This window comes from Dasypus novemcinctus, chromosome 12 (assembly GCF_030445035.2).
Source record: "Dasypus novemcinctus isolate mDasNov1 chromosome 12, mDasNov1.1.hap2, whole genome shotgun sequence".
NCBI classification, from domain to species: Eukaryota; Metazoa; Chordata; class Mammalia; order Cingulata; family Dasypodidae; genus Dasypus; species Dasypus novemcinctus.
The window spans coordinates 14984020-15056108 of NC_080684.1; the positions used below are offsets into that span (position 1 = coordinate 14984020).

The 72089-nt window shown below is 42.1% G+C and overlaps 1 long non-coding RNA gene across 1 annotated transcript; it reads left to right on the forward strand.

The window, feature by feature from the left end:
* The first annotated feature begins 1937 nt into the window (after positions 1 to 1937).
* LOC101442712 (uncharacterized) lies at positions 1938 to 59838 on the forward strand. The gene is made up of 4 exons (XR_009188181.2): positions 1938 to 2387; positions 57197 to 57278; positions 57763 to 57883; positions 58625 to 59838. It is a non-coding gene; the product is annotated as an uncharacterized lncRNA (long non-coding RNA).
* The last annotated feature ends 12251 nt before the right edge of the window (positions 59839 to 72089 follow it).

Genomic DNA, 72089 nt, shown 5'->3' on the forward strand with positions numbered 1-72089 from the left:
TGCAGGTAGCATGAGAAGATGTAAAAAATAAACCTCACAAAGTGTTTGGCTCCGAGCACGTGGGGTGTGGATGCCAGCTCTCCCCTCGTTGCCCACCTACCTGATGTCTGTTAGGTGGCAGGCTCTGTGCCTTACAAAATGAAGAGGGAAGTGTGCAGACTTGCCTGCAGGGAGCATGTGGTCTAGAAGGGAAGGTGAGATGCATAAATAGACAGCTGCTGATGGGGTTTGGACAAGCCAAAAAAGAGCACCCCCTTTTCTGATTGAGTTGGGAACCCAGAGATTGAGAGAAGAGTCAGGTGGATTCTGGAGAATGAGGCATGGACCTATTAGCACGCGGACTTGCTAGTTCTTCAGCCCGGCATCGGGGTGTGCGTTTGCAGCTGCAGCCACTGGCAGCCTGAAGAGTCACAGGCCTTCTGTGGGAGAGCAGAATGGGTGCAGGCACGCTTATCAGCAGGGGATGGGCAAGCAGGCTGAGTGACATTGCTCAGAGATGCAGATTGTGGTAGGCTGAAGTAGGTACTCCAATTCAGATATGTTTTTCATCTTCATCCATATCTCTGTGTGTCTGCACCCGTTGCAATAGGACCTTCTGAAGATTCTTTAAAGCGTAAATCAATTTTTGTTTTGTTTTATGGATGTATGTAAAGTACCAGCTCTCTTGCCGGGTATTTTAGTCTGCTAGGCTGCTGAAATGCAATATACCAGAAATGGGCTGGCTTTTACCTTGGGGATTTATTAGCTTACAAGCTTTCGGTTCTGAGACCATGAAAATGTCCAAAGCAAGGCCTCACCAGGTGATGCCCTCTCCCCAAAGACCGGCTGCCTGCAATCCTGGAGTCCTCTGCCAAGCGCAGGGCAGTGTCCCAGTTTCGTTGCTTTTGGCTCTGGCTTCCGTGGCTTTCTCTCTGCCTCTGTGGCTTTCTGTCTTTCTCTCTGTAGTCATCCTGCTTACAGACGCCAGGAAGAGGATTAAGACCCACCCTGGGCCACGCCTTCAGGCAAGTGACATCATCAAAAGGCCCCGAACTGAAGTGACCTAGTCAAAAGGCCCCACCCACGATAGGTGCACACCCACAGAAATGGACCAGGTTTTTTTTTAAGACTCAGAAATCTTTATTTTACGTTAATTTTTTCCTTTTGTACCTGGTGATCATTGTACCCATTATTTACAGGAAAAAAATCAGTCGTATTGTCATAAACTTTATATTGGTTATTCAAATTGAAAGTTATGAACATGTCATTTTAGGTCATATTGATTTTTATCATAGGCTATGTATTATAATAAATATCAAAAGTATTATCAATATCTCTAGACAGATGATAGATAAAGTACACTACCTTTTAAATAAATGGAATAGCTGTGCCCACTCTTTGAGCCTTTCCAATAATTTATTGATCTTCTTTTATTTTTTTCAGGTATGTTTTGTTCCTTTTTACTTTATCATGGTGTTGGTAACTTGCAGAGCTATTATATGGATAGGACAGTGGCTGAAAGGGGAAGTCTAAGGTCATGTACATTACTAGAAGGTAAGCTAGAAACTGTAGCATGGGACTGTATGAGACAGTAAAACCTCATGTAAAACACGAATATCAGTGATATAGTATATATAAGACTGTTTTTACAAAATATAAATATAAGTACACTAGAGAGAAGGAAAAAGAATAGCAGCTATGTACAGCAGGGGAAGCACGGAGAGATTGAGAGGTGATGAGTTTTTTTGTTTGTTTTTTGTGTATTATTATTATTGGAATAATGAAAGTGCTTTAAGAATGATTGCAATGATGAGTGCACAACTATGTGATTACACCAAATACCATTAATTGTACGCTTTGGATGGATTTATGCTTTATTAATGTGCATCAATAAAATTGATTTGTTTAAAAAAGAATATAATAGGGATACATTTTTACATTATATTATTCATGCTAGGCAAGAATTGAAATAGTATCTGTTGATACTCAAACTGTTAAGAAACATAATCCAGTCACCAAAGGATGAAGAAGATATTATTTTAAATTAAGGTGTGGCCCAACTGAATGAAGTTGTCTCTTAATCTGAATTACTTGAGTCTTTCACAAGCAGAAGAAATTCAAACATAGTGACAGAAAGCCACAGGGAGGAGCCAGAAACTGAACGTCGATGGAACCTGGAAGAGAGAGGAGAGGACATCACCATGTGATGGGAAAGCCAGGAGCCGATGGATTGCCAGCCCACCAGAATGCTCCCAGCCCCTGGAGGAAGCAAACCGTGTAGCCTCTGAGGGGATGAGCCAATAACTTCCTGAATTCATGTTCAAGGCAAGAAGAGAGTGATGACATTAAAAAAATTTTTTTTATAACAATGGCTGGAAGTCACCTAAATAGTAATCATTAAAGAAATGGTAAGTAAATCATTGCGTTTTTAAAAATTTTATTTTATTTTATTCTGCCCCCACCCCCCTTGTTGTTTGTGCTCACTGTCTGCTCTCTGCGTCCATTTGCTGTGTGTTCTTTCTGTGTCTGCTTGTCTTTTCTTCTCATCTTTCTCTTTGGGAGACACCAAGAACCTATCCTGGGACCTCTGGTGAGAGAGAGACACTCGATTGCTTGAGCCACCTCATCTCCCTGGTCTGCTGCGTCTCTCTCTGTCTCTCCTCTGCATCTCCCTTTGTTGTGTCATCTTTCTGTGCCAGCTTTCCTACACCGTGGGCTGCCAGCTCTCTGCAGTGTGGGCCAGCTTGCCTTCACCAGGAGGTCCCAGGAATCGAACCCAAGGCCTCCCATATTGTAGAAGGGAGCCCAATTGCTTGAGCCACGTCTGCTTCCCATAAATCCTTGCATTTTGACTTAATTAAATGCTATACAGACACTTAACCTGATAAGTATAAAGCCTATGTAGCAATTGGTAAAATGCTTATGACAAAATATCAAATGAAAAAATACTATGTATATCTGTATACATATATACACACACATTATATATATATTCACTAGCCTTGGAAGGGAATGTGACGACGGAAGGTGGTTTGTGTGCTTGGGGTAGAATTCTGAGTGCTTTCTCCTCTGTTGATGCGGTGGGCAGCCATTGCTCTGGTCTGCCCAGCACCCCTTCCCATCTCCTCCTGACGACTGAATTCACACTTTGTGGAACAGTTTCTCTTTGGTTTCATATGGTTCTGGTGGGATGGAGATGGGTCTGTGACCCAAGATGGGCCAATAAAAGTCCTCCCCTGGAATTTTATAGACGGACCTGAGAGGAAAAAGACACCTCTCACCCTCTGGGTCTGAGAGCTGGGCTGGTGTATGCCTGCACTTGTCCCTGACCTTGCCCTCATCTCCCTGCCACATGGGGAAAACTTGCCTATAGTAAGAAAGAATCAAAAGCTAGAGAGCGACCTGGAGTCAGGGACAGATGGATGGGGGGACAGCGGGCTCAACGGGCTCACCTGATGACAGCTTTTAAGTCCCTGAACCAAAGCTTTAAATTTGCCGTTTATCTGAGCCCAAACGATTCCCTTTTCTTACACTAGTTAATCTTGTTCTTTTGTACTAGTCAACCATGTGTTCGTCACTTGTAATTGAAAGAATTCAGACAATAGAACTGATTTAATTTTAAAAAGATTTTGTTCTATGTTCAAATATGCCAAGGATTTTTTTTGTTGTTGTTCATTTGTTTTTAAATAAACCTTCTTTACCGAAGTCACTAGAACATTGTGTACTATGTGTAAATACTGCAGTTGTGAATCATTTCCCTTAGACCATCAATAGACTTTTGATCCTTATTGAGCTGTCACTTCCTCCCGTGTCTTTCTCTCTCAGCCTTTCCTGCAATATCAGCCACATTAGCTATTTCCTCACATCCTGCTTCTGACAGTAGCTGCTCAGAGAATGCTCTGAAAAGAGTGATTTGAACCACAGTGTAAGTTCACATCTGTATGTGACAGGAATGTATCAGGAATTCTGAAATCAATCAACAGACATTTATTGAGCACCTACTATGTTCCAGACCCTGTTCTATTTACTGAGGCTCCAACAATAAAAACAAAAGTCTTTAAGGTGCCTATCTCTATGGGTGTTTCCATGTGTGCTTTCACTGGAGGTATAGGGGAGTCTGGGAATTTACTTAGTGCTTATTACGTATTTACTTAGTAAAGGCAAGATAAAAACCAACACTTATTGAACATTTACTCTGTGCTGCTGCTTATGCATTAATTCTTTTTTTTAAGATTTATTTCTCTCCCCCCCCCCCCCCCCCGTTACTCTGCTCCCTGTGTCCATTCACTGTGTTTCTTCTGCGTCTGCTTGTATTCTTGTCAGTGGCACCCAGAATCAGTGTCTCATTTTGTTGCGTCATCTTGCTGCGTCAGCTCTCCGTGTGTGTGGCGCCATTCCTGGGCAGGCTGCACTTTTTTGTGCTGGGTGGCTCTCCTTACAGGGTGCACTCTTTGCACATGGGGCTCCCCTATGCAGGGGACACCCCTGCGTGGCAGGGCACTCCTTGTGCGCATCAGCACTGCTCATGGGCCAGCTCATCACACCGGTCAGGAGGCCCGGGGTTTGAACCTTGGACCTTCCGTGTGGTAGGCGGACGCCCTATCCATTGGGCCAAATCTGCTTCCCTGAGCATTAATTCTTAATCCTTGTAGCACCCTTATGAGGGAGGTGCCATTAGTCCCCCATTTTACCAAATGGAGAAATTGAGGTGCTGTGAGGCTATTTAACGTGCCTAAAATTACGTGCTAAGAGGTGGCAGAGATGAAATTGAGCTGGGGTAGACTGACCCCTTACCACTAGGCAGTGTTGCTTATACAATGCTGTGAGCAATCGCTACAGAAACTCTGGCTCTGGAATCTAATTGAGTTTTTATTTTCAACTTTTGGAAACTTAAAAAAAAAATAAATTAAATCTTGGGGGTGAGGTGTGCAAGTATCTGGCCAGGATGGGGTAAAGGGAGATTCCTTTTCAACCTGTTTAAGTTTGAGCCATAGAGAAAAATGTACTTAAAAAATCATTCATTCATCCATCCATCGATTCAACAGGTGTTTATTGACTGTCTGCTTCTGAGTATATGGTAAATAAATCCTTAAAATACACCATAGCATGGTAAGCCCTCTACTAAAAGAATTAAAAAGGCATCGTGGGGAGCACTGAAAGGTGGAGGGAGAAGGGAAAAGAGAGGGGAAATGTCATGAAATGGTTGAGAAGCTGAGAACTGAAATATGAGTCAGAGCCCTTAGGTACACAGGGAGGTGGGGCCAGATGGGTGGGGTGGGATGGAAGATGCACTTTCTGGGGGAGGATCTGCTTCCATGCTCACTCCTGGGTGTCCTGAGAATTGCAGGTGGCTCTGATAATGGGGCTAGAAAGATACAGGGAAGCTGTGCAAACTAAGGGGACGCGTTTGAACTTAACTTTGTGACCAGGGGTCTATAAACATTCTCACTTGCATACACCAAACAGTCAATGTAGCTTGGAGCATGCACTCCTCAATATATAGTCATTTAATAGTGTATATTGATATTTGTACTATCATATTAATATATGATATTAATATATCATATCCCTAATAAAGTATACACAGATATATGAGAGTAAAGATAATATTTCAAGAGATAGCTATATTTTTGTTCCCATAAAATATTCTAATATTAGAATGACAGTATGTTTGAAACTATATATTTTTCAACACTTTGGTTTAACACTTTATGAGAGGGTAATTAAAAAAAGATTGGTTCTAAGTTCAACTTGTTTTGATTCGTGATTTTAACAACTACAGCAAAAGATATTTCACAAGAGATAGAAGTGCTTTTTTGGGCAGAACTAACTAAATCATGATGTTAATTTTTTTCCATTCTCAAGCACAATGCTCAGGTTTTTCTTAGATTTAATTAATAACTTTCCATTTTTTCCTGATTCTACGTCAGCCATTTTTTTTCCAGTCATCAAAATGCAGCTTTTTTTCATCTCCTACCTTTCTTTAAATTTTTTAAAAAAATTGTGGTAACATAGATACAACGTAAAATTTCCCATTTTAACCATTTTCAAGCAATTCAGTGGCACTAATTACATTCAGTGTTGTGCTGTCATCACCACCATCCATTACCAAAAGTTTTCCATCACCCCAAACAGAACCTCTGTACCCCTTAAACATCAACTCCTCACCCTTTCCCTCCAGCTCCTGGTAACCTGTAATCTACTTTCTGTCTCTTACGAGTTTGCTTATTTTAGTCAGTTCATGTAAGTGAAATGGTACGATATCTGTCCTTTTGTGTCTGGTCTTATTTCACTCAACATGATGTCCATGTTGTAGCATATATCAGGACTTCATTTTTTTTATGGCTGAATAATATTCCATTGTTTGGATATTCCACATTCTCTTTATCCATTCATCTGTTCATGGACTCAGTCATTCTTGCACTCTTTGGATGGTGTGGCATTTTTATAAATTCTAGCAATTGGTTCAAACCCACAGATTGTCTTTATTAGGAACATTTTGAAATGTTAAAAAATTCTGTTTCCAATTTTTAAAAAATGGGCAGATTGGAGAGTTTTTTATGTGACACAGTCACATTATTTTCAGCCATCAATTCATAAACAATGGGGAGACATTTCCCAGACTGTATTAGTTATCATTTGCTGTGTAACAAATTATTCCCCCAAATAGTGACTCAGATAAAAGATATTTATTATCCCATAATTTCTGTGGGTCAGAAATCCGGGAGTGATGTAGATGTGTTCTTTTGGCTCAGGGTCTCTCACAAGGCTGCAGTTAAGGTGTTGGCTGGGCCTGCAGGCACCTCAGCGTTGAACTGGGGACCATCTGCTTCCAAGTTCACTCACAAGCCTTTTGGCAGCCTAGGTCTTCGCTGGTCATTGGCCAGAGACAGGAGTTCCTGGCCAGCGGGCTTTTCCAGAGAGAGAGGGAGAAAGGGAGCAAGATGGAAGTCACAGTCTTTTCGCAACATAACCCTGGAAGTGACTTTTACCATTTTGTGTTCATTACAAACAAGCCACTAGGTCCAGCCCCCACTCAAGGGGAGGCGATTACCAAAAAGCTGAGCCACCTTCTCATTTACTGTTATGTTGTTCTCTTTACCTTGAAGCGATGTAGGAAACATACGTATTTTCCTGGAAATATCTGCATAATTCTGACAGCCGGTAGTCATCAGAGGATAGGCCAGACAACTTGGGAGCCTTGTCTTTTGTCAATGAGAAATGTGTCACTTTTTAAAAATTTAAACATTTATTGAAGTATATCACTCATGCATAAACATACATAATAAGTGTGTAGTTAAAGTTGTGAGCTTACTAAACAAGCATACATAACATCATACAGGGCTCTCATACCTTACTCTACCACCAATTCCTTGCATTGTTGTGAAACATTTTTAACAAATGATGAAAGAGCATCAGCAAACTATTACTCCTAGGCAGAGTATCTTATATTTGGTGTATGTTTCTCCCAACTCACCCTATTATTATTTTTTAAAGTGTATTTTTATTACAGAAGTTGTGAACCTACAAAACAATCATCCTCATGTCCAGAACTACCATAGGACATGCCTCCATCAATACACCATGCCGTGGTGGAACGTTTGTTACAGTGAGATAATATCATTGGACTATTCCCACTGTTACCAGTAACCATGGTCCATAGTGTACATTTGACACATACTTTCCCCATACTCCACAGTACATCTTTGGCATAGATACATGAATATTACAGTATTGCTCCAAACCACAGTCCATTGGTCATGCCAGTTGTATGTTTCCCATGCTTCTCCACATCCCCACCACTCTGCAATAGTGACATACTCCTGCCCTAGCTCACAGAGGACAATCTTGCATCTGTACCATCAACCACAATTCCCATCCACGTCTGGGTTTACTGTGTTATTCAGTCCCTAGATTATTCTCTAGCTTTCTTTCAAATGACATTTACATTTCTGTACTACCTTTTGCAGCCACATTCCCATTTGTAAACCAGTTATTACTATAATGTGTTACCATCAACTCTATACATTTCCACATTTTTACAGTAAATTTAATGAAAACTTCTATGTATATTAAGCATCAGTAGTTCTTCTCAACCCTTCTCTTAACTCCTTTAAGAATTCACCACCTACCACCAGGTCTTGAAGATGTTATCCTACATTTTCTTCTAGAAGCTTTATGTTTCTTGCTTTTATATTTAGGTCTTTGATCCATTTTGAGTTAGTGTTTGTATAAGGTGTGAGATAGGGGTCCTCTTTATTTCTTTTGGCTATGGATATCCAGTTCTCCCAGCATCATTTGTTGAATGGACTGTTCTGCTGCAGCTGGGTGGGTTTGACAACCTTTCAAAAATCAGTTGACCATAGATGTGAGGGTTCTATTTCTGAATATCAATTCAGATCCATTGGTCTATGTGTCTGTCTTTATACCAGTATTCTGTTTTTACCACTGTAGCTAAATAATATGATTTAAAGTATGGAAATGAGAGTCCTCCAACTTTGCTTTTTCTTTTTAAGATGTTTCTGGCTTTTCTGGACCCCTTACCCTTCCAATAAATTTGACAATTGTGTTTTCTATTTATTTGAAGAATGCTGGTAGAATTTTTATCAGGATTGCATTGAATCAGTATATCAGTTTGGGTAGAACTGACATCTTAATGATATTTAGTCTTCTAACCCATGAGCATGGAATGTTCTTCTAATTAGGTCTTTTTCATTTTCTTTTAAAAATGCATTGTAGTTTTTTGAATACAAGTACTTTACATCCTTGGTTAAGTTTATTCCTAAACATTTGATTCTTTTAGTGGTTATTGTAAATGGAATTTTCCCCTGACTTCCTCCTCAGATTGTGCATTACTAGTGCCTTTTAAAGTCTATTTTATCTGATAGAAGTATAGCTACTCCAGGATTTTTTGTTGTTATTGTTGTAATTGCATGCATGGAATATCTTTTTCCAGCTTTTCACTTTCAATCTATTAGTATACTTGGATCTAAGGTGCGTCTCTTGCAGACAGCATATAGATGGCTCATATTTTCTTATCCATTCTGCCAGTCTTTGTTTTTTGATTGGGGAGTTTAACCCATTAACATTCAATGTTATTATTGTAAAAGCAGTTCTTGTTTCACCCATTTTGACCTCTGGGTTTTTTCCTGTCGTATTTTATTTTCACCAGTCTTTTGAGATTTTTAGTTACTTTTGCTGATATAATCTTAATTTCTGGACTCTCTTCCAAGCCTCTCTCCTGTCCTTTCTTTTCACACTGTAGCACACCCTTCAGTATTTCCTGCAAGGCTGGTCTCTTTGTTATAAACTCTCTCAGTTTCTGTTTATCTGTGAATATTCTAAACTCTCCCTAATTTTTGAAAGACAAACTTGCTGGATATAAGATTTTTGGCTGGATGTTTTTCTCCTGCAATATATATTTTTTAGCCCCTCTATTCCCCCCAGATGGTTCTCTCTTCTGTCTGCTCATTGTTTGCTTGTCTTCTCCAGGAGGTACTAGGAACCAAACCTGGGACCTCCTACATAGGAGGCCAGTGCCCAACAGCCTGAGCCACATCTGCTCCCCCTTGGCTGCGGCATCTGCTTGTTGTGGTGGGTGCAGTGTCTCCCTTGTTGCTGTGGGTGCAGCGTCTAGCTCATTGTGGTGGGTGCAGCATCTGCTTGTCTTCTTTAGGAGGCACTGGGACCAGAACTGGGACCTCCCATGTGGTAGGCACACACACAACTGGTTGAGCCACAACCACTTGCCGTCTTGCAGTATCTTCAATATATAATTCCACTGTCTTCTTGCCTCTGTGATTTCTGATGAGAAATCAGCACTTAATCTTATTGGGTCTCCCTTATATGTTATGCATTGCTTTTCTCTTGTTGCTCTCAGAATTCTTTGTCTTTGGCATTTGACATTCTGATTAGTATATGTATCCAAATTGGTCTATTCAGATTTATTCGGAAGGGACTAGGCTGTGCTTCTTGGATACGGATATCTATGTCCTTCAATAAGGTTGGGAAATTTTCTACCATTTTTTCTTCAGATATTCTTCTGCCCCTTTTCCCTTCTCCTTCTGGGACACCCATGACATGAATGTCTCTTGCTATCATTTAGTTCCTTGAGAACTTGTTCAATTTTTTCCATTCTTTTCTTCATCTGTTCTTTTGTATGTTTGCTTTCAGAGGCCATGTCTTCAAGCTCACCAAAACCTTTCTTCTGCTTCCTCAAATCTGTTGTTATGTGCCTCCAATGTATTTTTAATTTCATTTATTGTACCTTTCATTCCTGTAAGATCTGCTATTTTTCTATGTATGCTTTCAAATTCTTCTTTGTTCACATCCAGTGTCTTAATATCCTTAATCTCTTTAGCCATCTCATTGAATTTATTAAGATTTGTTTGAACATTTATGATTAGTTGTCTCAAATCCTTTATGTCATCTAGAGACTTCTCTTGTTCCTTTAACTGGGCCATATCTTCCTGTTTTTTGGTGTGGATTATAATTTTTTGTTGGTATCTTGACATGTGGCCACTAGATGTATTTATACTGGGTGAAGTGTCTCTCTTTAGTTTAGGGCTTTTCTGTCCTTTCTCCCATGCTGGTTGTGTAGTAGGAGCCAAGCATGTAGTTGGTGCTGTAAGCTGTGGAGGCTCAAGCTGCCCGCTTTGCCCCAGAGACCAGTGAAGCTTCTTCCACCTTTCTCCTTGTCAGGGATAGGGGCAGAGTCATAGCTGTGTGGAATAATCCAAGTTGTGCAGGCCTAGCCTGTAGTTGCCTAGAGAGACTAATGAAGCTTCACGCCCCTTCCTTCCTGCCTGGGGCGGGGATGGAGCTGCAGGTGTGGGCAGCAATCTATGCCATAAGGTTGCCCCAGGAGACTTCTGACTGTTCAGTCTGTGCCAGTCAAATGTACCTGCAGTCACCTGGAGAGGCTGGTGGAAGTCACTCCAGCTTCCTCCCTGCTAGAGGTGGGGCTGAAGCCCAGCCCAGGGCTGCAGGCTGATCTGGGTGAAAGAACCAGTTCCTGTGGGCCCTGTGATTTAGAATCAGCCCCACTGCCCATCACGCGGGGGGTAGAGTCAAAATGGCATTTACTGGCCTCTTTCTGACTTGGACAAGTTCAAACTTTAGCTGTTCTTAGGATTATATTTTAGCTAGCTGAATTTACTCATCAGTAGCTGAAGTTGGTGCCCAACCATCTCTTCCTCTCCTGCTTTTGGGAAATGCAGCTTCCAAATGCAGCCATAGAATAGCTCCTGAGGCAGCTTGCACTGCCAAAGAAGTATGAGCACCAGCCTCTGTGGTGTGGTCTGTATTTTCCCGGAGAGGCTGGTGTAGGACCCCCCAGCTTCCTCCCTGCCAGAGGATGGGCTGCAGCTTAGGTTAGAGCTGCAGTCCAGTCCGAATTGAGAGAGCTGGTGCCTACCTTCACTGTGATTTTCAGTCTGACCGGCTTCCTCTCATGCTGGGGGCAGAGTTAAAGTGGCAGCTACTGGTCTCTTTCTGACTTGGACAGGTTCTAACTTTAGCTGTTCTTAGGATTATACTTTAGTCCACCGAATTTACTAATCAGTAACTGAGGCTGGTGCCCAACCATCCCTCCCTCCCCAGTTTTTGGGAAATGGAGCTTCCAATTCCAGCCACAGAAGAGCTCCCAACGTGGCTTGTGGGGGATGGGCACTGGCCTCTGTGGTGGGGAGTGCTCTACTTAAGGATCTTCTCCGCAGATGGGCAGTCCCTCTTTCCATTCTTTCACAGATGTTGCAGGATGTTCTTCTGGTCTCCAGGAGCCCCAGACAGGTGCTTTAGATAGTGATGGATGATTACTAACTGCCCTGGAGCACGAGCTGATGCCAGGAGCTCCTTACTCTGCTGTCATCTTCTTGGTTGTCTCTGTAAGTCACCTTTGAATTGGGCAACTCTTTTATGTACTTTGACACAAACTAACCATCAAACTGGTATGGGGTGTAAAAATTCTCATCTAATTTGAAAGAATTGCGAAGAATCTCCTTTATGGGGGGCTTCATTCTATAAAATTAACACAGTAATGACATCCTGTCGCATGTAGAATGCATTTCATTCCGATATACTCAAAGCGAAGAAAGGCATCTCCTTTGTGGAATTCCTTTTCTTTCTTTAGGGAACTAGTACGTCAGGTGAAAGACAGATAAGGCGAAGGCCCCAGGATCATTCCATTCAGTAATGTGCATTTTCATTTCTTTCTAATTATTTTATTTTTAGTTTTATTATAGAGTGAAAATATGTCAAAATAGACGGGCTCGTATTGTTTTCCTGTACCACCGCGCATCACCTGCTGCGCCCGTGGGGTGCATGCCTGCTCCTTTGGAGACTCTGCTCTAGGACAAGGGTTCTTAACCCAGCACTTTCTTGCTTACGGATGATTTACTGTCACAGAATGAAAGAAGTGGCCAAAGCTCTAATCGGATTTCAACAAAACCCTTAGAAACTCTGCAGCAGGTAATAGGCAGCCATTGAAAGATTTTAGAAGATTACAATTTAGCATGGCTCTGGGCTAGCGAGCAGAGGGCGGCGTGGGGAGCGCAGGGCGTGGGGAGCGCAGCAGCGGGCCACCTCCTCCAGCAAGGAGGGCTTGAGTGGTGAGGGACGTGGGGCAGGAAGGGGAGGCTGGTGCCACCGCAAGAGGGGTGTGGGCCACCAAACATTCGGCAATTTAGAAAGAAATCATGTCCTCAAAAGAAAAAGAAAATTCAGATCCAAAGGTATTGTCTGTGCTCCCTCCCCCCTCTCCTTTCTTCATTTTTATTTTTCTCTGGAGATTTAAGCTGGGGCGAGGGATTCAGAAAGATGACTTTTCGGTATTTTAGAAATCTACTAATATAATAATGGAAGTGGTATATTTGGAAGGAAGGACTGTAGGATGATATTGGCACCCCAAATAAATTTGTAGTCTGATAAACATTTTCTCGGTTGGAAATACAATTGATTTGAATTTTAAGGTTGTGCCTTCTTTAGGAAAAGGGAGGTATTTTTAAGTTTTTTTTTTCCTTCTTTCTTCTAGATTTAAAAATTTCCCTCTTCTATTATATCAGCATTGCTTTGGGTTTTTCTTGGTTGTGTTATATCTGCTGATCAGTTCCTTATCTCTCTTGAATAATAAAATCACATTTCTCTAATGCCTCAAACCTTAGCTCCCCCTCATACTTCTTTAACGATTTCCTTGGGCATTGCGCTAAGTGTCCATTTCAGCTGAAAATATCATCTGCATGGCATTGTTGTCACAACAGAGTCCTGGGGCGGTGGTGGTTGTTTTCCTGGGGTTCCCATGAGTGGGGTGCAGGAGTCGTGGGCTCCACACTTGAAGTCATATGGGGAAAGCAGGGTGGGAGCCCCATTTCAGCAAGGGCCTTATATTAGTCAGCCCAAGGGGTGCTGATGCAAAATACCAGAAATTATAAAGGGTATTTATTTGGGTAGGAGCTTAGAGACACCAGGCCATAAAGCATGAGTTACTTCCCTCACCGAAGTCTATTTTCATGTGTTCAAGCAAGACGGCTGCCAACATCTGTGAGGGTCCAGGCTTCCTGGGTTCCTCTGGGCTCAGCTCCTCTGTTTCCTCCACAAGGTCAGCTGTAGACTATCAGGTGAACGGCTCTGTCCACTCTCTGGGGTTTCTGCTGTGTCTAAGGAGCCATCTCTATTCCTCTGTGTTCTTCTCCTGGCTTGGCTCCTTTCTTCCTGGGGCTGGCTTCTCTTTCCTCTGTGTGCTTACCTCCCGGGGCTCCAGCTTTAAGTCTTCAGCATCAAACTCCAACATAAGAAAACCCTTAACTCTGTCCTTTGCCATGCCTTTTATCTATGAGTCCCTACCCACCAAGAGATGGGGACACAATGCCCTAAAGACGTGGCCCAATCAAAGCCCCAATCATAACTCAATCATGCCCAGGTACAGCCCAGATGACAAACATAATCCAATACCTATTTTTGGAGTTCATAACCATATCAAACTGCTACAGGCCTCTTCCAGGCCTTACAGAGCCTCATGTTTCCCAAGGCCCAGACTTACCGGTCCAGAAACAACATGCTTGTTTCTGTTTTCTGCGACTCCTGTGGAGCCAGCTCTTGCCGCCTGCCGCAGCCAGTGCGCAGTGCCGAGGCGCGCGGAGCCGGGGGCTCTCTCCACCTGCAGGCTGCGTTGAAGAGCGGGACCTGCGCAGATCCATCTTTCCAGGGGCATGTGTCTGCAGGCAGGGTCTTTCCCCCCAGAGGATCATGGCTAGTAGGAGCTATTTAGATGCCAACGGCAAGGAAGCACGACCGCAAGCTGTGGTTTGTTCCAACCCAGCTCAGTTTAAACCTCGACGGCAGAACTCCTGGCACGTGCATGGAGGGGTTTGGGGAATCTGAAGAAACCGGACTTTCATCAGATCGCTGCTTCTGGGGAAAGGGAGGAGGAGGGCTCTTAAGCTGCCCGGAGAGTCTGACTCATCTCGTGTAGCGATGGTCGGGACTTATGTACTGGACATTTAATATAATTTTTTCCTGAGAGTAACTAAGGCATTTGAGATACTATTGTGGAGGACCACAAGAACAGTTTATTCACTTTTATTTGTAAAAATTGAGGTACAGGCTTAAGTGATTCTTCATGGAATTCTGGCTGACTCTTTAGCCAGGGCCCTGCAATCACAGTTTGGGGTTGGATGGAACTCCCCTTTCAGTGACTTCTTTTTTTTCTTTTTTTAAGATTTATTTTATTTATTTCTCTCCCCTCCCCTCCCCCCCACTGTCTGTTCTCTGTTTCCATTTGCTGCGTCGTCTTCTTTGTCCGCTTCTGTTGTTGTCAGCGGCACGGGAATCTGTGTTTCTTTTTGTTGCGTCATCTTGCTGTGTCAGCTCTCCATGTGTGTGGCGCCACTCCTGGGCAGGCTGCACTTTCTTTCATGCTGGGCGGCTCTCCTTACGGGGCGCACTCCTTGTGCGTGGGGCTCCCCTACGTGGGGGACACCCCTGTCTGGCAGGGCACTCCTTGCGTGCATCAGCACTGCGCATGGCCAGCTCCACATGGGTCAAGGAGGCCTGGGGTTTGAATCATGGACCTCCCATGTGGTAGACGGACGCCCCAACCACTGGGCCAAGTCCGCCGCTGTCCCTCAGTGACTTCTTAATTCTGTGATTTGGGAATTGCTTCACTCCTCTAAGTCCCTGTTTCTTCATCTGTAATGGTATTTCCTTTATCACAGGGTGTGGGATTCCTTACTCACCAGAGGGTTGGAAATGACAAGGAAAGCACCAGAATAGAGCCTATCACATTGAATGCTCTCACTAAATGAGAATTTTTATTTTACTCTATAAATTGCCATCATCTTGGTCTGCAGGGATTTTGTGGAGGAGGGAATCAAGATTTCTCAGAAAGGATATGTCTGCGAGTCTTATGACCCAAATAAGGAGCCTGACCAGCTTGGTCAACAAGTATTTATAAAAGTATCCAGTACCCCACCAGTGGTACTGTTGTATTGGTGTGGCTGTATAAATTTAAAAGCAAAAAAATATAAACTTCCTAGCCATTATAAGCTTGCTAACATGGGAGCAAAAAAAAAAAAAAAAAAAAAACTAGAAAAGATAGTATTTTAAAAAAACTATAGTTCTGTAGTTCTCTAGCTCTTTCTTTCTTTCTTTCTTTTTTCTTCAAGGTACTAGGGACTGGGAACCAACCCAAGACCTCCCATGGGGAGGCCAGCGCTTAACTGCTTGAGCCACATCTGCTCCCTGCTCATGTGGCTTTTTTTTTTTTTCTTGTTGTCTGCTCATTGTTTTTGCTTGATATCTGATCGTTACCTGCTTGTTGTTTTTGGTCTTCTTTAGGAGGCAGGTGCTCAACTGCTTGAGCCACCTCGGCTTCCCTCCCATCCTTTTTTTTTTTTTAAGATTTATTTTATTTATTTATCCCCCTCCTCACTTGCCACATGCTTGCGTCTCCTGTCTGTGTCCATTTGCTGTGCATTCTTCTGTTTCTGCATGTCTCCCTTTGTTGTGTTGTCTTGATGTACCAGCTCTCTGAGGGCACAGGCTGTCTGCTCTCTGTGGGTGTGGGCCAGCCTGCCTTCACAAGGAGGCCCCGGGACGTGAACCCAGGGCCGCCCATATGGTAGGCGGGAGCCCAATCAGTTGAGCCACATCCGCTTCCCCTCCCATCCTTTTTAATAGTAAACAAAAATTCTCCTAACCTCCCCTCCCCCGCAGGTGTCCCTGTCTTTTATTGACCTAGAAGAGGTTAATCATTCACTCCTGGGATTTTGAAGTTAATTTGTTTGGCTTTGAGTTTGGGGCCTTCATATTAACATTGGTGGCAAATGCAAGCAGAAAGTGGATTCATTATCTGATCAATACAGGTGAACACGCAAGGGGGAAAATTCATGTCTACCTGCTAGGCACGTTTAGTCAGCTCCCTGGTTTACTTTGACTCTGTGGGTATCATAGTGTCCTGGAGGAGTTTGCAATTTCCTTCACCTTCGTTCTCCGCATGCAAGCAGTTACTTTTTCTGCTGTCTCCTGCTAGTCTGCTTTGCTCTCTCGTTAGGTATGAAGTCATAGCTGTGCTGTCACCCTCCTGCCCTTTAGAACTCTTCCTTGAAGGCTTTCCAAACCGGTGCTCTCTTGCTTCACCCAATTCCTGGGTCTTACAGATGCTTTCCCTCCAGAACACGGATGCCTCTGTCTTTATACAGCCTTAACTGCCTTTGTTTGTTTACCAATATTCATCTCCCCCAGTACCTGGGAAGCTACAGGGACAGGGAGTCTGGGTGGCTCTCCATGTATGCCCCACGTTGTTAGGGGTTAAATGAATCATGGAGACGGTGGATAAGGTATGTATGGGGGAAAACTCCCAACATGCTTTCTTTGTTCTTTGTTTTTAAATTTAACAATTCTCATCTCAGTCTGATGTCTTACTATTAACTAAAAACTTAGTAGGCAAGGTTCTGAATTTTATCTTCCAGGAATGTACACGAGTTAGGACTGGTAGGTGACTCACCAACTCTAAGGAATTTAAAGGTGGTTTGCTAAGAAAGTCAGCCTCGGAGAGTGCGATCGTGTGTGTGCGCTTGTGTGTGTGTAAGGGTTAGGAAATCCTGCAGACAGAACCGATTGATGAAGTGAGGCATTCCAAGGCCTCTTGTAACTCATCAGTAATTCCAGCATTGGTATGGCTCGGCTGGCAGGAGGTGATCTGCTGGGAGAGTGAAGAGAAGGGAGGAGAGAATACTTTTGGCTTCTCATCCATGCTCCCCTGCCCTCATTAGTACTTCCACTCTCAGCCCAATTCAGTAACAGTGGTACTTGCTACCAGTTATTGACCCTCTGACAATGTCCAGATGTTCTGCTATTTAAAAAAACATAAACACCAGCTCATTTAATCATCACCAGCATCCTCTGAGCAAATTATCATGAATTTACAGAAGAAGATTCAGAAGCTCAAGGTCACATGTAAAGGGCAGAGTCAGGCTTCTGTGTCCAGGTGTGTTTAATCCCAAAGCCTGTGCTAAGGCTTATCCTCACCTAGTTACCTGCTAATTTTGAATATTGATCCTTTTTTATTGGGGAGTGGGGGAGAGAGCTAATATTGCTTGGCAGGTGAGAATCGCATTACACCCAGGGCGTTCAGCGGACATCGGCTGGGTGAATGAGTGGGTCAAGTCCAGCTGCTCTGTGACTAGAGGTGGAAACGAGAAGGCCAGCAGGGAGGAGGCAGGCAGGAGGCTGCTTCTTGTCCCGAGCTGTGTAGTCTTGGGCACGTTACTGAAACTCTTTGGGTCTCGGGGAGTCACCTGTAACAGGGAAGGGGCCTGAGGGATGAACGGTGTGATTTTTCCCGTGCGTGGTTCTTGTGAGGGGTGGTTCCCTTGGGGCATGCGTGTCACAGGAAAAGAGGGGTTGTCCATTCATCCGTCCATGCCTGGGATTCAGGAATTCGGCTTCTTAATTTTAACTCAGAAACCCAGATTTGTGATTTATGGTAAACTCTTCAATTCCTGTGCCATTCCTGCCATTTTCCAAGGAAATATTTCAACACCTCCATGCTTCCTTGCTTAATATTTGTCATGATCCTCGAATTTCCATATAGACAGAAATTTAGTATTAATATGGTAAGGCTTAATGATAATTTTTAAAGTCCATAGATACCTAATGAAAACCCCGATGTAACATGGTATAACTGTAGTCCTTTAAAAATGGAAAGGAGAGAGAGAGAGAGAGAGAACCACAGAAACAAGAAGCTGAAAGCCGTGAAACCTAGAAGAGAAGAGAGAGACCCGCAGATGCTACCGTGGGCCTCGGTGTGTGCAGAGCAGCCACGGCTCGCCAGTGGCCAGTCTGAAAGCATCACTTTGATGGTGACTTGATTTAGCCATTTTCCTCAGCCTCAAAACTGTAGGCTATAAATTCCCATTGTTAAGCCAACCCATTCCATGGTGTCTGCTTTCAGCAGTCTAGGAAACTAAAACAACGGCAGAGAAGGGATTTTGTCTCTTCCTCTCTATGATGTTTCATTTGGAGGAAGTCTGTGTTCACCTGGAAAATTTCTAGTACTAGAAAGGCGCATGATGGATCTTGCTTCCAAGTATCTACTTTAGAGATCTATGTAGTATATTCTTAAAGCTTCCTAAAGGATAAAATTCTTTCTCCTTGCTTATTCGTTCTAATGTACAAAGAAGCTCTTCAGTTGATCTGATCTGCATTCTTTTCTGTTGCGATTTAAGCTTACTCTCTCTCCTGCTGCAATTTAAACCGATACTTTGCCCCTCTCTGGTTAATCCAAGAAAGATCCCTGAGAAAGTTACCTATTGGAGCACGCTTTTCCCACCTAGTAGTCTTCTTAATCCCTCTTGCAGGGGACTGGTTACCTTGGTTTCTTCTTCAACTGGTTTGGAAGCCTGCTCAGCTGCCCCTGTCCCTCAGCTCTTAAGAGTCACTTTTGTCATCAACCAAATATTGAAACAGGTGGAATCTGCTACCAGTAATGTGACCCACAGTAGAAAGTGACTCAGTCCTGGCAGCTCAAGTATGGTTTGAGAGAGGTGACCCTGGGAATTCAAATACCTCCCTGTGGCTTCGGTCGTGAAGGTCCTCGGAATGGCTCCATTCCTGAAGAATGTGCAGTTCCAGTGTCGTAAATTTGGCCAGTTCAGGGCAAAGGGACACACCTGACACACTCCTGCTGTCTCTTCACATGAAGGCACCTCCCCAGGGGCTGCTGCTGGAGAGCCTGGTCTTCCAGGACCTGCAAGAGCAGTTCCCGTGACACAAGGAGAGGTCAGATTGGGGGTTTGCTCAAAGGCTCAGATACAAAACTTTGGGCCAGAACAGGAGTTTCAAGTGAAATCAGAGGAGGAGAGAAATCGATTGTGAAATACTGTTTCTCACCCAACCGAGAAATATCTCCCAGAACTGGGAGGTGAAGCAACTTGCCCAAAGTCTCATAACTATTAAATCGTGATGCTTGGCTTAGAACTCATGGTTTCTCTTAGGGCAGTAGGACTCTCCACCCGCCTCCAACTAGGTTATTCTTCCTTTACATACATTTAAGAAGTCACATGGACAGCTGGGCAGGAAGGGCTGGCTGCCTGGGCAAACTCCAAGAAGGTATTTCTAGGTTGGGTTAAACTGACCCAGCAGGGGATCTGAGACTTGGGAGAAAGGGAAGCAAAGCTGAGGGAACCACACATGTTTTTTTGACATTCAGGGAGGGACATGTAACTCACTGTCAATAAATCTGCAAAATGCAGCCATGTAAGAAAAGGGGAGAAACATTAGCGTTTCGCAATCAATTTTGTTTAATGAAGTTAAGATGCTAGTCACATGCCTACGAGCAAGGATGCTGTGAAAATGAATAAACTTCTGCATCCAAGCTCCAAGAACTCCTTTGAAGTAAATCCTGTGTAAAGTCAGTAAATTGAGGTTTTTGTTATAATGATGTAGGTGGATGTGAATGCTCACCATATCTTAAGTACATAAACAGAGGACAGTGGAAGGGTGATATGTTTTTGTGCTAAAAATAATAAATGGCCAACACCGTCCTCCTTTTTTCTTATTTTCAGGGAGTGTGTACATTAACATTTTTGATTGTTCAATTCCTTCTTGTGAAGGTTTTGCTAAAACCAGTAAGTTTAGACTATCTGGTGAAAAATCATATCCTCTTGTTATTGATGTTTTAAAACATTTAGGTGTTTTGACCTAAATGCTAAAGAACAAAGTCGATTGTGTAACTGAAAAGGCAGAATGTAAATATTTAGCTTAGGTATTTAGGTATTTGGAACATCTACTTTCACAATCACAGTACTTCCCTGAAAATGTCTGAGAAAGAGTTATAATATAGCTCTTTGAAAAGTGTGGGAAATTACGGATGAAATAAAAACTGACCACGGACTTCCTTCCTCAATTTTTAATGAAATCGCCACGAGGGTCTCTTATAATTGGGCGTGGACTTATATTAAGAGCTTTCTATGCAACTTCTTCACAGTACTTATTTTTGAAAAAAAATATTAATTGCATTTTAATAGATCATAGTTTACCATCACTTAAGTGAAACATTGAAATAAAATTCTTTGAAAAGAGTCCTTTCCATTTTATTCCTCTGGATTGATTTATTCTCCGGTTCTGCAGCTCAGTTGAAATGACTTCATTTGGTTTGCTAATCATTTACTTTCTTGTTTGCACCTTTGCTCATTTATTCCTTCATTTGGCCACCATTCATTTATGTATACTTCTATCATTAAATATTCAATGACCTTTTAATGTGTGCCAGTCCCTGTTTTGGGTGCATTTATATTTAAACGGACATAGATCTTCATTTCAGCATATCTATTTTGTATGTTTTGGCAAACGTATTTGTTTTATTTATTTATTTTTAAAAAAGATTTATTTATTTCTCCACCCTCCCCCCCACCCTGGTTGTCTGTTCTCTGTGTCTATTTGCTGCATCTTCTTTGTCTGCTTCTGTTGTTGTCAGCGGCATGGGAATCTGTGTTTCTTTTTGTTGCGTCATCTTGCTGCATCAGCTCTCCGTGTGTGCGGCACCATTCCTGGGCAGGCTGCACTTTCACGCTGGGCGGCTCTCCTTACGGGGCGCACTCCTTGCGCGTGAGGCTCCCCTACGCGGGGACACCCCTGTGTGGCACAGCACTCCTTGCGCACATCAGCACTGCGCATGGGCCAGCTGCACACGGGTCAAGGAGGCCCGGGGTTTGTACCACGGACCTCCCATGTGGTAGACGGATGCCCTAACCACTGAGCCAAGTCTTATACCCCTATTTGTTTTAAAACACATCCCAAACACTGAACACTGGGGAAGGATCTGAATATGCTTGAGGATGATAAATAGTGAATGACCATAACATAGGTTTTTGACCACATGGGGAAAGAGGGGTAGGAACGACACCGGCAAGGTCCTACAACATCCTGCCACGTGCCAGGCACTTTTCCAAATGCTTGGCAGAACCAAACTTGTTGAATCCTCTCCGTAATATTCATATTCCCATTTCAGAAAGGAGGAAACGGAGGCAGAGGACCTCAGTTGAAGTAATATTCTAAAAGTTACAGAGCTTAATATTAGAGCCAGAACAATAATATCTCAATTTCAAAGGGTTTTTATAAAGATTAAAATAAAAAAGTCATGCAAAGTACTTCTATTTCAATAACACAGACCATAGAAAAATTGTTTTTATATTTGCACCCAGTGACTTATTTTAAATGCGGCCTCTGTCTGGGTTGGGTTTGACTCTGCCACCTATTAGCCCTATGATCCTGGGCAAGCTGAGCAGAGCTGTAACGAGGAGTAAAGGAAATAACAAAATATGTGGAGCAGCATGGGCCTGGCACACGAAAACAGTAAATATTACCTGTTATTATTATCTTACGGCCACTGTATTTTCACGACAGATGGGAAGGCTGATAAAGCAGTGCATTATATTACGATAAAGTCTCTGATTAAAATGAAGTCAGCAACCGGAGCCGCAAGCAACTGAAACATCGTATTTTATGAAGTTAATAAAATTGTGTATATCATTAATTTCTTGTCATGCCTGCATTCTATAATGCCTAGAAGCAATCAATCATGGAAGAATAAGACAGGAGATGAACTGACTTTGCAATTTGATTTGTATCTGGTGAGCTTCTTCTGTGTTTACCCAGCACGTGCTGGTCGCTGCTGGGGTGAGCAGGGGGCTCACAAAAGGAAGCAGGTCTACAGTGCTTCCACCCAGAAGCTTCCAGTCTTAGGGACAAGGCAAGTTATATACATAGGAAAGTTTAAATAGCAAAACAGTAAAGGAGATGAAGGACATTCTGGTGCCTCATAGGCAACAAAGAAGTTGCTGAGAGCAGGGAGAGGGAAGAAGAGGTGTGATATGGGGGCATTTTCGGGACTTGGAGTTGTCCTGAATGATATTGCAGGGACAGATGCTGGACATTATATATCCTGCCATAACCCATTGAATGTAATGGGGGAGAGTGTAAGCTACAGTGTAAACTCTAATCCCTGCGGTATAGCAATGGTCCAAAATGTCTTCATCAAACATAATGAATGTACTTCACTGATGAAAGAAGTTGTTAATGTGGGAGGAGTGGGGTATATTGGAACCGCTTATATTTTTTTGTAACATTTTCTGTGATCTATATATCTTTTTAAAAAAGAGAGAGATAATTAAAAGAAAAAAGAACTCTATAGGGAGTAGAAGTGACTCAAGTGATTTGGCACCTAGCTCCCCCATAGGAGAACCTGGGTTCAGTTCCTGGTGCCTCCTAAAAAGAAGATGAGCACAAACGAGCAGACAGTGAGTGCAAGCAGTGGGGTTGGTGAGGGGGGGAATAAATAAATCAATCTAAAAAGAACTCTGTGTTTAGGAGATTTTGCAGTAGTACCTGTTTTGTTTTTTTTTAAAGATTTATTTATTTCTCTCCCCTCCCCATTCCCCCCATTGTCTGCTCTCTGTGTCCATTCGCTGTGTGTTTTGCTGTGTCTGCTTCTATTCTCGTTAGGAGGCTCCGGAAACTGATCCTGGGACCTTCTGGAGTGAGAGAGGTGCTTACTCTCTTGTGCCACCTCAATTCCCTGTTCTACTTTGTCATCTTATTTTCTCTCGCCTGTGTCTCTTGTGTCATCTTGCTGTGCCAGGCTGGCACTCCTGTGCAGGGTGGCTTTCCCATGCTGGGTGGCATTCCCACATAGGTTGGCATTCCTGCATAGGGTGGCATTCCTGCGTGGGCCAGCTCGTCCTCACCAGGAGGCCCTGAGCATCGAACTCTTGACCTCCCTTATGGTAGACGGGAGCCCAGTTGATTGAGCCACATCCGTTTCCCAGTAGTACCTGTTTTCAAAGGAACTTCCCCACTTGCAGAACATGTGTAGCCTACATGGTATACAGAACAAGCTTTCCCCCCACGCAGTAATTTTTTTCCCATTGAACACTTCTGGATTTTGCTAATTCTTTTGTCAACCACTTCCTTTTGTTGAAACCTTGAACTAGGCTTGACATAGAAACTGGCTGTTGGGATGATGGTGGCTGAGACTGAGTTTATTAAAATCTTCACCTGTTCTCGGGAGCGTGGTGTTCTCTTCTGATTTTGTCTTGGACTACAACTTCCTTCTCCTCCACTGCCAACCCTCCCCCCTTGCCCCCTGCCCCACTCCCATTGTAGAAACTCATCCCTAAATACTCTTAATTGAATGTGTCTTGCTGTTCTGTAATTCTAGCTTGCAAAATAAGCTTTCCTAAATATATCATGCGATGACTACTCCAGCTTGCTATGTGCTCAATTTCTTACATCTTGGGTTATTTGGAGATATTTATATTGACCTAATCCCCCAAGCAGCCCCAGGGGAAAGCAGCTTGCCACCAGGCTCTGTGCATGCTGTCTGCACTTGTTTGCTAGAAGGGACAAGATTCACTTCCCTTTGATTTTCACACAAGTTGCTTTGTATTTTTTTTGGCTCAGCCACACATCCCTTCTTTTGTTATACTCTTATTTGAGTCATTGCTGCTGTTGTAACCAAATGTTGGATTAACCGTATTTGCTTCAGTGTTCTTTCCTTCTTTCTAGTCATTGGAAATTATAAACCCCTTTCTGTGCCCCACAAAAAGTAAACCCTGATATAAACCCTCCCTCCCGTGCCCTCCCTTCCCTGTTTCAGAGCTCGTCAGTGTCTTGCCAGTTGTCCCTGGCCTCTGGGATCTAGAACAGCAGCCTGGAATCCTTGCAGCACCCTCCTAGGGCTCCCGTCAGTCTCACACGGAGGAGTCTGTGGCCGGAGGGCTTTCTCTAAGCGGTCGAGCTGCCGTGAGCACGTTGTGGTGGTGTTTGCATCAGCTTCCGCTCGCAAAGTTTGGGAAGTGGATCTCGTAACGGCCTGAACTGAAACGCTTCCCCTTAGTCTTTGCGTCAAAAGAGCAAACTGAAATTGGTGTCAGCTTTGAGGGGTGAAGACAAAGCACTGGGTTCCAAGGAGGTTCCAAGGAAAAGAGGAGGAGTCTTGGTTTCACCAGCCGGGCTGATTCCATAACTTCTCTTAGCTTTAGTTTCTCCTGCATAAGAAGAGGCGGGGCTCTCTTGCCTGCCTGATTGCTAGGAGAAGGTAATGAGGTCCTTTAAAAGGAGTGCCAGGTGGTTGGGGGGCCACTCACTAGGTGGTAGCCCTTTCTCTCCTGGAGTACATTCTGTTTTGTTTACATGTGGCAGACTAGGTCTCTTGAAGTTTGTACCTTGAGTTGAAGTCACTTGATTCAAATTTCTAGTGTCGCTCTTCCTTATAGTCTGGTTGGAGTTTTATCTCCATCTTCCCCAGCAGAGTAGAAGCTCCTGGAAGGAGGGGAGACATGGTGTGCTTCTCCTGCGGGGGTAGAGAGGCATAAAGGGCAGGGCCTCAGAGCTCAGGCAGTCTGGGTTCAAACGCTGCTCCTCAATTACCAGCTGTGTGACTTTGAGCCAGTTATTCAGCCTCTCTGTGCCTCAGTTTCCTCATCTGAGGATAGGTATAATATTGGTTTACAGTGCCGTAGAGTGGTTGCAAGGAGTACACGAAATGATTCACAAATATCTGTAAAGGGCTTAGGCCAGAGCCTGGCTCGGGGTTTGCAGGGACTGCTCACAACATCCATCAGACTGCCGCTGCGTGGCGAGCGCCCCTCGAACGCTAGTTTGCAGATGAAGCAGAGAGTAGGGCCTCCCTCTGCCCCAGCTCTATGGGACACCCAAATGGGAGTGGGTGGAGATCATTTTATTTTATTTTATTTTTTTAATTCATTTTAAAAAAATTACATTCAAAAAATATGAGGTCCCCATTCACCCCCACCGCCTCCACCCCACCACTCCCCCCACAGTCACACTCTCCCCCATCATCACGACACATCCATTGCATCTGGTGAGTACATCTCTGGTGTGAAGCTACAGGGGGGAACATTCTGGGAAGGTGGGACAGAGACTGGGGATCATCTTGTCGGTGTTTCCCCGAACGCTGTGCCTCCAGGCATTTGCTGTCACCATGACTGATACTTTGGTGATGACTGTCACCTGCAGATATCCCTGCATGCCCTTACCCTCGGCTTCAGGCCCTGCTGGAAGCCTGATGCCGCTCCTAGATGCTCAGGCCGGGCGCCTGTGGTTTCCTTTGCCGGAAATGTTCTGTTTTTCCTGTTTGGTTTTTCCCCCTCTCCAGCCACCTCTCCCCACTGGCACGCTCCTCCTTCACTTGGCTCATTCCTACTCACCCTCAAGTCTCCCAAAGGTTTACTATGAGCTTCCTCAGAACCATAGGTACCCCTCCCCTCCGGCAGCCCCAGGATACCTGTCCCTGTCCAGCCTGCGGACAGCCGTCGGGACGAGGACCCGCGCAGCCTGTTTGGTGCTGCACCCTTACGCCGAGTCTCTGGCCTAATAGATTCAGTGATACGTGGAACATCAGACCATGCTCTTGGACGGAACCAGTTGCCAAGAGACGTTATCCTTGCTCGCCGAAGCACCGTTCAGGCTGGGAGGCGGCAGGCTGGGAGCACACATGAGAACACAGCCTCAGCATGAACACGGCCGTAACTTGACAAGTACAGGACAAGTACCTGATTCAGAAAACAGACTTATTTTATTTTTAAAGATTTATTTTATGTCTCTCCTCCCCCCATTGTCTGCCCTCTGTATCCACTCGCTGTATGTTCTTCTGGGTCCGCTTGCACCCTTGGTGGCACCAGGAAACTGCGTCTCTTTTTTGTTGCATTATCTTGCAGCGTCAGCTCTCTGTGTGGGCAGTGCCACTCCTGGGCGGGCTGTGCTTTTTTTCACGTAGGGTGGCTCTCCTTGCAGGGTGCGCTCCTTGCGCATGGGGCTCCCTCACACGGGGACACCCCTGCGTGGCAGGACACTCCTTGTGTGCATCAGCACTGCGCATGGGCCAGCTCCACACGGGTCAGGAGGCCCGGGGTTTGCACCACGGACCTCCCATGTGGTAGGTGGATGCTCTATCGGTTGAGCCAAGTGGACTTTCCTAACCTCAGTGTTCAGTGTATGGTAGAATTTGGGAAAAGAAATTGAATGAGAGATGCAGTACATAGAACCTACACCATGAAGACTGATTAAATATTGTACATTTTTATCTAAATAAATTTGATAGTAACTGTTTCTTGCCTATTAAATGATGAGTTACTGGCTAAAGGAAATGAGCCTAGGAAGGCCAGCGCATCATATTTTTAGAAGTACTTAAATGAACTCTAATAACTCTAACCGCTCCTTGAGAGTTCTGGCACGGTCCAGGATGTTTTGTATCTCTGTCAGGCATATGATATATTACTGTCTGCCTGGCCCCAGTGTCTTTTAAGGAATTCTGTAGGTCAAATGCCTGACCATGGCAGGGGACTTGTTCTAAAATAATCATCAGCCCTGTTGAAACAGCACCAAAAATATCTCTGCATTTGGTAAGAGCATTGTTCGCAACACCTCACCCCAGAATTATTTTCCTTTGCATCTTGGAGTTGCTTCACAGAGGCAACTCCCATTTCACCTCCGACACCTGCTTGTGGACGTCAGGTCAGGCTGGGCTACCTGGAGATCTTTCTACTTTAACAGCAAATAAAAAGGGAAAATCCGGGCCTAGCTTTGGCCCTACACTCACATAACCTTTTTCATACCCTGAAAAATTTATATCTCCCAGATAAAATGTGACGTGTGGTACAAGTGAAGATGTATGTATCACGTATTTAAACCTGCTGGGACTTTGGAGCAATCGCAGGACCTTATACGAAATTATAGTTTCAGCATTTTAACAAATGGCATAAAATTTTGTCCTTATAAATGAAACTCCTGATTTTTGTTTTTCTTTTTTGACTGGAGGAAAACAGAAAAAAAAAAAAAAAAAGAGACTTTGGCTTTGGGGTTGGATTTATTTTAGGCATGTTTGTTGATTTTCAGACCTGTCACAAGCCCCTGTGGGGAAAGTCCTGGAGTCGGGAGGACCAGGTTTTCAATCTGGCTCCGGCGCTAAGCAGCCACACACTTGGGCAGTTGACTTAACTTTCTGTCAGTCAGTTTTCTTATCCGCAAAGCAGGAATAACATACCTACTTCACATGCTTGTTGTTCGTGTCCAGCACAAACTGGGCAATGATTTTTAAATCTGAGTTTAAGGCCTTTTTTTTTTTTTTTAAACATACGTACCTAGGGACAGCAAACTGGGCTAGAGCCAGAAGACAAAAAAAGAGCCCTGATTTTGCTCCTTCTTATTTTGTAACTTTGAACAAGTTAACTCAGAAGGAGAAATTCAGACCTGAAGGAATTGGGGGGGATCATCTGAGAGGTCCAGCCTCCTTGATTTACAAATGAGATCCAGAAAAATTAAGGGATTTGACTAAGGCCATATAATTTTTAGTTAGGCCAATTGCTCTAAATAATAAAAAATTGAGGAAAGTGAAAAATGAAACCCTTTCCCTGGTTGCTTTCCCTTGAACTTATTATTTTTTTTAAACACATTTTTTGTTTTTACAGTATGTTTGGGGAAAAAAAGGTGAATTTTCTAAATGAATAAATTTAGAAATAACTAAATAACCAGAAACTCTTGATAAAGATTCCATGGGATTCTGTCTTCTCCTGGTGGTTCTCCTGTCTAGCTAAATGCCTGCCACATGGTAGTAGTCAATAAATAACGGTTGTTAAAATAAACAAATAAAGGAATGATTAAGTAAGTTAAAACAAGATGACAAAGACATCACAGCTTTCTTTTTTCTGGAGAAAATGAACTCTCAGAATAAGGAGCAGCAAATAAAAGCCTTAACGTTCTTCACGGATGGTGGAAGACAGTTTTGGAGGTAGTTTTGCCTTTGGGTTATGGAGTCAGGCGGGGGTATAATGTCTAGTCCTCTGATCCTCACAGGGGCAGAGACTGCTCCTGATCCCCTCGGATCCCTCTCCCCCTTCTTTTAGTAATGGAATTCCTGAGTGTTAGTAAGGTACACAGTTACCCTGGCTTGGGACAGTATTTCACAATCTCCTTTGCAGCCACGGGATTAAATTCTTTCCAATGGGACGTGATCAGAAGTGATGGCACCTTTTGGATCTCACCTTTAAAAAGCAGTTCTTGTTGGCTGGGAAATGACAATAATAGAGCAGCTCGAGGGAGCCCAGAGATGGAAGTCATACAGAGGTAGCAGGGTCTGTCTTCACCTCTGAACTCTCTGGCGGGAGAGGTGCAGACTTCTATGAGACACCCTATTTTTAGGATTTTTCTTTTCTTTTTTTTTTTTAAAGAACCTTAACATTCACCCCAATCAAAACAGAAACTGGTACCAGAAGTGGGGTGTTAACCATAACAAAAACCTAAATTATGTGGTATATACGGATAACAACAGGCAGAAGGTGGTATGGGCACAATATTTCAGGCAGGACCACTGGTAACACTTGCTACTCTGTGGCAAAGCATTTGCTAAAACAATTACCTGCCTTAGCTGGGAAGACTGACCCTGTGCCTACTGACTTTTAGTTCAAAGAGAACATTTCAGGATCTAGGTTTATGTTGACGCACTAGTTTAAACGGAGTTTTACAAGAGGAAGGTGAAGTCATGCAATGATTAGCCACTAACAGAGAGAGAAAGGAGTATCGTTCCAAGGGAGGTTCTTTTTTAACCCATGGTTTGCCATCGAATTTGATTTGAAGCTTAAAAGTCTGGGTCACGCAGGGTTGGGAAATCTGTTTGTATCCCCCAAACAGCAGTAGATAAGTTTGGTAACGGAGCTCCTTCTCATGAGCCTTCTGTTACGTGTTCTCCTTGGCCAGGCAATGGAAGCCAGCTCAGAACGAAGACTGAGATTGCAGATACTGCCCTCCCAGCTATTTCAGATAGCTGCCACTGAAGGCAGTTGACAGGCAATTGAAGAGTGCGCTAAGGCTGAGCGCAGAGATCAGCACATAAAATCCTTGCCGCTGTTAACTTTCACAGGCAGGCCAATGGGTTAGAACCCTCCTTGAGGATGGTAAGTGTGGCCTATTTGCAGAAAGAAGGGTATGTACAAGTTAATAGGCAGAGATACAGTTCTGGCAGAAACTGCTAATTTACTTAATAGCCCTTCTTCCTTTATTTTTTTTTTATCCTAACAAAATCCCTGCCCCCCTCCACCCCTCCCTGCCCTGAGTTTTAGCAGGGCACAGGCTGCCTCACTAGAGACTGTATCTCCACCTTCTTCCTGGCTAGTGTTGCTATGCGACGCAGTTCTAGCCAGTGGTATGTTCTAGGTTGTCCCACAGTCATTCAGGAATGACCTCAAGACTTAACAAAACTGATCCACCAAGGAAGCTGCTACTCCTGAGGCCAACAGTCGAGCTATGCCGGGATCAAGAACATGCTTCTGCTGCTGCTGCCGCCACTGCAGCCTCTGGACCCTCAAGTGTCTACGCAAGGGACCCTGGAACATGGTCCCAAGGAGGCTCACCAATCCAAGACCTGAATACCAGGAGAAATAGACAAAAAGGATAAGATGGGGGAAGCAGACTTGGCCCAGTGGTTGGGGCGTCTGTCTCCCACATGGGAGGTCCACGGTTCAAGCCTTGGGCCTCCTTGACCCGTGTGGAGCTGGCCCATGCGCAGTGCTGATGCGCGCAAGGAGTGCCCTGCCATGCAGGGGTGTCCCCCGCGTAGGGGAGCCCCACGCGCAATGAGTGCTCCCCGTAAGGAGAGCCGCTGAGCATGAAAGGAAGTACTGCCTGCCCAGGAATGGTGCTGCCCACATGGAGAGCTGACACAGCAAGATGACGCAACAAAAAGAAACACAGATTCCTGGTGCCACTGATAAGGGTAGAAGCAGTCACAGAAGAACACACAGCGAATGGACAGAGAGAGCAGACAACTGGGGTGGGGGAGGGGAGGAATAAATTAAAAAAAAAAAAGGATAAGAAAGTAGTCTTTGCCTCACTTCTGCCTTCTGTATCTCCATATCTCACTTGTGTATATCTGCTTTTTGGGACTTAGTTTGCTTCCAGAACCTCAGCTGTAAGGGAACCTGGGAAATGTAGTTTTTGCCTTCGCAATTCTTCAAGGTATCTAGCATTCAGGTATCTCATCTCTAAATGGAGATGGTGTTTCCTGCCTCAAAGGGCTGTTGGGACATTTAGCACATATGTCTATTACATATTAATAACTCAAAAATTGTAGCTTTCATATTGTAATAACATTGACTTAAAGTATAACATCTGTTTGCGATTTTCTCTTCCCTTTCACCGAAATGGTTAATTGCTTAAGGACTCGTAAACTTGACAATGACAGCTGCTCTGCTACATAAATAACATAAGAGTAGCAACCCCTCTATTACTATAAAAACTGGTTACCACCTTGTAGCAGTTTGATATTGTTTATGAATTCCGAAAATAGATCCTGGATTATGTTTGTGAACTGGTCTGTCTGAAGTTTCACTTTTACTTAATTAAATTATGGTTAGGGCTATGATTTGGGCCACATCAGTAGGGCATTGAGTGTCCACCCCTTGGTGGGTGGGGACTCTCAGGTAAAAGACACGGCAAAAGACAGAGTTAGGAGTTTTCAGTCAGAGCCTGGAAAGTGAACACACAGAGGAGCAGAGCCGCTGAGCCTGGAGAGAACTGAGCCCCAGGGAGAGAGACAGAGCCAGTCGCCTGAGAGTCTACAGCTGGCCTTGTGGGGAAAACACAGCAGCTGATCCCAGAGAGAAATGAGCTCCAGGAGAGAGAGGAGACTTATCCCAGCCTACAGCTGATCCTGGAAGAAGCCGGGACCACGGAGCCTGAAGAGGAAGACGAAGGCTGAATGTCGGCAGCCATCTTGCTCCAACACGTGCAGCAGACTTTGGTGAGGGAAGTAGCTTCTGCTGTATGGCATGGTAACTGTGAGCTTCTACCCCAAATAAATACTCTTTATAAAAGCCAACAGATTTCTGGTATTTTGCATCAGCAAACCCTTGGCCGACTAATACACACCTGAACATAAATTTTCTTTAGCAAATGCTCAAAAAAGCGAGAACACTCCAAGGTTTGACAATAGGATGAGGAAGAAGAACCAGCGTTCTATTTTAGAGCCCTGGGAAACTGCTGAAGGATTTTCAGTTGAGTGGCATTGTGACACTTGCCTTTTAGAAAGCTCTCCTTGGTGGAATGGAGAATGCATTAGAGGAGGGCAAGTGCAGTGACTTAGGGGAGTGATGACAGCAGCCTGGCTCCCTTGCGTAGTGCCATGGGAAGGGAGACAAGCCGTTGGGGAGATGTCAGCAGGAGGACTTGGCGATTCCTAGCACAGAAGCCTGTCAGAGGAGTTCTCAAGTAATAGAATACAGTTTTCATTTCTCAGTTAATATTTCTAAACCGTCTGTAGGTACCTTTGAATTCTTATTACCTGGTGTGAATTAAAAGCCTGATTCTGGATCCTATCGTTAAATAAGAGAGGGAGATGATGTCATCTTTTGTTGGTTTACAATGATGAAGGAATCAAGTATTAGGTACCATTTCCTATGCACTTGTTCCAAAGTCATCTGACAGGTAAGCTACGAATGCCTGTGCGTGAAAGACTTCTAAAAGTAATTGTGCCACACTGCTGTGTATTAGTGACCCAAGCGTTGGAAACTTGCTGCAGGTGCGAGACCAGGCATTTCAATGTTTCCGCCCCTTTCCTCTGGCTGCCCAGCCTGGGACCTCACACACGGAGGCCTCGCCAGGTCGCAGAGAACCGCCTAGGTGCCTGTGCTGAGGGCCAGCACGTTTACTTCATTTGTCTGGATAGCTGTTCAGTCAAGAATAACAAGAGTGTGAAAGAATTCTATTGGTTTCAAAGGAGTAGATTATACATATAAAGCAAGATATGCCCCGTCTTAAAATCAAGGAGGCCTGAGGTAATTATAGTACATTGTAAAACTGCAGGGATCGTTATCCGGGAAAGGAGAAGAAGGCGATTGGTTCCGGCAGGAGCTCCCGACAGCTCTGTCCCCACGTCACCAGGGCCACGTCAGTGTCACCGCTATCACTGCAGGTAAAAGGTCAGCCACATTCCAACTTCCTGAGTCTTGACTGTTTCCTGTGCAGTCTAAAAATACACTGGGAGAAAGTAAGTTGTGTTCAGAAAACTGGAGCCACCGTCGATTTTGTTCTGAGAGTTATTAAAAGCACTTAAGGCATTTAAACAACCCCTTGACTTTTTGATTCAAGTCAAAAAGTAGTTATTGGATTTAGTGCCTATTAAGATGTTCCTGGTTCTTACCTTTCACTCTGATAACCTAAGAGTTAGTTTCTACCCTCCCAGTCCTTCCTGAATTTAGTGAAAAAGGCCAATTCAGAAAATTGTGTGTCTGTGAATGAATATCTTTTTTTTAAGGAGGTATTGGGGATTGAGCCCAGGATCTCGCACATGTGAAGCAGGCACTCAACCACTGAGCTATATGCCCACTCCCTGAATAAGTATCTTTTAAACCTTATATTTAAAAAAATTTTTTTCCCTTTTTGTTTTCTTTTCGTTTTTTTTGTTTAACCCTTACAATTTTAATTTATAGAAGTCTAAGTCCTATAGATACCGTATGCCTGTGAGGTTGGCCAATCATTTTATCAGTTTTTGATTTATTTAATATTTATTGAATGTCTACTATGTGTGGGGTTCTCTTGAGTAGTCAGTGTTTCTCAAGTACCTACTCTACTGAGGACAAATTTCTCCAAATCCCTATAATCCCCACGTTACAGATATGGAAACTGACTGCTGCTCTACTCAGCCAGGGTAAATGAGTTAATGTGGTGACACAGGAGCCCGTGACTGGAGTTCCACAGACGAGCCAGATGAGTTCTTTCCCAATCTACCCTTTTTCATTAGTCATTCCCAAGTCATGCTTACATGAAACTAATGTAAACTACCTATAACACCTAAAATATTATATTAAATTAGGTATTCTTAAGCAACATGGCAATACTCTTAGGTTTTAAACATTCCCTATGAAAATACAAATTTAGATTTTTTAAACAATACATACATAAAACAGGAGAAACAATGAATAAAGTCAAGCTTATTTCTAAAAAATTTAATTATATCCAACTTTCATATTTTGTTATGCTTTTAAGGAATCTCTTTCCATCTTTAAAATCATACAGTGAAGATAAAAGAAAAAAAACAAATAGGAAAGTTTGAGAGTCTGATTCAGAAGTACACTATGGTTTTAGCAGGCAACATTTGTACCCTTAGCCTTGGTATTCACAACAAATTCCCTTAAATTTTAGCACTTTAGTTCAATTTATTTTTTCAAATTATAATTTATTTTTATTTTCAATGACAAAATTATACATGGCCATTTTTGTAATAAAAAAAAACTAATAAAGTATGTAGTTTAGAAAATGCCAGGTCTTCACCCCTCCCCTCCACCTCTTTATACCAGTTCCACCTGGGAAGTAACCACTGTTCATGGTTTAGTGGGTATCTTTCCAGAGTTTTTTTTCTCTGCATTTTCAAAGTAATTCTTTTTCTACAGTTTGACTATTTTGGAAAGAAATACTGTTTTTTCCCATGTCACATTTGTGAGAAGTCCCCACAGATGAAAGAAAGAGTGGAAGGTCAAAGTAAATTCTTATTGGATTGAGTAAGATCTCCTCAGAAGACTTTTATTCCCAGGATTAGCTTAGAGTTTTCTCCTGGCCCGATATTGTTTAGCCCTAAGAGCAGTGCATTTGAACCCTCCTCTGGAGCCTCTATCTGTCTTAACTCTCTTTCTTGAGCAGGTGGGGTAGGAAGGTGATCAATGCCAGCTGAGTGTAGTTTTGATACACAGTGCATGAAAAGAGAAAGGAGAAGGCTGGTCTCAATGGGAGTACACCATCGAGAGGCAAGTACAAGAGAAGCAGATATTGTAAGAACAGAGGTATCTAAAGAAAATAGGAACTACCTTGAGACGACTGAAAACAAAACCACAAAATACCAAAACTTATAGGATGCAGCAAAGGCAGTCCTCAAAGGGAAAGTTATAGCCATAAATGCTTACGTTAAAAAAAAGAAATTTAAAAATCAATAACCTGGCCTCTCATTTGAAGGAACTAGAAAAAAGTTAAAAGCAGAAGGAAGGAAATAATAAAGATTAGAGTGGAGATGAATGAAATAGAGAATAGAAAATCAATAGTGAGAATCAATGAAGTCAAAATTTGGTTCTATGAAAAGATCAATAAAATTAACAAATCTCTAGCTATACTGACATTAGAATAAAGAGAGAGGTTATAAATAACTAAATTCAGAAATGAAAGGAGGGACGTTATTACTGACTCCAAAGAAATAAAAAGGATTATAAGAGTGTGTCATGAACAATTGTACACCAACGTTTCAGGGGAAATGGGAAAATTCCTAGAAACATACAAATTGCCTTAAATGACTTAAGAAGAAAGGGAAGGCTTCAGCAAAAGCATAACAAGCAAAGAAATTGAATCAAGTATCAAAAACATCCTGACAAATAAAAGTCAAGAACAGATGGCTTCTCTGGTGAATTTTACCAAACATTCAAAGGAAAGTTCTTACCACTTCTGCTCAAAACTTTTCTAAAAAAAATTGAAGAGGCTAGAACACTTCCTAAATCATTCTATGAGGCCAAGATCACCCTAATATTAAGTAAAATAAAGCTATCACAAGAAAAGAAAATTATACACCAATTTTCCATATGAATATAGATGCAAAAATCCTCAACAAAATAGTAGAAAACCAAACACAATAGTGCATGAAAAGGATTATATATCATGACCAAATGGTGGGATTTATACCAGGAATGCAGTGTGGTTCAGCATAAGAAAATCAATTAATGTCATATATCACATTAATAGAATGAAGAGAAAAAACACATTATCTTCTGATGCAGAAAATGCCCCCTTTTTGATAAAAACACTTAGAAAACTAGGAATAGAAGGAAACTTTCTCAACATGATAAAAAGCATATATGAAAAACTCACAGCTAACAGCCTACTCAACAGTGGAAGACTGAAAGCTTTCTCCCTAAGATCAGAAAAAAGACAATGATGCCCACTGTCACCACTGCTATTCAACATTGTACTGGAAGCCCTAACCAGAGCAATTAAGTAAGAAAAAGAAATAAAAGATAAACTAATTGAAAAGGAAAAAGTAGAACATTCTCTATTTACAAATGACATGATCCTTTATATGGAAAATCCCAAAGAATGTACAAGAAAGCTACTAGAGCTAATAAATGATTTCAGCAAATTGGTGGTATACAAGAGCAACACTCAAAAATCAGTGGTGTTTTTATACACCAGCAATGAGCAATCTGAAAAGAAAATCAAGAAAAGATTTCATTTTACAATAGCAACTAAAAGAATAAAATATCTAGGGATAAATTTAATCAAGGGTATAAAGGACTTATACATGAAAAAGTATAAGTCATTGTTGAAAGAAATTAAAGACCTAAATAAATGGAAAGACATTCCATGTTTATGGATTGGAAGACTAAATATTACAATATCAGCGTGACCCAAAATGATTCACAGACTTAATGCAAAAATTCCAAATGCCTTCACAGAAATGGAAAAGTGAATTATCAAATTTATGTGGAAAAGCAAGGGCCCCCAATAGCTAAAAGTATCTTAAAAAAAAGAAGAAAGTTGGAAGACTCACACTTCCCAATTTCAAAATTTGTTACAAAGTTACAGTAATCAAAACAGCGTGGTACTGGCACAAGGACAGGCATATAGACCAATGGAATCAAATTGAGAGTTCAGGAATAAACCCTCACATCTATAGCCAATTGGTTTTTGACAAGGGTGCCAAGTCCATTCAGTGGTGAAATAATAGTGCCTTCAATAAATGGTGCTGGGGGAAACTGGATATCCACGTGCAAAAGAAGGAAAGTGTACCCCTACCTCACACCAAAAAGAAAAATTAACTTCAAATAATCAAAGACCTAAATATGAGAGCTAAATCTAAAAAAACCACTAAAAGAAAACTTAGGGAAATATCTTCAGGACGCTGTGAGGCAATGGATTCTTAGACTTTGTAGCCAAAGTATCAGTTACAGAAGTATAATGTGGATAAATTGGACCTCATCAAAATTAAAAACTTTATGATACAAGAACATTATCAAGAAAGTTTTCAGTATAAAACTTTCAAACAACTAAAAAAAAAAAAAAAGACCAGAAACTTTAATAGCCATTTCTCCAAAGAACATGTACAAATGACTAATGAGCACATGAAAAGATGCCCAACATCATTAACTATTAGGGAGTTGCAAATGAAAACCTTAGTGATATGCCACTTCATACCCACTAGAATGGCTATTATTTAAAAAATGGAAAATAACAATTGTTGGTGAGGATGCAAAGAAATAGGAACTCTTGTGCAATGTTGGTGGGAATGTAAAATCGTGCTGCCACTGAGAAAATAGGTTGGCAGTTCCTTGGCAAAGTTAAGTGTAGAAATACCAGATGACCTGATAACCCACTTCTAGATATCTACCCCAAAGTGTTGAGAGCAGGGAATCACGCGGAATCTTTATACCAATGTTCATAGCAGCATTAAGCACAATTCCCAAAAGGTAGAAGCAACCCAAGTACCCATCAATAGGTGAATAGATAAACAAAATGTGAAATATTATTCATCCATAGGAAGGAATGAAGTTTTGATACATGTGACATGGATGAACCTTGAAGACATCATCTTGAATGAAATAAGCCAGACACAAAAAGACAAATACTGTATAATCTCACTTATATGAAATAATTAGAACAAGCAAATTCATAGAGACAGAAAGTGGACTACAGGGTACCAGGGGCAAAAGTGAGGGTGGTGAATGGGGAGTTACGCTTAGTGGGTTCAGAGTTTTTATTTGGGGTGATGCATAAGTGTTGGTAATGGCGAAAGCAAACGTAAATATAATTAATGCCACTGAACTGTATGTTTGAATGTGATTCAAATGGAAAATGGTAAGTTGCATATATATGTTACCACAATAAAAAGTTAAAAAGAAAAAAAAGACAGAGGCATGTGAATGTGTCTAACAGAGAGAACTCTCACTTTAAGAGACTATTGCTAAAATGACCTGAATTCTCTTTTCTTTTCAACTTGTCATGGCCGAACCAGTGTATCTTGCCTGAATGAAATGGCCCCACTCAACCCCAATAATATCATAATATTAAGAAGCAAATATCTGTTTCCAAGACCTCTGCTAGCTTAATCCTAGAGTCCTATTCTCCAAAGGAAAAGAGACTGGATCTTCCCCAAGCCAACCAGGAAAAGAGTTTGCCGTGGAGTTTCCAGCCCAGCAAGGATATGGTGGGTGCAGCAAAATGAGACTTTTCCATACGCTTTAAGCTTCCGTAAAGCAAATTGGAATGGGATTTCAGAATAGGACAGCCTTATATTTTATATTATTCCTTTGAGATTTTTCCCATTTTAAAAAAAGATATTTCCACAGACAATTAAAATTCCATCCCTCAGTTTAAAAAATAATGATACAGAACAAAACTGACAACACATTATGATTTCTTGTTTAGGTATGCAAAAATGCCAATTAATTTCCAGGCTAGACAAGTTTGTTTCCATGTTATTTTTAAGAAGAGAAATTAGCATATTAATGAAGTTTATAAGTAAGTTAGCATACTTATTTGTGATAAATATCACTTTTGTTTAAAACTTTTGTCATTCAATTGTCATTTTATATGTATGCTCAGCTTTTGTTTTTCATTTGCAAAATATTTTTGTATTTTTTAGCTTATTAAAAAGAAGTTTTATCTGCTCTAGAATTTAATGTTTTCCATTGTGTTTACTTCCAATTTCATTAATATTATTTCGCTTACTTTTATTTTCCTTAGGATGGATTCTTTTGTTCTTCCCACCACATGCAATTCAATGAATGTTTAATTTAATTCTTGTCTCATTTTCAATTCTAGAAACAAAGGAACTATATTTCTTAAAAAAACAAAACAGATAAAATGTCTTATTTGGATAATGTTTTAACTCTTCTAAATGCCTTCCTATCTATTTTCTCAGATAAGAATAACCCCCAAAGTTGGAGTTTATAATTATCACTTATCTCCACTTGTCATATGAAGAAACCAAGAGCTCAGTAAGTTAATGAAATGACTTGTTTAAGGAAGAATAGTACATTAGTGGCAAAGTAAATTTTTTTTTTTACAACTTTGAAAGTTAAAATACTGTAATGACAATACAGAAAGTCAACTGTGGAAAGCCTCCTCAAAATTATAATGGAGATACTTTTTGATCAACAGGTGGTCTCATCCAGTTGCAGGGCTACACCATTCACATGCTAACTCCCGCATTTCCATCTCTGTCCTCGCTTCTCTCCTGAGCGCCAGTCCTGTATATCCAATTGTTTACTTGAATCTCCTTTTGGATGTCTCATAAGCATCATGAATAGAACAAAATCAAACTGTGATTTCCACCCCTACTCTCAACAAGTTCTTCCTGCAGTTACCTGTGTCAGAAAATGGCAAGTTCCTCCAGTTGCTCAAGATAAAAATCTTGGACTTATCATTGCCTCCCCTCTTTCTCACACACCCTTCATCATACCCATCATCCAGTCCTGTTGGCTCTTCCTTCAAGACATAATAAGAGTCAAACCAATTCTGTTATAGGTTGGCCTAACTATGTGTGTCTGTAGTTATTAAGGATTGTTCTTGAATGGGAAGGGACAGAGCAGGTTTGGTAGAGGAAAAGTTGGACCGCAATGTGGTCTCAGGAAAGGTCCAGTTGGCTTCATGGGGAGCTCGTAGACTGGAATGACTGTTTAGAGATGTCTCATATTGTGGAGAAGAAGCCACCCTTTACACAGCTGCATGAACCAATCAGTGAGTACAGACTGACCCTGGGAAGAGGATGTAACTTTCAGACAGTCAGCTCTCTTCATCCATGGGCAGTGTCCATGGAGGGCTGACAGCTAAAGACTGTAAGCCTGTAGCACTCCCAGCAGCTAAGCAATAAGTTCTTCAGTGCTGAGAGGGGATCTGCCAGCTCCTTCTAGTGCCCACCCCACCACTGTCACTGCCACATTGGTTTAAGCCACCTGCATCCTTCTCTAGGACAAATGGTCTCCAACTGACCTTCCTATGGGTCTCTCTGCTGCCATTCTTGCCTCCCCATTGTCTATTTTTATCCCCATGGTCTATTTGTTTATTCTGAACACAAGGGAGAGCCTTCTTGAAGGAAAGTTAGATTATGATTGCTCATCCAAGCAATCCTTCCAGTGGTTTCCCACCTCATTCAGCGCAAAATCCATAATGGCTCACAGGGCCCTCCTCCTCCCTCCGGTTTCATCTTTTCATCTTACTACCATTTTTCCTGCTCGCCTCTCGCTACCCTCACTGGTCTTCTTGTCACCACACATTGGCCAAGCACTTTCCTTGTCTGGGTATTTGCACTTGATGTTCTTCCTGCTGTGTCATCTCTGGTTGGTCTCTGCTGTATCCCGCAGTAACTCATTTGGTTCATTCCCTCACTTCCTTCAGGGATCGGATCAGTCGTCACTTAACAATGAGACCTTCCCAGATCACCCTACATAAAACTCCTACCCCGACATTCCCTGTCCTCTCTACCTTGTTCTAATTTTCTCCACAGAACTTAGCACCACCACTAACTAAATATATATAGATTATTGATTTATCGTAAACCTCCCATCACTAGAATGTAAGCTTCAAGAGGGCAGGACTTTTGTCCATTTTGTTCACTGCAGTATCCTGCTTAAAACAGTGCAGGTATATTATAGATACTCAGCAAATGTTTGTTGAATGGATGAATGGATTTAAGGGAAATCAGAAAGGTGTAAGAGAAATCAGATAGATTCAGTTTCTTGTGCCAACTTGACAGCAAAAATAATTTTGTCAAGTTTTTCTGATCCTCAGTTTCCACACTTAGAAAATGGAGACAAAAGCCTCCAACTGTCATTAATTCATTCAAAACATCTAATGATTGCTTGCCATGTTACAGATATTATTTTGATGCTGAGGAGAATGTGATGACCAAACAGACACTGTTGTGACTCCTATAGACATTTTAGTGAAGACACACAGACAATATTCAAGAGAATAAATTAGTAAACAGGATAATTTTAAGGAATGATGAGTGCCATAGAGGAAACAACCAGGGTGCGGTGATGGAGTGCTTGGAGTGGGGCAAGAGCTTTGGGAGGAGCAGTCAGCGAATGCTTTCTTGGGGGCCTGATGTTGAGTTGAGACCTGGAAAGTGGACTCATGAGCAGCGTCCTAATCTACTCTGAGAGCGGTGAAAGGGAGTGGGATAGAAATGCATTTGGTGTGTAGACCTGTCACAGTGAAAGGTGAAGTGGCTGGAGGGGACTGAGGGAGGGGAAGGTTGGCAGGAGATGGAGTCAGATGTAGACAGGGCTTGATTGTGGAAGGCCAATTTGGAGTTTGGATTTTTTTCGGAGTGCAAAGGAAAGCCATAGGCTGTCTAAGTTATGTAATGATCCCCTGACTGCTGTAGGAGAATAACTTTGAGGAGGACAGGAAGGGAAGCAGGGGGACAAATTTTGAGAGCTCTTGATGTGGTCAAGAGATGATTTGGGTTCAGACTAGAGTGGTCACCAGGGAGCTGATGTGAGGTGGAAAAAACGTAAAATATATTTGGAGTTAGTTCTCTTTGGGCTTGTTGGTGGATTGGGTGTGGGATTAAGGGTAAGCATGGAACCAAGGAGAATACCTGCCGATGTTTTGGGTTTGAGCAACAGGAGGATGGATGGTTTGAAGGAAGAACTGGGGACTGTGTATGCAAATGTATGTTAAATGATTATATATAATGTAACTAATATTTATGTTAATTACAATCATGATTAGTGTATATTTTTTGAAGTTCCACATGTTGATGTCTCTTTTGGAACTCTAAAAATTGGTGGATATCAGTTTACATTGGATTTATTTCTCCAGATATGTAGACCAGTTAAAGTAAAATCCAGCTAAGTGTTTATGTTTAGATTTCATGGACAGTGACTGTTTGACTTCCTTGCTTTGTCTCGGATCAAGTTCGCACTTCTACATTAACAGAACAACTCTATGAAAAATTTATTTAAACAATGTGGATTAGCCATTTTAAACATTTCAGATATATTTACATTCCAAGGTTTGGTCTTCTCACCAAACATTGCCCTCTTAAGAGGGAGTGGAGAGTAAATACACACACATTTACATTAGATTCTGAGGTTAGTATGATTCATTGTGCCCTTGGAAGAAAGGAGTTAACTGTATTTGCTGTTTTATGAGAAGAATCTCAAGAAAAGGAACAGAAATTGACATAGGCCACAAAAGAAACCTTTGAAAGCTCTGTAGAAAGGTCTTGTTCCCATGGCACGCCCAGGGACTCTTCTGACCCAACACTAGACAGAGTCACCAGGTTCATAGGTGTGGAAAGGTCACTGAATATGGAAGTGTGCTTCTGAGGGATTCTGGATTGGACCCCAAGCTTGTTCAAAGACATGACGTACTAATGCTATGATGATTATTGTTTATTGTGATGCTTTTGTCAGGAGATATGCCGATAGCCCTGAAGACCAAACATAGTCTTCTCTATGAAGAGCTGTCCCACATGAGTGATTACATTGGAAGTGTCTTTAAGGACAGAACAATGTGTGCCCTCTGTATCGATATTTTAGGCATTTGAGCATTGTAGTCAGCTATGCTCCTTGGATCTTTGGCTCCTTTGCTGAGTTCTGAATTAAATTTGTAATATACATTATCAGAGTGGAAGGGTGATCTGATGAGGACGGTTATTATTCCCTGGTTTGTGTTGCCAAGGTAGGCTGCTCAATCCATTTTCCTGATGGTTTTGGCGTAATCTCTCCTGGCACCACAAAAATGGACAATGCAATGTTATGTCTCCTCTTGTGCTCTGATTATAAATCAGGGTGATTTGAACAGGCACAAAGTAAAACATAGAGAGTGACATTAATACATGGATATGGTGTAAATTACATCTCAACTTCCCAATCATAGTGATTCACCAAGGGAATTGTTTTGGTTCTAAAAGCAAATTAATCAAAATTCATTCTCATGAAGATTTCCATCCATCAGTAAAATGTTTATTAATTTCTTGCCAAAATTTCCAAATGACAAAATAGTTTCATTTTCCTTGGATCATTCTTCAAATAGAACACTGTGTAATACATTTACTTTCTCTACTCGAACCAACTTCCCAGCCTACTACTCTATATTGCCTAAGAGTTACTTCCTAAAAGCCTCCTTATTGCTCAAAAGTAGGTTCTCTCTAAGCCAAACTCAGCATATAAATGCAATACCTTCCCCTGGCATAAGACATAACTCCCAGATATGAGCCTGCCTGGCACTGAGGGATTATTACCAAGTGCTGACTAGTTATGCATCTGGAAAGAGACCTTGGCCCAAAGCGGGAAATATTAAATACAGATAAGTTTTTATGAGTTAGGTCCCATGGGGTAGATGGGATGGAACTGTCTTGCTTGCAATTGTAGATATTCTGTTATTTGGGATGGGCATTGTCCATCATCATCCTTTTGTTAGTTGTCCTGGTGAGTCCAATGAACTAGAGAGTAGATATTGTAACTCTGCTGAAATTTGAGCTAATTAGCATTCTAATTGTTAAATATGTGTCCCAGAGACTTAAATCTTTGTTCTGTTCATATGCTGGTTGAGCCCTGAATCTCAGCAGAGATTTGACTTTATTTGATGATGGACAATGCCCATCTCAAAAAACAGAATATCTACAATTGCAAGCAAGACAGTTCCAGCCCATCTACCCCACGGGACCTAAGTCCCCTCTCAATCAGAAACAGAGTGGGCATCACCATCCCCAAATCCTCAAGATTGAGGAATGAACAAACATAAGGTGGGGATGCAACTATGGACTAAAGTATACTTAAAGTAGACTTTATAGCAATGGAAGAACTTATATCATTGATATAAAGGCAATGGTCACCAGAATTCTGAGGGAAGGGAGAGGGAAGAATAGGTGTGACACAGGGGCACTTATGGACATTGGAATTGTCCTGTATGACACTGCAATGGCAGATACAGGCTATTAAACATTTTGTTAAAACCATAAAATTATGCAGGGCAAAGTGTAAACTATAATAAAGGTATAGTCCAGGGTTAGTAGCAATGGTTCAATATGTGTTCATCAATTGTAACAAATATACTACACAAATGAAAGATGTTGTTAGTGTAGGAAAGTGTGGGAGGTGGAAGGGGTGGAGTATTTGGAAATCCCCTATATTTATGATGTAATATTTATGTAATCTAAAGCTTCTTTAAAAATAAAAATAAATTTAAAAAATGAAAGTGGGTGTAAAGCATGTATATGGTGGCATTTTTGCATTTCTATAAAATTGTGTATATATATACGTATATGTATATAGGGCAGGTATGTTTAAAAAAAAGGCCAATGATTGTTAGAGCAGGAAATGAACTTAGAGATCATCACAATAGAGGTTTTATAGCTTTGGGGGATATCAGAATCTCTTGGGGGGTTGTAAAAAATTATGGGTGCATAGACCCTATCCCAGTGAGCAAGATATCTGCTCCCCACGTGATTGTAAAACACGCTTTATGCCAGTACTATGCTGTTTTTACCACTATAGCTTGGTAGTATGATTTAAAGTCCAGAGATGAGGGTCTGCTTTTCCTTTTATGATGTTTCTGGCTGTTCAGGACCCCTTACCCTTCCAAATAAACTTGATAATTGTGTTTTAATTTTTTTTTTAATGCTGGTGGAATTTTTATCTGGGTTGCATTGAATCTGTCTATCAATCTGAGTAGAATTGACATCTTAGTGATATTTAGTCTTCCAATCCATGAGCATGGAATGTTCTTCCAGTTATTTAGGACTTTTAAAATTTCCTTTAACATTGGGTTGCAGTTTTCTGAATACAAGTACTTTACATCGTTGGTTAAGTTTATTCCTGGCTTTTTGAATTTTATTTGTCATATTTTATTTTCCCCACTCTTTTGACACGTTTTGTTACTTTCATTGATATAATCTTCATTTCTAGACTCTCTTCCAGGCCTCTCTCTCCTGTCTTTTCTTTTCAGGCTCTAGTACACCCTTTAGTATTTCCTGAAAATCTGGGCTCCTGCTTAGAAATTCTCTCGGTTTCTGTTTATCTGTGAATATTCTAATCTTGCCCTCATTTTTGATAGACAGTCTTGATGGATATAAAATTCTTGACTGGAAGTTTTTCTCTCATGGTATCTTAAATATATCAGACTACTGTCTTCTTGCCTCCATGGTTTCCGGTGATAAATCAGCACTTAATCTTATTGGGTATCCCTTATATGTTATGCATAGCTTTTCTCTTGCTGCTCTCAGAATTCTCTCTTTGTCTTTGGCATTTGATATTCTGATTAGTATGTGTCATGGAGTTGGTCTATGGGATTTTTTTGAATGGGAGTACGTTGTGCTTCTTGGACATGGATATCTATGTTCTTCAACATAGTTGGGAAATTTTCTAACATTATTTCTTTAAATATTCATTCTGCCCCTTTTCCCTTCTCTTCTCCTTCTGGGACACCCATGACACATATGTTTGCACATCTCTGGCTGTTGTTTAGCTCCCCAGGACCTTGTTCAATTTTTTCCATTCTTTTCTTCATCTGTTCTTTTGTATGTTCACTTTCAGAGGCCATTTTTTCAAGCTCACCAAACCTTGCTTCTGCCTCCTCAAATATGCTGTTATACGATTCCAATGTTTTTAAAAAATATTTCATTTATTGCGCCTTTCATTTCCATAAGATCTGCTATTTTTCTATGTATGCATTCAAATTCTTCTTTGTGCTCATCTGGTGTTGTCTTAATATCCTTAATCTCTTTAGCCAGCTCATCGAATTTATTAAGGAGATTTGTTTGAACATCTATGATTAGTTGTCTCAACTCCTTTATGTCATCTGGAGGCTTATCTTGTTTCTTTAACAGGGCCATATCTTCCTGTTTCTCGGTGTGGATTGTAATTTTTGGTTGGTGCGTTGACATCTGGATTGCTAGAGTATTTATTCTGGGTACAGTTTTTCTCTTTAGTTTAGTGCTTCCTGCCCTTTCTCTCTTGCTGGTTGTGCAGTAGGAGCCAAGGATATAATTGGTGCTATAAATTGTGGAGGCTCAAGCTGCCCTCATTGCACCAGGGACCAATGAGGCTTCTCCCAACTTTCTCCTTTCCCAGAGGTAGGGACAGAGTCACAGGTGAGTGGGATAATCCAAGTCGTGCAGACCTAGACTGTAGTAGCCCAGAGAGACTGATGAAGCTTCACGCCCTTTTGTCCCTTGCCTGGGGCATGGATGGAGCTGCAGGTGTGGGCAGCAATCTATGCAGTGCAGGTCCAAGATGATGGCAGTTGCCCCAGTAGACTTCCAATTATTCAGTTTGTTCCAGCCAACGCTACCCACAGTTGCCTGGATAGATTGATGTAGAGCTAGCCAGCCTCCTTCCTGCCAGAGGTGGGACAGAATCCTAGGCTAGGGCTGCAGACTGATCCGGGGAAAGAAACCTACCACCGTGGTGCTATTTGGTCAGGCCGGCTTCCCCTCAGGCTGGGGGTGGAGTCAAAATGGCAGCCACCGGCCTTTTTCTGACTTGAACAAATTCATACCCCAGCTGTTCTTAGGGTTATTCCTTAGCCATCTGAGTGTACCAATCAGTAGCTGAAATCAGCAGCCAACTGTCTCCTCCCCCCCTGTTTCTGGGAAATGGAGCTTCCAATTTGAACCACAGAATAGCTCCTAGGGTGGCTTGTGCCACCAGAGTAGGACAATCACCCGCCTCCGCAGCTTGGCTGGAAATTTCCTGGAGAGGCTGGCGCAGGTCCCCACAGCTTCCTCCCTGCTGGAGGTGGCACTGGGGCTTAGGCTAGAGCTGCCATCTGACCTGGATGGAAGAAAGCCGGTCGCCACCAGCACTGGGACCCTCATTCCGCCCCGCTTCCCCTTGTGCCAGGTGTGGAGTTAAGATGGCGGCTCCTGGCCTCTTTCTGACTTGGACAGGCTCAAACCTTAGCTGTTCTCAGGATTACACTTTAGCCCGCTGAATTTTACTCATTAGTAGCTGAAGTTGGTGCCCAACCATCTCTTCCTCCCCTGTTTTTGGGAAGTGGATCTTTCAATTCCAGCTGCGAAACAGCTCCAGAGGCGGCTTATGTCTCCAGTGGAGGATGGGCACTGGCCTCTGGGGCGTGGAGCCTCTACTTACGAGTCTTCTCTGTAGATGGGCAGTCTCTTCCTTCCACTCCTTCAAGGATGTTGCAGGATGCTCTTCTGGCCTCCTGGAGTCCCCAAACAGGTGCTTCAGCTGGCTCCAGTGAGCTCTGGATGTTTGTTAACTGCCCTGATGCAGGAGCTGACTCTAGGAGCACCTTACTCTGCCGCCATCTTGCTGTCTCTCCTCACAACTAATTTTTGCATATTAATTTTGTATCCTGCCACTCTGCTGAATTTGTTTACTAGCTCTACTAGTTTTTTTGTAGATTTTTCAGGGTTTTCTAGGTATAGGATCATATCATCTGCGAATAGCACGTTTTACTTTTCCTTTCTAATCTGGAGGCTTTTTATTTCTTTTTTGTGCCTGATTGCTCTAGCCAGAACCTCAGTGAACAACGGTGGTGAGAGTGAGCATCCTTGTCTTGTTCCCGATCTCAACAGGAAAGCTTTCTATCACCACTGAATACAAGGTTAGCTGTGGTTTTTTCCCATATATGTCCTTTATCATGTTGAGAAAGTTTCCTTCAATTCCTATTTTTTAGCATATTTTAATCAAGAAAGGGTACAGAGTTTTGTCAAATGCCTTTTCTGCATCAATTGAGATGACCATGAGATTTTTTCTTTGATTTATTAATGTGGTGAGTTATGCTGATTTTCTTGTGTTGAAGCACTACAACCCTGAAAAATCCTCCCATCTTTTTTTCTCCTGGCATTTTTATGGAATCATTATTTTTCTCATAAAAATTTTGACTTATCTGGAATTTTTGTGAACATGCAGTATGAGGTAGGGATCCAACTTTTCTCCCAGATGGTTGTGAGCATCTCTTGCATACTTATTGAATTCCATATGATATTTGGGCAGCCCTGGGCTAGGCAAGCCGTAGTAACTCCAAAGTAGAAGATGTGACCTTGCTTTGTGGAGACGCATTGGACTCTGGAGGGCACGAGGCAGGACGCAGTCCTTAACTGTGTTTGCAGTAAAGTCAGGGGAGGGCTCTGCAGAATCACAGGCCTTAGAGGAGGAGGAGAACATTGACTCATTGGGAGAGAGAGGGTGGGGGTGAGTGGCAATGAGGGTGGCTGTGTAGACGAAGAGACCAGCAAGGATTGCTTTTTTGTTTTGTTTTAACCACTGGGAGTGACTTCATCTCAACATTTTATATTCCTATCCCATATCCCATCACCACCCATTGTTGGAGGACATTTTGAATATTTGATTCAAGATAACACTGAAAAGGTCTTTGAGGGCTTATGTTTATCAAACTTTAAGAAAACCTTATATTATTAATGCCATCTTGTGCATCTACAAAGGCGAGAATGGGAACTTTCAATGAATGCATAAGGCACAAAGGAGGGTACAGAAATGGTACAACTTTGGTGTAGATTTTTTGTACATGAGAGTCTGAAAAGTCCCACAAAAATGGTTACAATTTATGATATTTCCTTCTGCTGTCTGCTGGATATTTGTTTCTTTCAGCTTCAGTATTCACAGGAGGGATGAGGTCAGGTTCTTATTGTTAAAGTCCTGATGTGTTAAACAGCTCAATTAGAGCAAAAGATTATCCAGGCATTTCCCAGAAATTTGTCGACTGGGGTCACTACAAGTTCACAGACTCCAGTTTCAGTTGGCCCCCCAGTGCTGCCCAACAATTCTGCTTTCCTGGTCAGCTCTGTCTTCCATTTTCACCTTATTAGAGGATGCTTCTGTCAACATTTTGTATTTCCACACCTTCAGTGCGCTGTGATGGGAAGTTCTGGCTACTTGATTTAGGGGAACTATGAACAAACTTTTGAAGATTATTGTAAAAAATGTAAATAAATGTACACAAAGCCTTGTTTATTATTATTATCTTTTAAATGGAGGTGATTTCACATCTTTTCCACTCTCCTTCCATTCATAGCACAAGATCTCTCCCTCTGCTTCCCAAAGGAAATGAGACCAGAGAGGAGCTCCTGCAGTGTCCTGTTTCCAGAGCCTTCCACTTTGTTTCTATACGCATTTAGTACCCACCTCTCCCCTTCTTCCCTCTTAAGTAAGAGGCATTCCTCCCTTCGTCCCAGGCCAATCTCTCTATCTCTTATATGGATTTTATCCCTTCCTATTTCAGGACTCAGTACCTTGAATCATCCTTTCTCTTTATATCAGCCTCTGCCTTCACATCAGCATATAATCATGCGCAGGGTCTGTATTAAAACAGACACAATAAGGAGACCCTTTGCCTGTCCACACCTTATTTCCTCCTGTTCAAGGTCAAACGTCTTGGAGGTTGTCTTCATTTGCCTCCCATTTGCCCTTCAGCCTCCAGTGGTTCGGCTCTGAAGCTATCATTTCACTGAAACTGTACTTGCCAAAGTCTTTAGCAATCTTCAAAGTTGCTAAATATAGTGAACACATCCATCTTTGTTTTCCTTGAGTTTGGACCATTTTGTAGTATCACTCACACCCTCCTACCTGACATGCTCCTTTACCTTGCCTCTCGAGGTTCCTCGCTGGCTACTCCTCTCATCCTTGGGATTCCTCCTTCTTAGTCAGTCCCCCAAATTCTGAGATTCCTTGGGGTTCTTTCCAAGCTCCTTGTCTCTTCTCACACTGCACAGTCTCCTTTAGCCATGTCCATAGCTTCAAGAACAATCCATCTGTGGTTTAGGTATGTACAGTCAGTCAGAAATGGATTTGAATCTCAACTCCAACTCTTACAAGTTTTGTCATCTGGACAAATCACTTAACTCTTAGAGCCTTAGTTTTCTTATCTTTAAAGTAGGTGTAATAATTCCTATCTCATAGGACTGTTGGCAGGATTAAATTAAACCTGATGAGAGCTATTAACCGTTTCATTTTTTTATTCATTCAACAAAATATTCAAACCCATATTATAGGTACAATGTCACATTTTTTGACAGTGATATAGAATCAAGAGCACAATGTATAATTCTACCTAGGACACACATGCATATAAATAAAATTTTCATGAAGAAATTTTTGTTCTCCTTATGCTTAACATAATATTCTTTGTTATTTTCTCTTTAATTTATTAAACATTATTCTGGTCATAGTCCACTAAATTTCCCAATCGATTAATGAACTATGATCGACAGTTTGGAAAACATTATTCTAGACTCTGGGGATATAGAAGTATCTGTTGCATGGATCTTGTTTTCTAGAGCAGAGCTGTCCTCTAGAATTTTCTGAGATGATACAGATATTCTATATCTATGCTGTCCAATGCAGTAGCTACTAACCACATGTGGTTAGTGCAACCAATGAACTGAATTTTTAAATTTGACTTAATTTTCATTAATTTAAACTTAAAAAGCCACATGTGGCTAGTGGCTATGGTATTAGACATCACAGTTCTGGAGTGAGGGAGATAGACAAGAAAAAAGTAAAAGAATAAAAGAACAAGATAATTACTGCTAGTGTTAAGAACTGTGAAAGCAATATATAGTGCGGTGTGGTTGAGAGTGACTTTGAGAAGACTGTTGGTTGGATTGTCAAAGAAGAGCCTTCTGTGAAGATAATGTTTGAGTAGACATCTGAATTACAAGGAGCCAGGCATTTGGCTATCTGAGGGAAGCACATCCCAGGTAGAGAGAATAGCAGGTGCAAAGACCTAGAGGCAGGACTGAGTTTGGTTTCTTTGAGGTAGTGATGATGATGGAGGTGGTGGTGGTGGTGACAAAAAAAGAGTCAGGCCTGATTAATCACCTGACTGCAGAATATTTGTACCTGAGAGTCTCATAGACATTTCAAACCCAGTTCGTTCTATATTAAACCTCCAAAGTTCTTCCTCCTACATGCTTCCTATATCTGAGAACAGTACCGCCATTTAACTTGGCACTTCCTCTACCTTCTAATCAATCACCAAGTCCTGTCATTGGCTCTTCTAAGTATCTGTAGAATATGTCCACTTCTTTCCATCCTTGTGTGATATTTCCTTAAATCATAGACTCAGTGGTTTCCTTGCCTAATCTTAAACTGTAGCCAGAGTGATCATCCTAAAATACAAATACAGCTATGCCACTTTGCTTAAAATCTTACTGTATGCCCAATGGCTTTCAGATGTAAAGTGTGAAATCTTTAACAAGGACTTACAAGGAAACTTCTTACCTCCCTAGCCTTGTGTGCCATGCTCAAATCTGTTTTTAGCAACTTGAAAACACCTTGCTTTCTATTCTTTGGAAATCTGCAAACTGTGTTTCTTCTGCATAGGATTTTCTCTGCTCTGTTCTCCCAAACCTTTGGATGACATTCTTGGGATGTAGCTTAAGGATGGCTTCCTCCAGGAAGCCACACTGTAATTGCCTACTGCCTTAGCTATAGACTCCGTGAGGGTAAAGAGCTTGTCTACTGTGTTCATTGTTGCATTCTCAGCATCTAGCACAATGCTTGGCCTCAGGTAGATGTCCACTAAATATTTGTTGAATGAATGAAAAGAATAATGGCTTCAGGTATTATCATTGATAGTTATTAATTAATATTAATAGCTAACGTTATTGAGTGTGCTTAGTATTTTACATTATCTTTTTTATCTTTAAAACAACCTGTTCAAAGTTGGCATTGTTATCTTCATTTCACAAAGGAAAAAAACCCAGGCCAGGGAGATTAGAATAACTTGCCCAAGGCCAAGATAAAACCCTGGGGCAGTCTAACTAAAAAAAAATCTATTCTTTTAATCTCTACCATATACATGATGACTTTTCTGCTTGTCTTGCCCTAGTAGAGACTGCACACCGAGTGGTAGATACATACCTGGAGAGGATGCTGTTCCCTTCAGAGTGGTCCCGAGCTGAGCCATGGTCCCTACATGTACCAACCCAGTTTCTATTAGCTGGACCTGAGCCAAACCTCAAGCCCCAGCTCTCTCCTTCAGTTTGGTTGGCTGTATCTCGGAAAGCTTTTCTGAGAGTAAGCTTCCTAGAAGGTGCTGACCGAAGTCTCCAGCAATGGGCTTCCGTATGATGAAAGGGACATTGATTAATGGTGTCCACAGAGAGAGGGAAGCCACTGACGTGGGAGCCCAGGCTGGATCCTGCTCTGGCAGAAGCGTTTTGCATTCTGGTTGAGATCCCTAATCCGTTAAGGGCGTGGCATTGTTTCTTCATAATATTTCATAAACTACCACACCTAAATTGTGATCCTGGGATTTACATTATCCCTGTAGCTTGGTGAAAATTCTGATAGACTGTTGTTTCAGAGCTATTTGGAAATCCATAGTTCATAGTGATTTGACGTGACTTTAAAGGTTTCATCATGCCATTTTGGCCCACGCCTATCGTCTTTATAGTGGGTTGTACATTTAAGTAGAGTGTCTTCCTCTCGCAAAACTCCAGGCACTTACCAGATGTCATATCGCTTATTCTTTACTGCATCCGTCTTCAGTAAGTGAGTGGTTGGCTCTTTTATATAGAGAACAATAAAGGCCAGAGAGGTTAATTGGCTTATCTTAGTGACACATCCAGTTTAGAGAAGCTCAGCATCATAGGATTACGTTTTCTATGTCTGACTGCCCATCTTAATGGGGAAGAAATGCATGCCCTATATTTAAGGATCCGTAGTGCTTCTATGTATATATGTGCATTTATTCATTTGTTTAGCAACTATTTATGGTGAGCTTTCTATGTGCTGGTCAAGGAATTGATATTCTACTAGGGGAGGGAGTATAGACTGAAAAAAGTAAACATATACAAGAGTTTTTCATTTGAAATAGTGAATTCCATGGATAAAAATAAAACTATTTTTAATATATTTTTATTTTAGTGGAATAGCGAGGCAATTCCATTAGCCTCCTGTTAGTTTCCTGATTTCAGCCAATCTCTACCCTCTCCAGTCTATTTTCACCCTGTCTCTAGGCTTAGTTCTCATCCTAAACCTAGAGCTTATATTATCCCTTCTCCAAAATCATAATACGGTTATCCCTTTCACATTGTGGGGGTTAAGGGTGTGGCGTCCTGGTGATCTGGAAAATCCATGTAAAATTATTTGGCCCTCCCTTCGTAAACAGGGCCATTTTGTCAGCGCTGAGTATCTGCTCCAGTTTGTAGCCTCTCTCTTCAACCAGTTTCTTTATGGTTTCAGGAAACTCCTTAGGTGCCTCTCGATCAGTAGATACTGCCTCTCCTGTAACTTTTACATTGCCTAGGTGAACCTTTAGAAAACATTTTCAAACCAGCCTTTGCTGGCTTGAAAATTCTTGGGGGTAGATGCTTCATTTTCCTTTAGGGAATAATCTAAGGACTTAGGGAAAGGATGTGGCTCAACGGATAGAGCTTCCACCTACCATATAGGAGGTCGAGGGTTCAATACCCAGGGCCTCCTGGCCTGCGTGGCAAGCTGACCCATGTGGAGTGGTGCCCACACAAGGAGTGGCCCCTGCACAAGTAGTGCTGCCCGCGCAGGAGTGCAGCTCTCCCAGGAGTGGGGCTACCCACTCAGAGAACTGATGCAGCAAGATGGTGCAACAAAAAGAGACACAGAGAACAGATAATATGAGATGCAGTGAACCAGGGAGCTGAGGTGATGTAAGAGAATGATTGCCTCTCTCTCACTCCGGAAGGTCCCAGGATGGGTTCCTGGAGCCACCTAATGAGACTACAACAGACATAGAAGAATACACAGTGAATGGACACAGAGAATAGACAAGGGAGGGGAAGGGTGGGAGGGAAAAGAAATAAAAAACAAATGTGTAAGGACTTAGCCTTTTCTCCTATGATGCCAAAGTCCACCAGAATGCCTTTCTTTTTCTTTTTACAACAATCCTCCACCCAAAGGAACGTTGCACGTGGGAGAGATGGGGAGCTCAAGGTTTGTGCAGTGCTCAGCAGTTGGTGTAGCAGCAGCAATGGCTTGCGGATTTCCCTTTTCCTTGCTATGGCTTCTGGTGACTCTTGAACGCTGTAATGGCAGCCAACCGCAGCAGCCGTTTCCTGGGAAGGAAGTATGTCTAACAATTCCACTTTTTCCTTCAAGTTCATCACTTTCCTCTGTTTCTTGGTAGCACTCTCTGAACCACTAGGAACACTATGCTTGGGACCCACGATTTTAATAGAGGTTGTGGCATTTAAATGACACAGGACAGGAGAAACTCGAGATGCAAAGATCACTGGGAGATCATGGGGAGATGTCATGTGACAGATGGCTGAAAACTTGCATCCACTTCGTACAACTGCGGTTTTTACTCCAAATTTAATTTCAATGAAAAAAGTGTGTAGCTATTCATTTATGTTATTAAACAATGAAATACTTACTGTACAGGTAATTATTATACATGACAGTACATACATTTTATGCATTTATGAGTTACTAAACTTTTTAAGACATCTCCATTTCTAGCCTTTGTTTGTCATCTGCTGGCTTTCACTTTCTTTTCACTAACTTTAAAATTTTTACTTATTTTAACTTAAAAAAAAGAAATTGTGTACATTTATAGCATTAAAAGCTAAAATATGTTAACATTATACAGTACTATCCATATATTTTATACATTTCTGAGTTTCTAAACTTTTTCTGTGTCGTTTGCTGTCGTCTGCAGCTTCTGCAAAACTCCCCCCAAATTCCTATTTAATTTCTTTTGCCGACTTGGGATATTATTGAAACCACAGGCCATGCAAAGTCCCGATGTGGAAGGGATGATGATAGAGCCTGGAGTAGAGAAGAGAGGACCGCCAAAAGGCTACCAGATGAAATGGCATCGTTTGAGCTGACAGCAGAAGGATGGAAAGGAGCCAGCCTTGAGAAACCCAGAGAGCACGCCAGGCGGAGGGAAGAGCAAATGCTAAGCAAATGTCCGAGGACTAGGAGAGCCCCAAGTCTTTACAGACCATGACTGGGAAGGATGCCTTGGAAGGTTTAAGCAGAAGAGTGACAAGATCTCATCTATATTCTAACAAGAGCTCTCTGGCTGCCCTGCAGAGGTGGGCGGAGGAAGGCAAAGAATGAAAGGAGGAGAAAAGAAGAGATTATCACCGTGGTCCAAAGGAGAGAGATTCTTTTTTTTTAGGGCTTCCTGTGTCAGACGCTGTAAGAGCTTTGCATACTAGTTTCTTATTTAACCCTCACAACGAGTCTATAACCAGATTACTATCCTCATTTTTCAAGTGAGTAAACCTAAGGCTCAGAGGTTTAAAGATCTTATCCAAGGCCACTCAACCTAAGTGGCAGAACTAGGATTTAATGTCAAACTCTGCCTTCCTAAATGCTCCTTTCTAGCCCCAGAAGAGCTTCATGGCTTCCCCGTGTATGTCTGACACTGGCAAACTGTCATATCAAAACCAAACTTGTCTCCTCCCCTAAAACCACCTTCTCCTCTTGGTGCCTCACTTCTGTTAATGGCATTGCTGTGGACTCAATCTAGGCTCCAGGTGTTTTTAAAATAACAAATTAATTTTATTAATACATATTAATAAGCATTCAGTTCATCCAGAGAGTACAGTCAATGGTGTTTGCTATAATCACATAGCTGTGCATTCATAAGTTCAATCATTATTAGAGCATTTTCATTATTACAATAATAATAAACTTAGATCAACAAACAAGAAAATTTCTTACCTCTCAATCCCTCTATGCTTTCCTCACTGTACATAGCTGCTGTTTCTGGCTATTCGATCCAAACCAATGGCTTTTAGTATAATCACAATGTTGTACATTCATCATCTCAAAAATTTTAGAACAATTTGATTACTTCAGAAAGAAAGACTCCGCACTCCTAGCGTTCCTTCCACAGACCTACATAACCTTTCATCTTTATAAATTGATTTACATTTACATTTTGTGTAAATGGAGTCATACAATATGTAGTACTCTGTGTCTGGTCTCCATTTAGTATAATGTTTTTTGTGGTTTATTTTTGTCTGATAGTAACATTTTGTAGTATTGATTTACATTTGTTCAGCCTCAAAGAAAAATGGTCTTATATAGGCAATTTTACCCATATTCATATTTCATATAATATATTTATATTTCACATAATATATTTAGTTCATAAAAGGGCAGTCATATAGTATTTGTCCTTTTTTTTTTCAAGAAAAATTTTTTTTAAGATTTATTTTTTGTTTATTACTCTCACCCCTCCCCCCCGCCATTGTCTGCTCTCTGTGTCCATTTGTTGTGTGTTCTTCTGTGTCCACCTGCATTCTTGTCAGTGGCACCAGGAATCTGTGTCTTTTTTTGTTGCATCATCTCACTGTGTCAGCTCTCCGTGTGTGCAGTGCCACTCTTGGGCAGGGTGTGCTTCTTTCTCATGGGGTTGCTTTCCTTGTGGGGCACACTCCTTGCATGTGGAGCTTCCCTGTGTGGGGGACACCCCTGCATGGCACGGCACTCCTTGCGCGCATCAGCACTGCGCATGGGCCTGCTCACCACATGGGTCAGGAGGCCCTGGGTTTGAACCCTGGACCTCCCATGTGGTAGGCAGATGCTCTGTCAGTTGAGCAAAATCTGCTTCCCTATTTGTCCTTTTGTGTCTGGCTTATTTCACTCATCACGGTGCCCTTCAGGTTCATCCATGTTGTCATATGTTTCACGACTTCATTTCTTCTTACAGCTGCATAATATTCCATCGTGTGCATACTCCACAATTTGTTTATCCATTCATCAGTTGATGGACATCTGGGTTGTTTCCAACTTTTGGCTATCATGAATAATGCTACTATGGACATCAGTGTGCAGATATCTGTTTGTGTACTGCTCTCAGTTCTTCTGGGTATATACCTTAGGCTCCAAATTTCACTGTCTTCTAAAGGACTGTCCTTTCATTAACCTGCATCAAATTTGTTGCACAATTTTATGCATTTAAATTCTGGTATAAGATGGTTCAGGCCAGTTCAACTATTCCATTAGCCTCCTATTAATTTCCTGATTTCACTCAATCTCTACTTTCTCTGGTCCACATTCATCCTGCCTTTAGATTTACTTCTCCTAAACCCAGGTTATATTATCCTTCCTCTAAAATCATTTCATGGTCCCCCTCTGACTACAGAATGAAATTCATTCTCCTTAGCATGACAATCAATCTACCAGTGTTGGGTAGATGTTTTGTTGCTCAGAAGATTGCTATTGTAGCATTGGGCCTATTTGTTTTTGCAGCTGATAACTTACCACATATTACTAGTCATCTGAAACGGAATGTTAGGAACACAAGTCCAGCCAGTTTCTGAGTGAACTGTTTGGAAGTTCAACATGAACTGTGTTCACCAATAGATGAGATACAATATTCACGGGCCAAAAAGGTGTTTCCATAGCTTCCTGTTAGAGTTTGTTGACCCACAGCTCTGGGGAACCACTCAGCTAGATACATTTTTGTTGGATGGAATGGAAGGTACACAAGGCAAGGTATGAGATCTAAGGCAGATAAAGTGCAAAGTAGCCACAGACTTCCTTAACTTTTTAATGGCATTCTAGAGGGAAAGTGTGGCCAATTCTTATCACTAGGAATCATTTAATTTAAAAAGTACATTGTCGTTTCTGGAAAGAAGGAAATGTCCATTCAGTGTGAGTTTTATTTATTTATTCATTTTACAAGTCAAACAACACAATGTATTTATTTGTTTTAATTTTTTTTTTAGGTAACAGAGACTGAGGATTGAACCTGGGACCTCGTATGTGGGAAGTCAGCACTCAACCACTGAGCCACATCGGCTCTACCAAGTTAGTTTTTTTTATTTGTTTTTTTATAGCTTCTTTTTTTGTTTTTTAAGAGGTACTGGGGATCAAACCCGGGACCTTGTACATGGGAAGCAGGAGCTCAGCCACTTGAACTACGTCCACTCCTCTGAGATTTATCTTAACCTTATATACTCAGTGTTGCGTATTGGCAATAGGGTCCTGTGGGGTGAAGCACTGAGTAAAGAGAGTGCTAAGAAACAGGGGAACTGTGTGGTTATTTTCTAAGTAGAATTTGCAGACCTGTAATTCGCTGATTTAAATCTGGCTGTCAGCCCCCAGCCAGTGTTCTGTCTTTAAGCACTTATAGCCACAAGGCAAATACGTTCTGGAACATTTTCTGGTGGAGCCCTACTAAGGATTCCTCAAAATTATGATAGTTGTTTTCAGAGAGGTTCTTTGGTCTACTAGATAATCAGAAAGAAAATTTAACAAAAATGAATTTTGTTCTCTTTTCTTTTTATTGAAGAAAATACGAGTTTTGACTTTTTGTGCTGATAGCGCTCACGCAGACATGGTGAATGTTCCTAAAACCCGCCGGACTTTCTGTAAGAAGCAGGGCAAGCACCAGCCCCACCAAGTGACACAGTGTAAGAAGGGCAAGGATTCTCTGTGTGCCCAGGGAAAGCGTCGTTGTGACAGGAAGCAGAGTGGTGACCGTGGGCGGACTAAGCCAATCTTCCGGAAAATGCCTAGAACTACAAAGAAGGTTGTGCTGAGGCTTGAATGTGTTGAGCTCAGTTGCAGCTCTAAGAGGATGTTGGCTATTAAGAGATGCAAACGCTTTGAACTAGGAGGCAAGAGAAAGGGCCAAGTGATCCAGTTCTGAGCTTTGTCTTTTGTTATGACAATAAAATCTTGAGGTTGTGGTAAAACACACACACACATACACACACAATTTTTGATACTGCTGTCAGTGATCTAAAAAAGGCAAATGAAATTCATTTCTGCCAATTATAAGATTTATGCTACAAATTTTTCCATGTTTTTTTTTTGTAAAATGCTAAGTAACAGTTTTTAAGAATAAGGTAGAATAGCTCCATATTTTCCATACTCAATTTCAAAGTGGGGAATACTTTATAAGGCCTATAACAATAAATGAGTTGTGATTTTCTGAAAAGTTGTGAGTTAACAAAACAATCATGTGTCCCATACAGGATTCCCATACTTTCTGCAATATTTTAAGCATAATATATATACAAACAACTTTATATATATATATATATATATAACAAGAAGAACAGAACTCAACCAAGAAAAAAAATGAAAGAAAAAAGATGACCTCAAGTCTTATCATTCTAAAACCTGTTGTTTTTTTTTCCTTTTTTTAGGTACCAGGGGCCAGGGACTGAACCCAGGACTTCACATGCAAGAAGCCAGCACTCACCCACTAAGCCTCAATGGCTCCTCTGTTACGATTGTTTGCTTATTATTTGTTTTTAGGAGGCACCGGGGACTGAACCCAGGACACCCATGTGGGAAGCAGGAGCTCAACTGCTTGACCCATATCCACTCCCCAAAACCTGTTGTTTTAGTGCCTTTTCCTAGTTATTGTCAATATATTATCAAATTTTTATATAGTTATAGTCTTAGTGTAGAGAGACTTTACAATCAGTTTTCTGCTTTAGTGATACATAAGCCTTTTTTCCCCAGCCACTTTGCATCTGTAAACTCTAATGTGCTTTTATAATAGAATTGCTAGGCAATAATGGATTTCTTCAAAAAAGATTCACTAAGAGTTCTGGAAGTGAAAGGTTTTCATTGCTGTTCTCAACATTTCCATATCTGCGGTTAATCTCAGTTTTATTGTTTCAACTAAGACAACAGTCTGCCAGGGCCAAACAGAGCTTCTAAGAGAAACAAAGTGGGGACATATCTCCAGAGTTCAAATTCCCCTCACTTGTTCTTGACACAGTGCAAAGCTCATCAGATTTTACCCTCAAGGCATTCAACCTACTCGATTTCAGGACAAGCAAAAGGGATGCACCTAAGGCCTTGCTGTGGTTTGTTGCCTTTTATAGGTACTCTACAAAAGAAAGGCCATTTATAATGTTAGTATGTATTCAGGGATAATCCAGAATCCAATGTTCAGTCACAGTCATTCCAAAGTTTCCAGTGAGGGAGGGCTATTTCGTTATTAGAAGCAATGGGCAGTGTTACTCAAAGGGCTCCCGTGCTTTAATAAAAGAGATCGGGAAGCAGATGTGGCTTAAGTGATTGAGCTCTCTTCTATCACATAGAAGGTCCCTGGTTTGGTTCCTGGTGCCTCCAAAAGAAGACAGTGAGCTGGTATGATAAGCAGGTGCAGAAACTTGATACAACAAGATGATGCAATATGAGACACAAGAAGAAAAACATAGTGAGAGACATAACAAAGCAGGGAACAGAGGTGGCTCAAGTGATTAGGCACCTCCCTCCCACATCAGAGGTTCCAGGTTTGGTGCCTCCTAAAGAAACAAGGAAGATGAACAGACACGACAAGCATCAACAGTGTGTGGGTGGGGAGAAATAAATAAATAAAACAAATCTTTTTTTAAAAAAGAAAGCTCTATAAGGAGTTACAGGGATCTTTCATTTCATTATTTCCTAATTATTGTCAAGGATTATATAGGAATTGTCCATGGATTAAGTATTTGCCCATTACCAGATTTCAAGAAAATTTTTCAGAAAACATTCCCTAGAATAAAAGGTGAGCAGACTCAGTGGTCCTCCTTGGAAGAGACCTGGAGGCAGTGTGATATGGTGGGAAGGGAGCATAAGAACCACGTAGCCTGCCTCACCACCGACATACATTACTATCCGTGAGGTGTATCCACAACCCAGAAAATTAAGATGGGCTAAAGGGAACAAGGAGATGGCTCTCTCGCAATGTTTCTCACCGGACATGTTAAATGACCTTCAAGAACTTCTATTCTTTATGTTTAGTAGACCAATGTATTCTGGAATCTGATGAGCTAATATTCATATGCCTTGTTATCATTGTTGTCATCATCATCTTCATCAGTTACAACCATAGGTTACCAGATGTCCTTGGTCAATGAGGCCTGAATGAATATGAATTTTATCTCAGACTCATCTGGTTTCTAAAAAATAAATGTTCCTAATAACAACTTACTAACTTTTGTCAATGAGATGACACACTGCTAATCTGGCACCCACTTAAGCAAGGATGAAAGGATAAATGACAAAATCCCAAGTTGCTGCATATAGGAACAAGCTGGATATGCTTACTCTGATATATTCTGACTGCAGCTGGACTGCCGCTGATGGCTCATTCATTCAACAAATATTGGTTAAGAGTCTACTCTCTGTTAGGCATTGTGCAAGGGTCTGGGCTATGTGCATGAGCAAAGCACGTGAAGTCCTGCTCTCAAGGAGACTTTATCTGGGTAAGGAAGACAGTTGTAACCTGAAAATCCTGTGAATAAATGCAAGATTACATCTGTGATAGGTACAGAGAAGTAAAGTGCAAGGGGACTGAGAATGCAGATAGAGGGGAGGTGACCTGATTAAGGAAGTCTTCTTCAGGAAGTGATGCTTGAAACAAGATTGGAAAGAAGAGTAACAGAAAAATAACTGACATTTACCAAGTGGTTGTTATGTGCCAAGCCTAGTTTTTGGGTTTTTAAAAAATATATATATTTTATTTATTTTTAAAAGATAGGTTACATAAAATGCTACACACAAAAATATAAGGGATTCCCATATGCACCACTCCCCACACCTCCCACTTTCCCCCATATTAACAACTTCTTTCATTAGTGTGCCGCATTCATTGCAATTGATGAACACATTTTGGGGCATTGTCACACAGCGTGGATTATAGTTTACATGGTAGTTTACCCTCTCTCCCAGTCCATTCTGTAGGTTATGGCAGGATATATAATGGCCTGTATCTGTCTTTGCAATGTCATTCAGGACAATTCCAAGTCCTGAAAATGTCCCCATATTACACCTTTTTCTCTCTCCCTGCTTTCAGCAACTCCATGGCCACTGTCTCCACATCAATGATTTAATTTCTTCCATTGCTAGAATCACAATAAGTCTATATAGTAGAATACTAGTAAGTCCACTCTAGCCCATATTTTATTCCCAATCCTGAGGATTGTGGGATACTGATGCCCACTCCACCTCTAATTAAGAGGGGGGCTTCAATCCCATATGGCTGATGGATGGGGCTCTCTTGCTTGTTGTTGTAGACTGTCTGGGTTCCTTGGTGTGGTGGTTGTCCATCCTCAACTACTTGTTAGTTGTCCAGGGAGAGTCCAATGAATTGGAGAGTAGGTGTTGCAACTCCACTGAGGCTCAGGGCCCAGCTGGCACATGGACAACCTAGAACTACAACTCCAGCACCAACTATAGGCAATAAAAGGACAGAAGGGGCATGTGTAGAGACGTCACATCTGAGTCCAACTCTGTCACACTTGGGAGAACAAACTCAAAAGTAGGGACCACTGGCAATGCACCAAACTCCAGAGCTATGTGCCATGACCGCAGGACCTGGGTGTCTCTGGAACCCTCAGGTGCCCCATTATGTGGGGTAATATCTACTTTGGCTGTCTATGAGATCCTGCTGAGATGTGTATAAACATTACCTCTCTGATGACCTCCTGATTCATTTTGAAGTCTCTTAGCCATATAAACTCATCTGTCTTTATAATTTCCCCGTTTTATTCAAGGTATTTTTCCAGTTGCTTCACAAGCTAGTCCTTGGTAGTAATCCCTCCATGCCAGGGAGGCTTATTCCTGGGAGTCATGTCCCATACTTGGGGAAAGGTAATGCATTTATATGCTGAATTTGACTTAGAAAGAGGCCACATTTGAGCAACATGGAGGCTCTCAGGAAGTCACTCTTAGGCACCCTACAACACTAGGCTAAGTTGCAATTTCATGAGCAAAAGGTTCATAAGCATAGTCATCAATATCAAGGGCCCATCAATGGACCATCCTTCTTCACTAGCCATTGCCCCTGTACTTGTGTTATTGTTGCTGTTTCATCACGGAATGTGGCAGAGCTCCCCAGGATGGGATTTCAATATTCTTTCAGTTGTTGTGTGAATCTCTGCCCACTGTGGCAATGCCCTATGAACATTTGAACATATTTATATACCTTATATGTATGCCCAGGTGAACTTTCTCCCATGTATCTCCCGTCACTGACACCCCATACCAATAATCCTCCCCTGCCATAGTTGTAACCCTTCTATGATCCAAGACTTCTTAAAAAATGAAGTCAAGAATATTGCCAAATTCAATTAATAGGAAAACAAGGTAGTAATGATAGGTTTAAACATAAGAAATAAAATACATAATAATTTAGAAAATCTAAAACTAAAATAAAGTAAAAAAAAATTGGGGTATTAAAAAAACAAAAAATATATTTTTTAAAATTTTTTGGATGTTTTACCTTTCATCACTGCGATAACTGTTGTCCTGTATGTACAGTGGCATTTTCTTCCATTTCTTCCTCAGGGTTTTACATTTTTTCCCATTATGTCTTCAAAGAAGTTTTAGGTCACAGTAAAGTCACATACAGCATATAGGGGACTCCCATATACCCAACATCCTCCCTCTTTCCCCCTTCCCTATTAATGACCTTTTTACATGTGGATAGTACATTTCTTACAACGGATGTACAAATACTGAAACATAGCTACTACCTATGGTCAGTAATTTGCAGTATGGTTTATTTACATTTTGGACCATACACTTTTATAAATTTTTTATGAAATTTAACATGGCCTGTATCCACCATTGCAAGATCATGCAGAGCACTTCCATTACCCCTTAACTACCCCCTCTTCCATCTATTCTATTCCTCCCTCCCCCTCCCCTTGGGGCCCACAATGACCGCCAGGATTCACTCCTTTAAGGACAAGATTCATAGATACTTGCAACAATGCCAGGCTTGACACACTAGTCTGTCCTTCCCTATTAGGAACCACCCATGCTCTGAAGAGACACCTGCCCCCTTGTCTGAGAACAAATCGGGCCTCTCCAGTATGGGAGTACAACTCCTTCCTACTCATTCTGTAGGTCTCCCCCCACTGATACAACACACTATGACAAAATGATCACTTGCACATTCCCTACAAGATTGCTCCAGGTGTGCCCTGTCCCAAATGCCCCCCCATCCAGCACCCTAAGCCAGTTACCCTTCCTTGTCTTATTGCCAAAAGAGTTTCTCAACATTGTAGGTTCAACCACATACCCACCAATCCCCATTGTTCACTTGCTCCCTCCCCCAACCTTCCCATCTAACCCATCCTCCCCACCCTAGCACCTGTCAAGCTTGCACCACCCAACTCAATAGTACCCCTACACCCCTGTCATATCCCTTCACTGCACAACTACTCACTTCCACTTTATCATAGATTTTGCTTGTGTGGGTGTTGGCTCACAACCTTCTTCTCCATTTCTATTTCCTGTAAACCTATCTTCCAGACTCTAGCTCTCTAAGTCAGCTAGATTTGCTTAAATTATATCAGAGTGGTCATGTAATATTTGTCCTTCAGTGCCTGGCTTGCTTCATTCAACATAAGGTCCTCAAGATTTATCCATGTTAATCCATGTGTTAGTACTGTATTCTTACAGCTGAGTAAAAATTCCATTGTAAGTATATACCACATTTTGTTTATCCATTCATCTGTTGATGGGCAATTGGGTTGATTTCAACTTTTGGCAATCGTGAACAATGCTGCTGTGAACATTGGTGTGCATATATCTGTTCGTATCCTTGCTTTCCATTCTTTTGGGTATATACCCAATAGTGGAATTGCTGGGTCATTTGGCAGATCTATAGTTAGTTTTTTTTGAGGAACTGCCAAACTGTCCTCCACAATGGCTGGACCATTCTATGTTCCCACCAGCAGTGGATGAAGGTTCCCATTCCTACACATCTGTGTTTTTTTTTTTTTTAATGGCTGACAATCTAATGGGTGTAAGATGGCATCTTATTGTAGTTTTGATTTGCATTTCCCTAATAGTTAGTGATGTTGAGCATCTTTTCATGTGCTTTTTTAGCCATCTGTATTTCTTCTTTGGAAAAGTGTCTGTTCAAATCACTTGCCTATTTTTTAAGTGGGTTGTCTTCTTACTTTTGAGATACAGGATTTCTTTATATATGCTGGATATTAGGCTCCTATGAGATATATGGTTACCAAATATTTTCTTCCATTGGGTAGACTGTCTTTTCACTTTTTTGACAAACTCCTTTGAGGTGCAAAAGGTTTTAATTTTGAGGAGCTCCCATTTATCTATTTTTTCTTTCACTGCTCATGCTTTGGGTGTGAAGTTCATGAAGCCATTTCCTATTACAAAGTCCTGTAGATGCTTCCCTACACTATCTTCCAAGAACTTTATGGTCTTGGCTCTTACATTTAGATCTTTGATCCATCTTGAGTTGACTTTTGTATAAAGTGTGAGATGGTGTTCCCCTCTCTTTTTCTTTTGGATATGGATATCCAGTTCTCCAAGCACCGTTTATTGAAGAGGCCATTCTCTCCCAGTTGAGAGGGCTTGGTGGCCTTCTAGAATATCAGATGTCTGTATGTGTGAGGATCTATACCAGAACTCTCAATTCTGTTCCATTGGTCAGTATGTCTATCCTTGTGCCAATACCATGCAGTTTTGACCACTGTAGCTTTATAGTTTGTTTTACAGTCAGGTTTTGTGATTCCTCTGATTTCATTTTTTTTTTCTTCAATATGTCTTTGACTATTCAGGGCCTACTTTCCCTTCCAAATAAATTTCATAGTTAGTTTTTCCAATTCAGTAAAAAAATGCTGTGTTAATTTTTATTGGGATTGCATCAAATTTGTAGATTAGTTTGGATAGTATAGACATCTTAATGATATTTAGTCTTCTTATTCATAAACAGGGAATAGTCTTCCATTTATTTAAGTCTTTGATTTCTTTAAGAGTGTTGTGGGAAAACGGACTTTGGCCCAGTGGTTAGGGCGTCCATATGGGAGGTCCGCGGTTCAAACCCCAGGCCTCCTTGACCCATGTGGAGCTGGCCATGTGCAGCGCTGATGCGCGCAAGGAGTGCCGTGCCACACAAGGGTGTCCCCTGCGTGGGGGAGCCCCATGCGCAAAGGAGTGCACCCATAAGGAGAGCCGCCCAGCGTGAAAAGAGCAGCCTGCCCAGGAATGGCGCCGCCCACACTTCCCGTGCCGCTGACGACAACAGAAGCGGACAAAGAAACAAGACGCAGCAAATAGACACCAAGAACAGACAACCAGGGGAGGGGGGGGAATTAAACAAATAAATAAATCTTTAAAAAAAAAAAAAAAAGAGTGTTGTGTAGTTTTCTTTGTATAAGTTATTTACATTTTTAGTTAAATTTATTTCTAGGCATTTATTTTTTTTATTTTTATTTTTTTAAAGATTTATTTACTTATTTAATTCCCCCCCCTCCCCCGGTTGTCTGTTCTCTGTGTCTATTTGCTGCGTCTTGTTTCTTTGTCAGCTTCTGTTGTCGTCAGCGGCATGGGAAGTGTGGGCGGCGCCATTCCTGGGCAGGCTGCACTTTCTTTCGCACTGGGTGGCTCTCCTTACAGGGCGCACTCCTTGCGCGTGGGGCTCCCCTACGCGGGGGACACCCCTGCGTGGCAGGGCACTCCTTGCGTGCATCAGCACTGCGCATGGGCCAGCTCCACACGGGTCAGGTCAGGGAGGCCCGGGGTTTGAACCGCGGACCTCCCATGTAGTAGACGGATGCCCTAACCACTGGGCCAAGTCCGCTTCCCTATTCCTAGGCATTTAATTTTTTCATTTACCATTGTAAATGGTATTTTTCCCTCGATTTCCTCCTCAATTTGTTCATTATTGGTGCACAGAAATGCTACTGATTTTTGTGCATTGATCTTATAACGTGCAACTTTACTGAACTCATTTATAAGTTCTAGAAGCTTTGTTGTAGATTTCTCAGGACTTTCTATGTACAGAATCATGTTGTCTGCAAATAGTGAAATTTTGACTTCTTCCTTTCCAATCTGGATGTCCCAAGCCCAGTTTTTACTTCTTTGTGTGAATGATCTCTGTAAGTATAGATTCATGTTAACACAAAGGCAAGAAAACTGAGGTTTAGAGATAGTAAGTAACATGCTCAGTGTATTAGTCAGACAAAGGGGTGCTGATACAAAATACCAGAAATCTGTTGGCTTTTACAAAGGGTATTTATTTGGGGTAGAAGCTTACAGTTACCAGGCCATAAAGTGTAAATTACTTCCCTCACCAAAGTCTGCTGCCAAGTGTTGGAGCAAGACGGCTGCTGATTTCTGCAGCCTTCCTCTGAAGGCTCTGGTCCCAGCTTCTTCCAATATCAGCTGTAGGCTGGGATAAGTCTCATCTTCAGGCTCCCTGGGCTCCTCTCTTGCCAGGGCTTGCCTCTCTCCGGGCTCAGCTGCTCTGCTATCTCCACAAGGCCAGCTGTAGTCTATCAGGAGAACAGCTGGTCTCTCTTTCTGGGGCCTCTGCCATGTCTATTTGAACCTTCCCTCTGCTCCACTGTGTGTTTGCTTCCTGGGGTCCAGCATTAAACTCCCAACTCTGTCCTTCGCCATGACTTTTCTGTGTGAGTCGCCACCCACCAAGGGGGCGGGGATACAATGCCCTACTGATGTGGCCCCATCAAAGCCTTAATCATTATTTAAGGTAAAAGTGAAACCTCTGAATCCAATATACTCTAATATACCTGGAGGGACCGGCCAGTTTACAATCATAATCCAAGAGCTATTTTTGGAATTCATAAACAATATCAAACTGCCACACTCGGGATAACCCAGTAGGTGAGTAGGGAATGGAGACTGTAACTAGGTTAGTTTCCAAAGCCTGGGGCTCTATCCACTCTACCGTTCTGCCTCCCATCCGCCTACGGTTGGAATTAACCAGGAGAAGAGAATGGTGGGCAGGGGGTACAGGGCTGGTGGAACAGCGTCTGCAGAGCCCAGAGGTGGAAGAGAACTGGAAGTACGTGAGGAAGTGAAGGCAGGAATGGTGGGGGCATGGGTGGCAGGGGCGAGGCTGGGAGGTGGGCAGTGCTGGACCGTATAGGGCCTGGAGAATCATGTCAGCCCAAGATGAAGCCTCTGAAGGGTTCCAAGCAGGGATGGATGACAGGATCAGCTGGGTTTTGAAAAGGTCACTCTAGCTGTTGTGTGTAGAGATAAGATGGGGATAAAGGAAAATTTTTTGATAGCAATGGAAACCCCTTTGTGTGGGAGGGTGACCAACAGAGAGGTGTTTGGGATAAGTCCTTTTTCTCTGACTTTGACAATTCAGTGGATAATGATACCATTTATTGAGAAGGGAGTGGTGCCTTCCAACCATCCAGGTGGAGTTGTCTAGCAGAGTTTTATATATAGATCAGGAGCTCAGGAAGAGTTTAGGCCAGGAGATAGAAATTTGTGAGTCATCCCAGGAGCGGTGGTAATTGTGCCCATTGGCGTGGGTGGGACGTCAAGGAGAGAGTCTTTGTGTTTTTTTACTGGCTGCTCCCACTACTTTTTCTTTCCAGATAGCCTCTAAGGTGAGGGTTCCTAACGAGGGGTCTGTGAACTTGAGCAGAAAAAAATCAACTTATCTTCATTTTCTCTGACCTCTAACCCAAATCTAACATTCCCTTGACTTGCAATAAATAAGTTACAGTTGTATTCGTGTCACCTGATTGGCAAAGTGGTCCATGGAACAGAAAAGGTTAAGAACCCCTGCTCTAAGGAGTGTCTTCTCGCTTGTTCTGTTAACCCTCTGTCTGCAAACCTGAGTCCCTTGTCTCCTTCCCCATCAATCTTTCCTTCTTTTATTTGAATATTTGTTCTATCTGGCTCCCCCAAGCTTCCTGCACTCTCCTTCCGGGCTGGCCAGGAAGCTTTCACTGCCCTGAGGGCTGACTTTTCTACTCGCAGTCGCTAAAGTTCCTTTTCCAAGCTCCCGATCCAGCGGCCTCAGCTTCTCCTTAGCTCTGCTGAGGCTTCCTTCTGTACACAAGCTCCTTCGCGCCCCTCGCTGCTGCACTACAGAACAGCTCTTCTCATTTCTCCTGTCTTATTCACCTGCTCCTCTTCCTCCTCCTACTCCATAAATGCCAGCCTCCCCCGGGAATGTTTTCTTATTCCTTCTTCTATACCCACACTTGCCATCTCAGCTATTTTTCCATCCCATGGCCTCGACATCCATTCCCATGTAGATTGTTCCAAAATGTGTCTTTCTTGCCAGCACCTCTGCCCCGAGTTCCAGATTAACGAAAGCAGGCTTGAGTGTCCGGTCCTTGGCCAAACACCTCCCCTCTCCACGCTGTTTACATCTCCGCCTCCGCATGGCCCATAGCAAGCATTTCCTTTTCCTTTCAAACAAGTCAATAGCCTGCATTTTCTATTTTAGGTCCTAGCTCCTCTGTTTTTTTCATTCTCTTTAATGCTACCACATTTCAGAGCCCCATCACTTCTTGCTGTAATCTCCCAACCAGTCTTCGTTCTTCAGTTCTTTCTCTGAATTAATCCATAGATATGCTCTAAGGGACTCCTATACACATCCCAGACCATACCACTCCTAAGCCCCAAATCTTTCGTGATCCTCTATTGTCACTGAATGGACAATAAGGACCTTCCTTGATATGGTCTTGGTGTAGATTTCTGCCTTTATCTCCTGCTACCACCTGACTCAAGTTACTATGAGCCAACCATGTCTGCCACTCCTCCAGGATGTGCAGCCTTTGAAGGCAGAGATCTGTACCTCAAAATCCTGTATCACCTATCCTTCCTTCACTCCTGGAACCTAGCAGGTGCTCTCTAAAGTTTTGTCATGTGCATGGGAAAACAATTTGCTAGTTTCTAGAGATGCCTTGTGCTTCCTCGTCCTGGCCCTTGCTCAAGGTCCCACCTAGAAAATTCCTCTTTTTTGTTTTAAGAAACAAATATATGTAAAAGAGCAATTTTAAATCATGATATATGTATATACAGCTATTATTTTGCTGGTTTATTATAATCCCACTCAATCTTCAGAAGTCACTCCAAATCCCACTTTCTTCATGAAACCATTTCTTATACCCTTAAAATAAGGATGATCTCTTTTCAGAACCTTCAAAGTACTTCTCTTTCCTTTTTTTCCCTCTTAATTATTTTATACAGAACAAGTAGAGTGCAAGGAGATTTCAAGCGAGATGCGGTTTCTCATCTTATGTCTATGTTGTGTTTACATCAGGTGCACTTTTATTATAAAAGCCTTTGATGATGAATAGCAGTTTGAAGACTCGTCACCAGCCTCCTCCTCGCCACTGCAACTCCTTCCTAGTACTCACCCATGAGAGTCAACTTTTTGGAAACTGGAGCTGCGTCCCTCTCAGATTCACATCCTGTGAAGGACGAAACACGCTGCCTTGCCCACAGGAGCTGCTCGATTTGTACAGACTCCAATGAGGTGATAACGATACACATTGCTGCCAAAATCTTTTATTATAAGTGGAAGACGAATCAGAGATGCAGAGCTGTGTTTATCTTACACCAAGAGCCAGAGGATGCGTGATGATGCTCCTCTCATAGAACCGGCAAAAGAAGCAGTGCGGGGAGCGGATATAGCTCAAGAGGTTGAGTGCCTGCTTCCCATTTAGCAGGTCCTGGGTTCGGTCCCCAGTAACTCCTAAAAGCAAAAGCAAACAAAATGAAAAAACGAACACTCCTTGGGGCACAGATGTAGCTCAGTGGTCGAGCGCCTGCTTCCCATGTATGCGGTCCTGGGTTTGATCCCCAGTACCTCCCAGAAAAAAAAAAAAAAGCAATGTAACCATATGTAGGCAATGAATAACTGTCTCTGTCATTCAGTTTGGGGAGATAAATGAAATTAGTCATTACGAAGGTGGAAACTATGAATATTGTACAAACACAGCCGTGTTTCTTGTGGAGTTAATTGGTTTGAGCTTCTAGTTCCCAACCTGCTGGTTCTGCTGGATTTGTTACCAACCAGCAGGGCAGGCACTTCGAAAGCATCACGGCCTTGTTTCCTAGCCCAGGGTCCAGTAAGTCCGTTACAGAAAACTCGACTTTGCTTTCAGAATCATGTATGTGTGACATGAAGTTAGCCCACTCTTCAGCTAATTTATGGAGAGGGGTATAATTCCTACATCTTCCTAATTATTCCTCTGGATATAAAATGTCTAGTTCCTTTGAGGACTGTTATCTCTAGGGCATAAACCCTCCCCTGCTCTTTAAATAAACCATGCAATGACCAAAATCTTCGGCTGAAAAACTAGCTTGATGAAAGCGTTTTGGATAGCTCTCCCAAAGCAGCCACTGAGTTATGGGAAAAACATTGATCCGGAGACACCACAGGGCATGGGATGAAGGCTCTAATTCAGGCATCAGTGGGTCCGTTGCTTCCATCGTGGAGCTTAAGTTTTCTGTGGAAGTCCTCTGAAGGGGCTGAAGCACTCAGGGACCCCTGCAGTTCTGTCCCGGGTCCCGGCAGCACGGGGGCTGGAGGCGGCAAGAAGGCGTTTCCTCCTCGCAGGTGCTGAGGTGGGCGTGGCTGGCGCCGGCCCAGCTGCCCGCCCGGGGCTGGGGGGTGGCGGGTGGTCAGTGTGCTCGAGGACGGCCGCGGGGAGGTCACTCCTAGACCCGGGAGCGTTCCCCCTGAGAGCCAGCGCATGCCAACGCGAAGGCCGTCAGCTCTACGGGTGAAGCAAGTTCATTTATCCCTTAGCGCTCCGGACAGGACCTTCATCTGTAAAATGGTGCAAGAATCCCTGGGGACTAGCCTATTGCACACATTTGCTAAATTGATCAGATTAGGACTGAGGAAAAAAAACGCTAAAATTGCTAGCAAAGCACTTAGAGATGGGGAAATTTTTATAGAGATAGAACATGTGCTTACGCTTTCATCTTTCTTTTCTTAAGAGACAGTGCCCCTTTCTGTTTAGTAAGTGGCCCCCCAAATGAGAGACGTTTAAGTGCTCTGAGCCCACAGAGGCAGAATAAGTGTGAACATTTGAACTTACAGCTTGTCCTCTTTGACCTGTGGAGTCGTGGTGAGAAGAAGCCAACACACCCCTGCTCAATTCCACCACGCTCCCCTCGGGGTGAAGGCTCGGGCTGAGCACAGTAATGCCATGTTTTTAGAGTCCCTTTCAGGATGTCGGGAACTGCTTATGAGATACTTTGTTCATTAAATAACTTTCTTAAATCTACCAGCTTTAAGTGACTCACGGATTCATGCAAACATATGCATGGAATTTAGAATTATAGAGTTCGAGGGGAGAGATCATCTAACGCACCCTTCATTTTACAAGAAAGGAAACTGGGTGCCAGAGAGTCTAAATGTCTTGCTCAAAGCCATGCAATGTGTCCGTGGGAGAGCTGGGGCTCAAACCCAAGCCTCCAATTCTCTGTTCAGTGTTCTTTCTTTTGAACCCATTTTCCAACCATGTGCTAATTACATTGTCCATTTCCAGGGTCAATGCAAGATCCCTGGAAGAAAGCAAGAACTACCTTTTTTTTTTTTGTGATTTCAAAATGGAGACAAGTTTTATAATTGTAATATATTGTGCTTTTAAGTTCTCATAGAGTGCTCATAGCTCATAGAGTGCTCTCAAATACATTTAACCCTTACCCCAATTCAGGTGGAAAGGTTGTGAACACCAGATAAGGAATGGGTAAGAGGAAGTGGTTTGGTCAATGTTACTCAAAAATAAAAACCGGGACTGCAGAAAGGCTGGGTTTTCAATTCCATTTTTGGAGCTTTTTAATGTAACACCAAAATTGCCACCTAAGTCTTTTTTAGAATGAGTGACTATTAGTCACGGA